Source organism: Micromys minutus (genome assembly GCF_963924665.1).
Source record: "Micromys minutus genome assembly, chromosome: 4".
Classification (NCBI taxonomy): Eukaryota; Metazoa; Chordata; class Mammalia; order Rodentia; family Muridae; genus Micromys; species Micromys minutus.
Genome location: NC_137973.1, coordinates 89,817,489 through 89,889,577, shown reverse-complemented (window position 1 = coordinate 89,889,577; position 72,089 = coordinate 89,817,489). Strand labels below are relative to the sequence as shown.

General features: G+C 37.3%; 1 protein-coding gene and 1 pseudogene across 2 annotated transcripts; one reads left to right on the top strand and one right to left on the bottom strand.

Moving 5' to 3' along the window:
- Nucleotides 1-14,295: 14,295 nt before the first annotated feature.
- RPE65 (retinoid isomerohydrolase RPE65) lies at nt 14,296-44,726 on the bottom strand (the record flags this gene model as incomplete). The annotated part of the gene is made up of 13 exons (XM_080915286.1): nt 44,647-44,726; nt 36,462-36,608; nt 33,789-33,896; nt 33,556-33,697; nt 26,122-26,269; nt 23,760-23,841; nt 23,415-23,547; nt 23,174-23,313; nt 22,226-22,355; nt 16,187-16,301; nt 16,007-16,101; nt 15,792-15,903; nt 14,296-14,447 (listed from the first exon to the last, which is right to left on the bottom strand). The coding sequence occupies exons 3-13, from the start codon at nt 33,863-33,865 to the stop codon at nt 14,296-14,298; spliced, it is 1,326 nt and encodes a 441-aa protein (XP_080771412.1). The 5' UTR covers nt 33,866-33,896; nt 36,462-36,608; nt 44,647-44,726.
- On the top strand, nt 24,403-25,934 carry LOC308419581 (large ribosomal subunit protein uL6-like; annotated as a pseudogene). The gene is made up of 2 exons: nt 24,403-24,490; nt 25,393-25,934. The product of its transcript is annotated as a large ribosomal subunit protein uL6-like (transcript).
- Nucleotides 44,727-72,089: the final 27,363 nt, after the last annotated feature.

The following is a 72,089-nucleotide window of genomic DNA, read 5'->3' as shown; positions in this document are numbered from 1 at the left end:
TGAGAGACCAATGATGACCCTTTTACTTGATGGAAAAAAATTCCAAGAGCTAATAGACACCGGAGCAGACGCTACAGTTCTCTCCCTTAATCATTGTCCCGCATCCTGGCTGTTAGAGCCATCTGTTACTCACTTAAAGGGAATTGGGCAGACCCAAAATACTCTGCAGAGTGCTAAATTGCTAACATGGAAAGATGAGGAAAGCAACTCAGGAATGATTCGCCCATTTGTGATCCCAGGGCTCCCTGTAAACCTTTGGGGAAGGGATATCTTGGCCCAGATGCAAGTAATGATGTGCAGCCCTAACGAAGCCATTGCTCAACAAATGTTAAAAATGGGGTTTCTCCCAGGGAAAGGACTGGGAAAAAACGAGCAAGGACAGACAGAACCCATAAAAGTTGTTCCAAAGATAGACAGAAGGGGTTTAGGAACAGACCTTTTTTTCATAGAGACCACTGCTCCTCCTGCACTCCAGGCTGACAAAATTTCTTGGAAATCAGATACCCCTGTCTGGATCGACCAGTGGTCAATGCCCCGAGAAAAGGTGGAAGCAGCTCTACAGTTGGTGCAGGAACAGCTGTTGCTAGGACATTTAGAGCGTTCCACCTCCCCTTGGAATACTCCTATATTTGTGATCAAAAATAAAAATGGTTCCTGGAGATTGCTACAAGATCTCAGGGCCATCAATAAGACCATGATTCCCATGGAGGCATTACAACCAGGATTGCCCTCCCCCATAGCTATCCCCAAAGATTCTTATAAGATAGTAATTAATATAAAAGTTTGTTTCTTTTCAATCCACTTACATCTTGAAGACTGCCCTAGATTTGCTTTATTTATCCCTGTGGTTAATCATGTGGGCCCCAATACTCGTTTTCAATGGCGAGTGCTACTGCAAGGAATGGCAAATAGTCCAATGCTATGCCAAAAATATGTAACCCAGACAGTTGATCCAATTTGATTACGTTTCCCTTTCGCTTATATTATTCACTATATGGATGATTTGATGATTGCTTCCCCTTCTGCCGCTGATACCATGCATACAGCCCAGGAGATAGTTGAGGCACTTCATGAGAGAGGCTTTACAATACCTCCAGAAAAAGTCCAGACATTATACCCCTTTCTGTTCCTTGAGTTTGAACTAACTCCCTCCTATATTCACACTCAAAAAATAAAAATAGATGTGTCCCGGTGTGAGACGCTAAATGATTGTCAAAAACTTTGGGAGACATCAATTGGCTTCGACCCTATCTCAAGTTGACAACGGGTGATTTAAAGCCTCTTTTCAATACCCTTAAGGGTGACCCTGATCTCGCCTCACCCAGAGCCCTCTCCCCAGAAGCAAAACAAGCATTGACAAAAGTAGAGGAGGCCATAGACCATCAGTTTATTGGATACTTTGATCCCACCCAAATATTAAAATTGATAATTTTTAAGACCTGTTTCTCTCCCACTGGCTTACTCTGGCAGGACTCTCGACCCCTAATGTGGGCCCATCTACCTGCTTCACCCTCTAAGGTTTTGCCAACCCTCCCCTCCTTAGTCTGTCAAATTATTCTATTAGGATTAAGATTGGCTGGAAGACACTTTGGAAGAGACCTGGATGAAGTTATTCTACCCTATTCCTCAGAGCAGGTTCAATGGCTCCAAAACAAAAGTGATGAATGGGCGGTCCTATTGTCCCTCTATCAAGGTTCTTTCTCTAATCATTTTCCCAGCAATAAGCTTATACAGTTTCTACAGACTACGTTTTTCATTCCCCCCCCCAAAAAAACAAAAGTCAACCCATCCCAGGGACTGTTACCATCTTCACAGATGGCTCTAAAAATGGCCTGGCTGCTTATGTAGTTGACGGTCAGACCTTCCGCTTAAAAACAAAGTTCACCTCCGCTCAGCTGGTGGAGTTGCAAGCAGTAGCTACAGTTTTCTCAAATTTTTCCTAGCCCTTCAATCTTTATTCTGATAGCCACTATGTAGTCCGCTCATTACAGGTGCTGGAGAAGGTACCCGCCATCCAGCCTGGACACTGACCATTTATCTTTTCTCCCAACTTCAATTACTTATCAAAAATGCTCTTCCTCCTTTTTCATTGGACATATTCGAGCACATACTGATTTGCTCGGCCCCTTAACGCTGGGAAATCAGTTGGCTGATGAGGCCACCAAATTAACAGCTATGGCCCTCAAAGATCCCATCCAAGAAGCCCAGGCAGCTCACGCCCTCCACCATCTTAATGCACAATCACTCCGCCTGAGATACAAAATTACCAGAGAGCAGGCGAAACAGATTGTCAAAAGCTGCACGAATTGTGTGACCCTCCTCCACGAACCTCATCTTGGTGTTAACCCTAGGGGTCTTGTTCCACTAGAACTCTGGCAGATGAATGTCACATACATTCCTTCTTTCAGGCATTTAAAGTTTGTCCATGTATCCATAGATACCTTTAGTGGATTTATTTTTGCCTCCGAACACCCTGGAGAAGCCACTAAAGATGTTATTGCTCATCTATTTCAAGCTTTTTTCTGTTATGGGGTCCCCGAAGATTATTAAAACAGACAATGGGCCTGCATATGTTAGTCAAAGATTTAAAACCTTTTGTAGCCAGCTTAATATTTGACATGTTAATGGCATTCCCTACAATCCTCAGGGACAGGGAATTGTTGAAAGGGCTCATCATACCCTAAAAAATACTCTCTTCAAGCTTAATGCTCAAGAAACACTTTACTCATTCAAAGGAAATTCCAAATGCTTGCTTTCCCATGCTCTTTTTGTCATTAATTTTCTGACCCTTGATACTGATGGCAAGTCAGCAGTGGACCGCCTCTGGCATCCTCAGACTCACAACTCCTATGCTACAGCCCTTTGCAAGGACCCCTTGACAGGGCATTGGAATGGCCCGGACCCTGTCATCATTTGGGGCAGGGGATCTGCCTGCATTTATAATACTAAAGAAGGAGGAGCTAGATGGCTCCCCGAAAGGCTAATGAAGCTGTTTAATGCCACCAGGGATAAAAAGCCCTGAGGGTTGCCTTATATGTACTTTCTTACAGGAAAACCACCATGGCAACACAAACAGCACATGTGGTGAGCCTGATGATTCTTCTGATAGTCCTTCATCCGAGCGGCACAGGATTTCAAGAGAGACCAATTAGCAAAGAAGAATTCCTTCAAACATTGTACGGTAAACCCTGTGATTGTAAAGGAGGTTATAGTAGAATTAATATAGAACCTGTGGCATCGGTAGACTGTGGAGATTCGGTTGCCTATTTAGAAAAGGTTCATAGCCAGTCAGGAGGCTATATTCAAAAATGGTTCTGTCAACAGAAGCCTAAACCCATATCCCTGCCTGAAGCCCCTAATGGCCAATGTCCATCAGATTGTCATTATGTAGAAGAAATGCACTCTATGTGCTATACAGAGTTCATGATTTGCTCTCATGATGGTACACCTTCTTTTTATGCTGTAGCCTTATTCCAGGTAGAGTGGGGAAACAAATGGATAGGAGGAGACTGGTCAAGAAATACACAGGTGGTTGGACAAAAGGCATATGTTTCTAAATATTATAGAGCCTCATGCAGAGCTACCCCAAAATCTGCGGCCTGCTGGCCCCAGGTTGCACCTGTATTAGCCTCAGATGGAGGGGGACCAACTGACCAAGTGAGGGAAGAGCTTGTAGAACAAGCCATTGAGGCCCAAACTGGAATACTTATTCCGGGGGCCAAATTTCATTATCACCCCCTTTTGTTACCCAAAGCTCAAGGTATAAGCCTGGATCCTCAAACTACTGATGTCCTAGAGGCCACCTTGAGGGCCTTAAATACTTCGAACCCTGATTTAGCCCAAGATTGCTGGCTATGTTTGGCCTTGGGGGCCTCCTGGCCTTTGGCCACCCCTCTTTTGTTTGATAGTCTTGTTATACCCTCTCCTAATAATCGTACATTTACAAAGCCCTTTAAAGCCCTTCCTGTCAATTTTCAAAACTCCACATGCTTACAAAATCCTTCACATAATGACTCTGGTGGAGGTACCAGTTGGGGCGGCTGCATTCACCACCTGCAGCCAAAAGTACTACACCACAGAATTTGACTGCCTGGGAAAGGGTAGAGTCTTCCTTTGTGGAGAAAATTTAATGATGTCTCAATGGTTTATCAATCAGTTCAGGACCTACAAGAACAAGTAGATAGTTTAGCAGAAGTAGTTCTACAGAATCAGTGAGGACTTGATCTCCTCATCACATCTGCCTGACATTACAGGAGAGATGTTGCTTTTATGCTAATAAGTCATGCATAGTGAGGGACAGAATCCACAAACATCAGGAAGAGTTAGAACGTAGATGCAAAGAATTGTTTAGCAATCCCATGTGGAACCTGTGGAAAGGAGCCTTGCCATATCTCCTCCCTTTCTTGGGGCCTGTGGTCAACTTCCTTCTAATAATTTCCTTTGGCCCTTGGATTTTTTAAAGACTAACTCGCTTCCTTAGATCTCAGATTGATGCAGCCCTTTCCAAACCCACGGTTGCAGTCCATTACCACCGCCTCACCACGGCAGATGCAGAAGAATTTCCAGTCAGTGGCCTATTAGAAAATGGTGTTGTCCTGGAGGGCGGGCCCCAAAGGCTCAATGTCAGGTGATTGGTGATTTAATTCAGCCCCCATTTCCCCCCAATTGCCTGGCCACAACCATAGCTGCTGTTATACCCCAAGTCGGGCACCTTCCTCATCTGACCCAGCCAACCTAAGCCATGGGGCTCGGAGGGTGACTGAGTTAGCCAAAGACGAGTAAGAGCTGTGGTCATGGAATGATCCCAAGCCAGGGATAATGGCCCTCCTCTCCAGAGAAATGGTTGTTGGTCAGAAGTTTGGTCTCCCCCGAGAGAAGGGCCCCAACTCCTTAAATAAAAAGGAAAGGGGAGATGTGGGGAGCCATGGCTAAGAAAATAGTCAAAGTACAGCCATCTTGGCACAGCAGCCTGTGAGCAGCTGCACCCTGCCTGTGGGAACCTGACCTTTCACCTGAGCCTTCCAGGAAGCACCACAATGGGCCCTGCCAAGAATAACTGCAGGTGACAAAAGAGGATGTTCCAGAAAAACTACAAGACCATTGGTGCCAGACCGAAGTACCACCCTCTTCCGTGTTCTGAAGATTTTGTAAAATTCCACTGCATTCTGCCTTCCCCCTGCTTAAGCCTATATAAGCTGTAAGCATTCTATCCTCAATGAAGCCTTGACACCATCCAGACTGACTATGTGTCATTCTTTACATGCTTGGCTTCCTTTCTCTCCCCCGCCCCATGACTTTCAAAATGAAGGCCTCTTTGGGACCCTGAATAACCTGACCTGGTGGATGGGTCAGGCATAAAACTATATGAATATATTTTTGTCAGCACTTGATTCTTTTAGAGGTTTGATAGTATGCATTGAAATCTTACTAGGTACCATAAGCATAAATTACATGTAGAACAGAATGTAACATGGAAACAGTCAGAATTTTTTTGGTGTATATAGATTAAACATAATGATTTTTGAATGCCAAAAATGGACACAGCACTATATTCTTAGCTCTTGAATAATTAATGATTTAAGGTCCAGGTGTACCACACTCTGAGAGGGTGCTATACACTTATTATTTTTTTTCTAAGAAGGACTGAGGGTTTCACATTTTGACCTTTGTGTTTTTGAGATTCATATGACCTGTGAGTTGTTTTTGGGGTATTCAGAGATTTTGGGGGCTAGTATCCAACTACCAGTGACTGCGTATTATGTCTGTTCTTTTGTGACTGGGTTACTTCACTCAGAATGATATTCACTAGATGCATTCATTTTCCTAGGAATTTCATAAAGTCATTGTTTCTAAAAGCTGAGTAGTACTCCATTGTGTAAATATACCACAATTTTTGTATCCATTCATCTACTGAAGGGCATCTGGGTTTTCCAGCTTCTGGCTATTATAAATAGGGATGTTAAGAACATTGTGGTGCATGTGTCCTTATTGCATGTTGGAGCATTTCTGAGGTATATGCCCAGAAGTGGAATAACTGGATCCAGATGAATTTTCAAATTGTTCTTTCCAACTCTATGAAGAATTGAGTTGGAATTTTTATCGGGATTGCATTGAATCTGTAGATTGGTTTCAGTAAGATGGCCATTTTTACAATGTTGATCCTTCCAATCCATGAGCATGGTAGATCTTTCAATTTTCTGAGATCAGCTTCAATTTCCTTCTTCAGAGATTTTAAGTTCTTGTCATACAGGTCTTTTACTTGCTTAGATAGATTCACACTAAGGTATTTATTTCATATAGTTTGTGACTATTGTGAAGGGTATCTTTTCACTAATTCCTTTCTCCACATGTTTGTTCTTTGAGTAGAGGAAGGCTACTGATTTGTTTGAGTTAATTTTATATCCTGCCACTTTGCTGAAGTTGTTCATAAGCTGAGAAAGTTCTCTGGTGGTATTTTTTTGGGGTCACTTAAATATACTATGATGTTGTCTGCAGTGATATTTTTACTTCTTCCTTTTTTTACTTCTTCCTTTCCAATTTGTATCCCGTTGATTTCCTTTTGCTGTCTATTTGCTTCAGCCAGGTCTTCAAGTACTATGGTGAATACATAGGCGGAGAGTGGACAGTCTTGTCTAGCCCCTGATTTTAGTGGGATTGCTTTAAGTTTCTCACTGCTAACTTTGATGTTGGCTATTGGTTTGATGTATATCCTTTTTATCATATTTAGATATGGGCCTTGGATTCCTGTTCTTTCCAAGGCTTTAAATATGAAGGTGTATTGAATTTTGTCAAATGCTTTCTCAGCATCTAGTGAGATGACCAGTTTTTCTTTTCTTCTTTCTTTGAGTTGGTTTATATGGTGGATTACATTGATAGATTTCAGTATATTAAACTATCCCTGCATCCCAAGGAGGAAGCCTACTTGATCATGGTGAATGATCGTTTTGATGTGTTCTTGGATTCGGTTTGCAAGGATTTTGTTGAGTATTTTTGCATCAGTGTTCATAAGGGAGATAGGTCTGAAGTTCTCTTTCCATGTATGGTGTTTGTGTGGTTTAGGAATAAGGGTTATTGTGGGTTTGAAGAATGAGTTGGGTAGTGTTCCATTTGACTCTGTTTTGTGGAATAGTTTGGAAAGTATTGGTATTAGGTCTTCAATAAATGTCTGATAGAATTCTTAACTAAACCCATATGGTCCCGGGCATTTTTTGATTGGGATGCTTTTGATGACTGCTTCTATTTCATTAGGTGTTATGGGACTATATATATAGTTTGTCTGTTCCTGGTTTAACATTTCTATCTGGTATATGTCTAGGTATTCATCCATTTCCTCCAGATTTTCCAGTTTCATTGAGTCTAGGCTTGTAGCAGGATCTGATGATTTCTTGAATTTCCTCAGTTTCAGTTGTTATGTCTCCACTTTCCTTTCTGATTTTGTTAATTTGGATACTCTCTCTTTGCCCTCTAGTTAGTCTAGCTAAGGGTTTATCAATATTGTTAATTTTCTAAGAGAACAAGCTCTTGGTTTTGTTGATTCTTTGAATGGTTCTTTTTTTTTTTTCTATTTGGTTAATTTCTGCTCTGAGTTTGTTTCTTGCTGTCTATTCCTCTTGGGTGTATCTGTTTCTTTTTGTTCTAGAGGTTTTAACTGTGCTGTCAAGTTTCTAATGTATGCTTTCTCCAGTTTCTTTTTTAGAGGCACTCAGAGCTATGAGTTTTCCTCTTATAACTGCTTTCATTGCATCCCATAGGTTTGGATATGTTTTGCTTTCATTTTTATTAAATTCTAAAAAATCCTTAATTTCTTTCTTTATTTGTTCTTTGACCATGCTATTGTTCACCTTCCATTTGACCATGAACATTATTCACCTTCCATTTTTATATGGGATTTTTTGTTTTTGTTTTTATTAAAGACATGCCTCAGTCCATGGTGATCTGATAGGATGCATGGGAGTATTTCAATCTTCTTATATCTATTGAGGCTTGTTTTGTGACTGACTATTTGGTAAATTTTGGAGCAGGTGTCATGGGATCTAAGAAAGTGTATTCTTTTGTTTTTGGGTGAAACGTTTTGTAGATGTCTATTAATTCCAATTGGTTCATAACTGTTGGGATTCTGTAAACCCCACCTCTCAGTTACCTAGCAACAGCCAGGTATACCCCACCCCTCAATTACCTGGCAGTAGCCAGGTATGCTCCGCCCCAGTGACCTGACACTATAAAAGGGGCTGCTTACCCCCTCCTCTCTCTCTTGGCCTCTCTTGCTCTCTTGCTCTTGCAGCCTTGCTCTCCCACACCTACCCCTCCACTTCCCCCTCTCTCCCACGTGCTCATGGCCGGCCTCTACTCCTCTACTTCTCTCTCTCTCTGCCTCTACCACCCTCTTAACTCTCCCATGACCTGAATAAACTCTATTCTGTACTATACTGTTGTGTGGCTGGTCCCTCAGGGAAGGGATTCTCAACATGGATCCCCCAGAGGTATCTCCCTTGCCCTCAGGCCTTGCTGCACCTCCATGGGCCATATGCCCACCACTCTCTTCATCCTTCCCCTAACAATAACCTCTACTAGTTTCATTACATCTTTGTTCAGTTTCTGCTTCCATGATCTGTCCATTGATGAGAGTGGGGTGTTGAAGTCTCCTACTATCATTGTGTGTGGTGCAATGTATTTTTTGAGCTTTAGTAAGGTTTCTTTAATGAATATGGATGCTCTTGTATTTTGAGCATATATTTTAAGGTTTGAGAGTTCCTCCTAATAAATTTTCCCTGTAATGAGTAAAAAGTGTCCTTCCTTATCTTTTTTGATAACTTTTGGTTGAAAATCTACTTTATTCGATATTAGAATGGCCAGTCCAGCTTGTTTCTTGGGACTGTTTGCTTGGAAGGTTTTTACCCAGCCTTTACTCTGAGATAGTGTCTGTCTTTTTGCCTGAGATGAGTTTTGTATGCAGCAAAATGCTGGATTCTGATTATGTATCCAGTCTGATAGTTTGTCTCTTTATTGGGGAATGAGTCCATTTGTGTCAACTGATATTAAGAAATAGTTGTTGCTGTTTCCTGCTATTATTGCTTTCAGAGGTAGAATTATGTCTGTGTGTCTTTCTTCTTTTGGTTTTCTTGATTAGTTATTTTCTTGCTTTTTCTGGGATGTAGTTTCCCTCCTTGTATTGGGTTTTCCATTTATTATATTTTTTTTTTAGGGCTGGATTTGTGTTCCAATATTGTGTAAATTTAGTTTTGTTCTGGAATATCTTGGTCTCTCCATCTATGGTGATTAAGAGTTTTGCTGGGTATAGTAGCCTGGGCTGACATTTGTGTTCTCTTAGTGTCTGTTGATGTCTATCCAGGATTTTCTAGCTTTCATAATCTCTATTGTGAAGTTGGGTATAATTCTGATTGGTCTTCCTTTATATGTTAAATCACTTTTTTCCCTTACTGCTTTTAGTATTCTTTCTTTGTTTTGAACACTTGGCATTTCAATTATTATGTGTTGGGAAGAATTTCTTTTCTGGTCCAATCTATTTGGAGTTCTGTAGGCTTCTTTTATGCTCATGGTCATCTCATTCTTAAAGATAGGTAAGTTTTCTTCTACAATTTTATTGAAGATATTTACTGTACCCCTTAGTTGATATTTTTGCCCTCTTTTATTCCTATTATCCTTAGGTTTGGTCTTCTCATTGTGTCCTGGATCTCCTGGACATTTTGGGCTAGGAGCTTTTTGGTTTTTGCATCTTCTTTGAGTGTTTTGTCTATTATTGTGTCTATTTCCATTTTCAATTTCTTCATCTCTTTGTGTTTTCCTGTAGTTGAGTGATATTTGTATTTCCTCTTTAATAGCTTTTATTTTTTTATAGTTGCCTTCCCATACTTGCTTAAGGGAGTTATTCACGCTCTTCTCAAAATCTCCATCATCATCTTGAGGTATGATTTCAAGTCTGAGTCTTCTTTTTCTGGAGTGCTTGGCAATCCACTGCTTGCTGTGGGGGTCAGGTGTGGGTGCTCTTATAAGGTTGTTCTGGTAGCTCAGCCCTGTGCCCATAGGCCTTGAGTACTGCTAGCAGGGACCTGGCTCTTTCTCTAGGCCAAAGCAGACCCTTTTCCAGATAGCACAGTACTTTCTGCTCTCTGAGAACTCCTGGTGTACTCTCCTTGGGCCTCTGTTCCAGGTGTAAGAAGACTTGTAGAGTTGAACTTCAAGCACTGCCTTTGTTGGGCAGGTCGTGTCTCCCACTGGCAAAGGCTTGTGCTTTACTGTGGGCCTGTTTGCTTAGTCTTTGAACCAGGGCTTTCTGGGCAGATCCTGAGTTTCTCTGCCAGAGATCCAGCCCTACTGTGGGCCACAGGGCGTTGTTTTCCATGTGCTCTGCCTAGCCTTCTTTGTGCTTTGGTTACTCACAGTGCAATCTCACCTGTATTGTGTCCTCGGATCTTTGCTGTTCCTGTTGGCAAAGTGTATGAGCATTTTGTTTGTGCACCTAGGCTTTCCAGGGGGATCCCTAGTTCCTCTGCCAGCAGTCAGGCCCTACTGTGGGCCACAGGGGCATGCTTTTTGTGAGCTCTGCCTAGCCCTCTCTGCGTTCTGTTTACTCACAAAGCAATCTCACCAGGCCTGCATCCCAGAACCCCTGCTGTTCCAGTTGGCAAAGGGTCTGAGGTTTTGGTCCACGCCTATTTATTTTTTATATTTGATAAAGAGTTTTTCTCTCTGTCTTCTTGACTTTCCTGGAACTTGCTTTGTAGACCAGGTTGGCCTTAAACTCACATCTACCTGCCTCTGTCTCCCAAGAATTAGGTTTAAACCACCTAAAGGTATTAAAGGATTAAAGGTATGAACCACTACCCTCCACCAGGGAAGCTATTATTAAAGGATGTGTAGGCCCCCTTTTCAGGGACCCCCACTCTAGTCTCGGGACACGGGTTACCCAATGAAATTTGAAACACCTTCTTGCTGCAAAAGCACGAGGTAGTTTAAGAGCGGAGCTCCGGGCTGATATGTATCTCACGCAGGAGACAGAAAAACGACCACAAGACTCGAAAGCTGGGGGTTTTTATATGGAGGGGTGTTGGGAGAGAGGGTCGGGGGCTAGAAAGAATTAGTATAAAGTTCACCCAACACCCATAGCTTACTTGCAGTTAGGGGGTCAGGAGACTGGTGGACTGGATGCTTATCTAAGTCATGATATATGTGGTTAACATCTAATTTCTTTTGAATAGACTTAGGAGGGGCTCATTTGACTGAGGACTCAGTTGTAAAAGATAGCCTGGGCCAGCTTCTGCATTCCTATCTTATCTTTAAGGTCAGTTAACCTAGCCTCAGAAATGTTTTAACAATTGGCTTAGCTGGGTATGCCTGAACTTGTTTTACAATGTGCTCAGTCCTAGGCCTTTAAGTTTACAAACTACCCTTTTTTCCCCCAAGTTATATGAGTTTGTTAGACTTTGAATTTAATTTCCTTTCATATGGTTTACAAAATAATTGTAGGAGTTAGTAAGCAACTAAAAATTTTATATGTACTCAATCTTGGCAACTAAGTTGTATGATAGTGGTATTATTTGAAAATTTATACAAATTGGAATATTTTAGGTGTTATAAGAAGCCAAATTTTGAGGATAAAATGTTTTATTTTAATGTAGATTTTAGACAATGCTTTACTATTCTTTAAGAAAGTAATGAGGTATCACTGTCTTGTCATTATATATAAGTGTGGGAATGAAAGAGCTTAGACATTCATATAATTTGGTCTGACAAGGTTAATGTGCATGCCCAAGTTTTTTGAGATTTTGGTGTGTAAATTTCCTTTTAGCTTGTACAATAATAAAATAATTTAAAAGAAAAGGAAAAGAGCTTAGTTCATAGTGGGTACCCCATAAGTGTTAATTTATTTGTGGCTGCTTTCAAAAATTATTCTAATTAAATTTTAATAGATTTGATGATTTGTCCAGATTCTTTCTTTAAGTCAACATTTTATTACTATGAAGAGACACCATAACCATGAAACTTCTATAAAAGAAAATATTTAATTGGGTTTGCTTACAGTTTCAGAAATTTAGTCCATTATCATCATGTTGGAGAGTATGGCAATATGCAAGCAGAAGTGGTGCTGAAGATGTAGCTAGCTGAATTCTACATCTGGATCTACAAGCAGCAGAGAGAGAGAGAGAGAGAGAGAGAGAGAGAGAGAGAGAGAGAGAGAGAGAGAGAGAGAGAGAGAGAGAGAGAGGGAGGGAGGAAGGAAGGTAGGGACCATCTTGTGCTTCTGAAACCCCAAAGCCCACCCACAGTGACACATTTTCTCCAACAAAGCCACACTTCCTCCAACAAGGTCATGCCTCCTCCACCAAAGCCACACTTTATAATCTCTTTCAAGTAGCACTTCCCTAATAATCAAGCATCCATGTATTGGAGCCTATAAGGACCATTCCTATTCAAACTACCACACTTCCTATCAGATGAATATAATAAAACATGGTGTTTTATTTCTTACATTGTGGAATAATGGAATCATACTGCCATAAAAATTTTAGATAAATTTTCTTTGGTACCTGTATGCATTTTATGCTTTATAATGTACTACAGAGATTTTTCTCTCTCTGTCTCTGTCTCTGTCTCTGTCTCTGTCTCTCTCTCTCTCTCTCTCTCTCTCTCTCTCTCTGTTTCACTTTCTTGTGGCCTCTCTCTCTCTTTCTTGTGGTATTTATGTGATATAGGGTCTTGTTATCTAGACCAGTCACCCTTAAATTCACTATGTATGCCATGTCGGCCATGAGTTTGTGATTTCCTTGTCTCAGCTTCCCAAGTGCTAGAATTACAGGTTTATTATGCTCAACTAACAAGTAACCTTTTCAACATCAGAAATTTTATTGTCTTTCCCTTTTTGACTAAGGTAGACATAAGTCACCCAAAACAAAAATGCAAGAAGATTCTTATTTTAAATATAACTGCTTTCTATCAGGTAAAGTTATACTAATTCAACTGAAAATTTCCTCCTTAAAGGATATTCATTTGTTGCTAGAAGGGTTGTGGCTCTTTCAGTCTCTCAAGTGGGTAGCTTTTCCTTAAAATGCCAGTTTTTTAATTAATCTAATCTGAATTTATATGTTAATTTCCCTTTCTTTATCATATGAATTAGTTTATTCTACGAATTTTGTTCCTTTAGAGAACCCTGACTAGTACACTACCATATTTACTTTTATGAATGACATAGCCTATAATATTTAATTTGATCTTTGAGACATTAGTTGATGTGAGGCCTTAGTCAGCCATACACAGGTTTTCTAACTGGGAAATCAGAAACCATCATTGCTTACATGCAGTGGAATAAAGTATAGTATGGAATAAAAAAGTTAAAGTTCATGAGCTTGAGGATTCTTTAGCAATTGTATATATTGTTATGTAGTCCTAGACAACATTATAAGGTATAAAAAAATGTTTGCTTTGTCAGTAAGTATACATTCCTTTCTTTGAGCAATAGTACATACAAATCAAATATAGAAGACTTTGTTTTTTAAATGTTTAAATTTTTTTATAATTTGAAATAGGTAAGAAGATAGCTTTTTAAAAACAACTTTTATTATAGAAAAGGCATCTTTTCAAAGTCTACATTCCTTTTCTATTTAATTACTAAGTGCTTTAAATAATGTTTCAGTTTATTTTTATCTCACAGAGAAAATATCATAAAAATAATCACTTAATTTTTAAAGGAACTGCTTGTCTAACTCAGAGATTTCTGAAAAACCCTGAAAAACTGTGTACATCTTTGACTTAAAACCATGACAGACAGCAAGCTAAAAATAAACAGAATGGTTTTCTTCTTCTGTTTTTATTTGTTTTAGATTTATTTATTACATATAAATTGTAGTTGTCTTCAGACACACCAGAAGAGGGCATTGGATCCCATTACACATGGATGTGAGCCACCATGTAGTCATTGGGAATTGAACTCAGGATCTCTGGAAGAACAGTCAGTGCTCGTAACTGCTGAACCATCTCTCCAGCACCTAAAATAAGTAGAATTTAATTATAGATTTGGAGCTTCCTGGCATTCTTGGTTTTGCCATTAGAATCATGTCTTCTAGAATATGTTGATGATTTTCTATATTTTTAAATAAAAATTACATTTAGTTATTATATATGGATATGTATGTCCCAGAATGTGTGTGTAGAGGAGAAAGAACAATTTTCAGGAGTAAGTTTTGTTCTTTCATGATGTATATTACAGAGACTAACTCAGGTTTTCAGGCCTGACACAAGTGATTGTACTCACAGAATCATTTTTGCTGACCTGGAATATGTTCATGATTTTTTGAACAGTCCATGGAAGGTCACAGGAATATTAGTCTCCACTTCAGCCCTGGCAATTTCACTCAAGTCTTTGGCATTCAGAATCAGGAGATATGCAGGCTTTTGTCCTGCCCCAGGACTGACCACCACACTCAGAACCACACCTGTTAATTAAGGCAGTTTTCAGATTGTAAAGTCAGGTTTTAAGATGATCTGATATGGAAATTATATAAGTAGTAAGGTGGCACTACATCAAGAAATAGAAATTACATACAAATAAGTCACATAGAAAACCATGTGATTTATTGTGATTCTGGTTCTTTAATATCCTGGCTGTTTGACCACTTGAAGGAATACTCTCAACTCTTTCTTCCTGGACTACCATCATCTCCAGAAAGAAACACCACAGTTTCTTATTACAACAACCAGATCAAAGTAGTAACTCATTGATGTTGACTAAATGAACAGATCTGCATTCTTATTTTTAATATAAGTTACAATTAAGTAAAATATATACTTTAAAAGTTTAAAAGCAGAAGACTGTGTTATAACTATAAATTTAAGACTTATATGTAAGTTTACTTATTTCAAACAAAATGAAAACCTAGCTTTTATACTTTTTAATGAATGGTGTGAATGTAAAACCATTCATCAGAAAATGGCCACCAAAATTATTTATCATTCTTCTATGGTTTCCCATATTTAAAATTTTTAATCCTATAGAATATAATATATTTTTCTGTCCTTTCATTAATGCTTTTAAATTCCTTTATTATTTTTATGTGTATGGTTATTTTGTCTGCGTAAGTTCCTGTGTACCATATATATGTTTGGTACCCACAGAGGCCAGAAGAAAGTTCTGGATCACCTGAAGCTGAAATTGCAGCTGGTTGTGAGCTACAATGTGGGTTCTGGGAATTGAACCCTGTCTTCAACAAGAGCAGGCAATGCTCTTAACCATTGATCTAGCTTTCTAGGCTCCCTAGCATTATTGTTTAATTGAGATTGATGCTATATAATACAGTTGCTTTGTTATATGTTATGGCTTTGGTTCTTGCTTAGCCCCAACTCACTCAACAAACAAGTACTAGAGTCCCAGACATGCACAGTCTTTGATCTGCTAGAATATTTTATTTTCTTTCTTAGAACTCCATCTTCCTAATCAGAAATATAGTTTGGTAAAGAATGGCAAGTAGAATTCTTGATTTATGCCCTTATTCATCCCTTCTATTAAGAGCTTCACTAGGATGCAGAAGGTGTTTTATTGTGGCGTTTGGTCTTTGATTTTGTTGGTTGCATTTTGTTTTTTTGTAGTAGCAATCTACAACACCTGACCAGAGATGAAAGTCACATTCAAAGAAATTTCAATTCTTTGGTGCAATACCATTTAGTTTAAGAACCACTATTTGAAAGTTAGCAAATAATCATCCCAACGTCTTTTATAATAGCAAGCACACTGATTTTCAACATAAAGGAAAGTTCATACACACACACATTGCTTCCATTACCATCATCTTCTTCCAGAGCATCTGGTTGAGAAACAAAAATGGGTTCAGATGGGTAAGAATCCGGTTCTTGCCACATCCAGATTTCTTTAGTTTTGACATTCAGCTTGCACAGCTGCTTATGACCAAGAAAAAGCAATTGGTTAATTAATGAGCTGCTTTACTTGACTAGCACATGACTCAAAGATCTATTAAATGTCAGTAAGATGTTTTATTACCTTGTCTGGAACAAAGTGATTCAATCCAAGTCCATATGCATAAGTGTAAGGTTTTCCCCCACATTTCTGGTAATTGATTTGTGGAAATTCAAAGGCTTCAAAACAACACAGGTACAGGAAAATTCAATATGTTTAAATAGATCATCAATTCCCTTCTCAGCTTTTTTTCTATCATCTTACCTTGACGGGGACCTGAAAAGAGAACCTCAGGTTCCAGCCATATGGTCTCATCACTGCGCAGAATGGCTGTGGCAGTTGTATGGGGGAGTGTGACTAAATTTCTGCCTGTGTCTGCCTAAGAAAGAAGATAACAGAGACCACAATGAGAAGGAAAAAAACTCACGTATCTGTGAATGCAGATTTCTCTAACTTTGTCTCCTCTTTTCAGAGGTCACCATGCAAGAAACAACAACAAGAACAACAACAAGACAGGGAGGCTGGCTACTATATCAGCCTTGGAATTCTCTTAGACACCATATGGTAGGTTATAAGTAACCTCTGAAAATATATTGTTCAGGGTTAAATAGCTGTCTCTAATGTGACAACCATATTGATTAGCTTAAAATTCCTGATAATAGTATTAGACTTCAGAATAGGTGGCATGTGACATTGTCCTGTCCTCAAAGTCTATTTTTTCATGCAGCCACTCGGTCAGGCAAGTCAGTTTTTGTTTTCATTTTTTTCCCTTATTTATTTAATCCACATCTGGAAGGTTCAGACAAATAGTTTCAAAGCATAATTTGTTTCTCTATGTCTGTGTTCTTAGCTGTTCTTTATCAGAAGCCCCTTTGAACAAAAACAGGTGCAAAATTAGGGGAGTTTGCTGAAAATTAAAAGCTAATCAGAGTACAGGGCCTTTAAAATATAAAAACACTGTTAAAAGCTAAAACAATATGAAAAGCATAGTTGTTGACTTGAAAGTAAGATCTTGGTCCACAAACATGAAATAAAGGCACCATTCTCAGATCACAGCCAAAGCAACACAATTGCATAAAGCAGTGTAGCTGAGCTAATGCGTACACAGGGTGAAATGCTGACCTACTTTTTTTTGTTTTTCGTTTTTTTGTTTTTTCTTGAACTTCACACAGTCTGTGACTTGTTTCTGGGGTATTCAGAGCTTTCTGGGGTTAGTATCCCATTATCAGTGACTGCATATTATGTCTGTTTTTTTGTGACTGGGTTATCTCACTCAGGATAATAGTCTCTAGATGCATCCATTTTTTAAAAGAATTTCATAAAGTCATTGTTTCTGATAGATGAGTAGTACTCCATTGTGTAAATGTACCACAATTTTTGTATCCATTCATCTACTGAAGGACATCTGGGTTTTTCCAGCTTCTGGCTATTATATATAGAGCTGCTATGAACATTGTGGTGCATGTGTCTTTGTTGTATACTGGGGTGTCTCTGGGGTATATGCCCAGAAGTGGAATAAATGGATCTTCAGGTAGTACTATTTTCAATTTTTTGAGGAATCGCCAGACTGATTTCCAGAGTGGTTGTATCAGTTTACAACCCAGGCAAGTCAGTTTCTTAGTCACTTATTTGTGTGCTAGGCATTATGCTGCATACTAGGATGGAAAAGAATATTTAAGGACTCTTCAGTAGTCTACAAACTCAGCATTACAAATGCAATTGGCATGACTGAAAACATTTGGGTCATTTGGTTACTTCATAAGCACTTATTGAGCACCTCCTGTAGATTATGGGTTATATTATGTGTTAGGGAGATTGCTATGAAAAGGATAGAAATGACCCATGTGGCATGTGTGTGTCATGGGGGAAGAATTTAAGAAACAATATGAAAGAATTATAATTAAGAAATTTTGTAATATTGTGGTATAAGCAGCAACATTATAATGGTATAATGTAGAGAATATGTCTATGCCAAGTAGGTGGAGAAAAGTTTCTGTCTGTTTTAAGGAGTCAGAAAAAGACAAAGCCTGAGAACAGCTTGAAGTTGAAATTTAACTTCAAATAAAAATGAGAACAGGACTTTAAAACAGAGGAAGAAATAAGCACTGTCAATGGGAGTAATAGTAATAGAACTACTTAGCATGCTTAGCATACTTAGACTTATAAATAGGCAGGCATGGCTGGAGGAGTATCCCTCTGACAGTGAAAAGCAGAAGTTTTGAAGCCCTGGTAAGACTTGAATCTAAACCAGAGAAAGCCAAATTGTAGTTTTCAAGCCACAGCATGGAAGTATGGAGATGACTTCCTGCTTCTAAGCTTTCAGAGTTTCTGAAGGCTCTGAATGCTAGAAAAGGCAACATGACTCCCTGTAGGGGAAGAGAAGGGAATAAGATCAATGGAAAATATGTCAACTCATTTCTTGAATGAGAAATGACTACAACTCTACACATACAACGGTTTACGAAACTCATTCAAAAGGAAAACAGGACTGGGAAATTGAAGGAAAAGCAATATGAAGGTATTGACATCATACACATAGCTATCATAATCATACCTAACACATACCATCAATGAGGACTAAAAAAACAGCCAAATAGTTTTTGTCTGATACCTCCTTTTATACACCACCTAAATACAGAACACTGATACATCAACACGACAAGGTTAATGAACAGTAGCAGCAGTTTTTATTAAAATGCCAGGCACTGTATATCCATTTGGTATAGAGCATATTCATTTGGTTCTCACAGCAGGTAAGTCCTGTCTTTCTCCCATTTTACAAATGAGAAAATTTAGCCTTGGATGGAGCACCAAGCCAAAGTCACAGAGCTAGGGTGTTACTCCACCCCAGTCTTAACAACATGTTTGCTTGTCCACCAGCTAAGTTAGGACCCCATACTCATGGGTAAGTCACAGAGGATCTTAGTGACTCAGTTTCTTCATCAGTGAGACAAAGCTGTTCTCTGAGAAAATTAAGGATTTGAGAAAGGACCCTATGAAAATGTAGATTTAAAAAAAATAGTTTCTGAAGAGCAACAGATGTCAATAGCCTGGGAATAAATGTATTTAGCTAGGATATATAAAAATGACATATAGTTATATTTTCAAGCAAAAACATACAAATTTATATAAATACATTTATCTCCTTTTATATACATGTAATGGTACACACACACACACACACACACACACACACACACACACACAAAACCTTAGATGATTGCATGAAAGTAGTGGGAAATGCTTCCAGATAATATTTTATACTTTCTTATTATTGAGGGGCTAAAAAGCATATGTTTTATTTGGAGATTATCAAATACACTTAAAGCTTAAAGTGTACTGTGAATATAGAAATAAAAATAGAAGAGTAGAGGGATTCAACTTGAAGAATTTGTGGGCTGAAATTTTAATATGGGGTCAGCATAAGTCTCTGTAAAAGTGGCATTTGATACAAAACTCTTAGATGAGGAAACTCAAGCAAGGAAGGAATAAACTCCTAATTTAGGAGAATGGTGCTGAGTATGTTCCAGGAGTACCAAGGATCAGTTTGGTGGTAAATTACAGAACTTCATGGAGAGCTAATGGGCTTAAATTGTATAAGGCACGTGGGCTATGGTAAGGACTTGGGCTTTCACTGTGGATAAGTGAGGGGAAATTATATAAGGATTTTGAGTGGGCAAGACGATAGAACTACTTAGCACTGTGATTTATTCTTAAAGAAATTCCTTTGAATTGTTGAATCTAAACTGGGGTATTTGTTTTGAGACTGGGAGTAAAAATGCAAGATTGGATTCAGTAAAACCACTTTGTTTCATAGTAGTCCAATCCAGAATAAAAGATTCTAGTTGGGCTGGTAATACTACAATCAGTGACACAAGGTAGATGGAGTTGAGAGTTTTCTCGTAAATACTGTCTGAAAATGAGAGAATCAGCAAGCCCAGCACCATTGTTGTCTGATCTGAACAATTAAAGGCTGGTATTGTCCCACAATTGTTAAAACTATTCCAGATGATAGTATTTGATTGGGTGCAGTTTTAGGTTTTGTTACTTACTATTACACTGAAAATTGGAGGTAGTGGATGATAACTTGAACCTTGAGATTCAGAAGCAGGAAGAAATATTATTCAGGCTACTTTAAAATAATCTGTAAAAGCATTGAGGACACAAGAAGATACTATAGGAGTCAATAACTGCCTTATAGAGCCTTTCAGCAAAAGAAAGATATGTAGTGGTAGCTTGTTAAGGCAAAATGAATTGAGAGGACTTGGTTCTTTAAGAATAGCAAGGAAGATCAGGGAGAGAGAAAGGAAGGATCTACAATGAGAGGTGGATCAGGAGACACCAGGGGAACATATCTGAAGCAGGGAGAACCATATCAATACTAAAATGCAAGTACCTCTGGGATTTTGTCTGGGAGGCAGCTAGTTAGTTTAGAGAATTAACATAGATTAATACTGCTCAAAAATTGTGCCAAAAGGCTTGATTAAATAAATCTTATAGTCTCTGTCTCATTTATTTGGAGATATCCAGAATAAAGAAGAAATTATCACTTTTAAAATTGTACTGATAGGCCACATTGCAATATAAAAGGCACTGATAGGAGTAAACAGGATTGACAAAGCACTAAAATTGCAGAAGAGCTTTTATATTCTAACTGAGAATTTATGTTTGTATTCTCTATTACCCAGTCTGTTCTCCATGCCATTTCTAGAGGTACCCATGTCATATGTACATACCATACACACTTAAACTCCCTCAATAATTTCCTACCAATTATATGTTATCCAGAGTTTGGTAAAGAAAGCCCTTTATAGTCTCTCTCCAATCCATATTTTCAGCTCTTTTTACAAACTCCTACCTCTCTTCTGCTTTCATTGAAGCATCCCAAGGACTCTGTTATTCTTCTATGTTAAGACCCATTTGCTTTTTATTTTTAAATAAAACTCTTTGTTTTAAAAGTTTTTTTAAAATCTGGAGTTCAATTTCACTTAACTATTATTCTTTATTAGCTTGCAGATATGCTTACAGGCAAAAGGATCAAGTTCTAAGCTATGTTTGCTTTCAACTGCCTCTAATTTAAGCCTTTAGTTAAATGTATCTACTTTAACACCTTTTGTCCAAGCATATAGACAGAAAATATGTGTTTATGTGTTCACATGAGAAAAATATGTTTTTCTTGGCTTTGACTGGTATTTCTATTTCACTAAACTTCTGGATATTGCTAATGTTATTCTGAAACACCGAAGAGACAAAAGTGTAGAGGCAGATACGGTTGTGTGCGGTTCTGAAAGCCAGACTTCCAAATATTCATGAACCAGGTTTCCTGTTTCTAAATCTGCTGTTATTTTCAGTCAGAAAGTCCTTTTTAAAGGCATATTTTCTTAATGGAAGTGGAAATCCACTGTAGTATAGATTCCTCCTGCACTTTGTATAATGGTAGCATCAGAGTCAGAGTGGCTTTTGGTCTAAGTCACATTGTCTAGTTGGAGAGTCTCACAGTTACCTTCAAGCTGTTGATTTCCAAAGTGATATTACACTTACATCAAAGAGCAAAACATATATGGAGCCCAGAGAACATTTTTTTTTTTTTCAAATACTGTCTACTCTCCAGGTTATTAGTTTCCTTTAACAATCATGCCTCCTCTATAGTGTTCATGTTTACTTTATCAAAATAGTATTTAAGCCTCAAATTTGAAGTTCATGCTTTTTAGGGTTCTTATTAATATATCAATAATTTTGAATGCTATTTCTTTTGCCAGTGTACCAATTGCATTTATTTCAGCTACCAAATATTTAGAGAAATATTATAAACACCTCCACCAACTGTCTAATATTATTAACTCTTTCTGTTGTCTAATGTCATTCTCAGATTTATAAAAAAACAAGTTTCTGTTGTCAATGGATTGAGAGCTTGCTTTCTGATCCTTTATTTCTTCAAAATTTAAATTTATTTAGAATATTTTTTATGGCTGTCAATCACTGGAAATTTTACAGCTGGAAATCACTGTGTCTGTAGTTATTAAGGAAGTAAATAGTAAGAAATAATTAATAAGAAATTTATTATGCTTTTAAAGGCATGTTGTGAATAAAAAGGCTACAGGATTTGAAATAAGAAAATCTACATATCATCTTGGCTCATGGAAGTCATGAAAGTCACCTTTTCTAACTTCAGTTTCCTCATTTGTAAAATAAGAGTTTTAATTATGGTATTTAAAAACTCCTCCCAGATCTGGAATTTTAGGATTATATGTATAAACAATACAGTTTCCAGGTGAGATGAAAAACTCATGTAAAGAAAGTTACCTTGTCAATTGTCAAAGGAAGTACGTATCTCCTGACTTCAGGCTGAGGAGCCTTCATAGCATTTCGTTTTACTTCTTCCCAATTCTCACGTAAATTCGCTAAATATAAGTAATTATAAACAAATTCAAACCTGTGAAAACAAGAAGTCAAACATGAACATAATTACAAATAATAAAAAAGGGTCTAATGTAGCACAGACTATTCTTGAACTTAAGATCTCCCAGCCTCTTTCTCCCAAATGTTCAGATTTAAGGCATGCAACATCAAATGTAAATTTAGAGATGATTCATGACTTGGAAAGCACATATGTCTGGTTGTTCCTTAGGATACAACCCATACTGTTATTGACAGAAATAATGTCAGAGTTATTTTCTCCTCCTACTCAAGTGAGGGAAAATAAAGAGGCTTACCTCATGGACATGTTGCAGTTGTCTCTACTCTGTGTCCTTAGGAGGCAATTTATTTTTAATGACTATCCTGAGAATAGTCTTTCTGTTTCTATTATTCAGAATGAAGGAGGGTTCAAGGCACATTATAGAGCTCAAGAACTTGCCATTTTTAGGCCTGATTAAGATCAAGTTGGTTTTTGGTATTAACTGTAGATTTGATCAGTCTCTCTCTGATTTTCTTTTCTTCCTTTTGGGGGGGTTCAACTTATTGTTTTAGTTCTTTTATCAAACAAGTGTTGATTATATGTGAAAATTATGGACTAGGAAATAGTACAAAATAAAACTAGCACATTTTTAAAAAATTCAAAACTTTTGGTTGAGTAAATTTTTTAAGTTCTAAACTCTCTGGTCATTATTATTACACTTTTTTGCTATTTTATAACACTTCTCTTTTTTAAGATGTGATTCATGTTAAATAACAAGGACTTGCATATTTATTAAGGCACTTTATTTCCAGAAGAAATTAGAGATGGGACATTTATACAACATCTTATTTTACCCTTTCCAGCAACAAAGATCCACAATCAGAAACCCATTGTCTTCATAAGTGTTGATATGATGGAAGAGATTGAAAGGGGAGGTCCTGTATTTGTTATTAAAGTATTTTCTTTTTTTTTTATCAGCAACATGAAGCCAAACCTGGAAAAGTAAGAAAATGTTTGGTAAATTTTAAGAGAAAAAATTATGAAACACCTTTTTTTTTCCCCAGAATCACAATGTAACAAATGAATCAGACATACCCCCATGCTTTCATTGGACTCAAAACAGTCCATGTAGTCAGCTCCCCAAAGACTCCACGAAGAAAGAAACTTGAAAAGATTAATTTTGACTGGAGTCTCCACAAACACGATATAGTTGGGAGTCAGACCAAAACTGTTCAGAAACACAAACAGGCTTGTAAATGAGAGGGCTAAGTCTCAGCTACGGGGGGTGTTCTACACAAATTATATTTAGTTACTCAGATCTACAATGCTTACATGGAATTAGTTGGCTTTAAACTAGTTTTCTACAAAGAATTCTAGATTAGGATTGATATCAAAGGTAGGCAAGGGAGATCTTTAAATTTAAGCTGTCCTTCAAATTACCTGTGTACATAAGATGGCTTGAATGGATCACTGCAGGGAAACTGCACAACAACTTCTGACTTGTTTATTGGATCCTCCATGTCTGAAATAAAGTGGTTTTAAAGGCTTTAGAACAAGACTCTTCTTCTTCTTCTTCTTCTTCTTCTTCTTCTTCTTCTTCTTCTTCTTCTTCTTCTTCTTCTTCTTCTTCTTCTTCCTCCTCCTCCTCCTCCTCCTCCTCCTCCTCCTCCTCCTCCTCCTCCTCCTCCTCCTTATCCTCCTTCTATTTCACTTAAAACATTCAAAACAGTTTAGATAAACAAAAATACATTTTTAGATGTGGATTTTTTTTAGAGCTGGTTTTCATCTTCTTAGTCAGTGGGATATTCTAGTAGGATTTTAGGTTGTTAAGGGAGTCTTGAGTGGGGGATGGTTACCAAGGGTCCCACCAAGTTCCTCCTGTGGTAAGGACAAACAATTGATTGTCTTAGAAAGAAGATTAACTCAGGAAAATGTAGTGACAGTTGGGAAGCAGGGAGCCACTGTTAGCTAGAGAATTGAGATGTAGGACAAGAAAGCAGCAGCTGAGGATCCTGGACAGAAATTAATAGGTACAGATCTATCTGAGGGCACTTGATGAAATGGAAGTAAGTTATGGGCTGATATGGAAAAAAAGACACAACAGATACTGACAGAATTAAAGAACAAACTCCTAAAACTTAATTTTAACTGGCAAACTACTTTTACTAAAGGTATATAGAAGAGACTCCAGAGGTTGGAGTCCAATCTTTGGTTTGGAGTAGAACGTTTTATAGGCTTCTGGGGGCCCTTAGGACCCCTCTTTTTTCTGATTGGTCAAAGCCTGAATATCTTCTCTTCAGTGGGCTTTTTTCCCCTTTAGTCTGTCGTTTACAGTTAAGACAGTTTCAGTCTCTTCCAAGAAGAGGCCTCGCCCACATTCCAGGAGCACCAAATAGTTCTTACATAAAAGGCCAGTATTGTTTTCCAGATCTGCCCGCATTCTGATGACTTCTCTTTATTGTGAAGCTACACTAACATAGAAAAAATCAAAATAGCAGCAAATTTGAAAAAGTGCACAGGGATTCATGTCTTATAGCAAGTGGAGGTCAGGTTTAAGTCTCAGGAAGTAAAGCAGTGCTTAAGTGTGGGCAAAGTAGCCTCTGGTATTGCAGAGGTCCTTAGTACTATAATATGGATAAATAATATAAACAGCTCTGCCCAATAAATACTAGGTACACTAAAGTTCACACATGAGAAAATAATGTGAATGACTTCTTAAATAATGCCAATGGCCTTCCCAATTTTTTCAGTCATTCCATACAAAGACAAACTCAAAATTTTGCTTGGCATGTAAATAAGGGCTCAACAAATGTTTAGTAGATTTAAATTTATCAAATTTGTATTTGATAGAATTACATTAACATTTAAATACATATATTCATTAGATCTTGAAGCATTGTAGAATAGAACTTGGCTTCTTGCTTTCAGGATTTTGAAGCCATCATTGTTTACTGTCCTGCCTCTGGACATTAGTCACCTGGTAGTATATAAATGAGAGCAATTTTTATTTAATTTGAGAGTAATATTTAGCTCTCTTTGCCCCATCTACTGTGAAGATGAAGTCCATTCTCAGAAAATGTCGACATCACTCTGAAGGTGTGCACAGTCATTGTGAAGGGCCCCTGGGGAACTCTGTGGAGGGACTTTAATCACATCAATGTAGAGTTGAGTCTTCTTGGAAAGAAAAGGAAAAGGCTCCATGTTGACAAATGGTGGTGTAACAGAAAGGAACTGGCCACTGTCAGAACCATCTGAAGTCATGTTCAGAACATGATCAAGGGTGTTACACTGGGCTTCAGTTACAAGATGAGGTCTGTGTATACTCACTTCCCTATCAACATTGTTATTCAGGAGAATGGGTCTTTGGTTGAAATCCAAACTTTTTTGAGTGAAAAATACATCCACAGGGTTTAAATGAGAACAAGTGTTACTTGATTGGTCTCCCAGTCACAGAAGAATGAATTAATCCTTGAAGGAAATGATATTGAACTCGTTTCAAATTCAGTGATTCTGATTCAGCAAGCCACAACAGTTAAACATATGGATATCAGAAAGTTGTTGTTAGATGGCATCTATGTGTCTGAGAAGGGAACCATGCAGCAGTCTGATGAGTGAGACCTCAGTTTCCTAGCTCCAGAAACAAGATCCTGATCACAAGTACAATTAAAGGACAATAAAAGATTTGGATATTGAAAAGAAATAGTAATCTTGACACTATGATCTAGATTAGATATTTCCAGCAACCTGTTTTTCTATTATAGGGGTATCTTTACCCCTACTGGAGAAAAGGTTACAACCTCACCTGCTTTCAATGGAGGGATCTTAATAATGTTGTAGGCAACTGTAAAATTTTTCCCAAAGCAATTGCCAATATTGTAAACTGTTCCATCACTTTCAATATGTGGATGAGCAGTGGCACCATTGACAGAAACATAGTTGCAAAGATCAACCTGTGGAATGAAAGATGAATCTTGAGGGTCTTTTCAGTTTTAATTGCACACGTATGAGTAGGACACTAGGTATAGTGGGTTGAGGTTGTCAATATACTAATGGCAGAATATCTAAACTCCTTTATTTGAACTATTTTAAATAAACATGACATTAATTTTCTATGTAGCCTGAATTCCATGTCTGGTCCCCTATTTATCCCTTATTGCTTCCCATTCATAAGTAAACACCTTAAAGTATAACTGCTTGTATAATTTCTTTGAGAAATGACTTTCAGCAGTTTTTAATTAGAAAACCAGTTTTTTTTTTAATTTCTAGCTTAATATTCCAGCTTTCAGTTTCACCCTACTCTTTAAACTGTCTACACTTCTAGATGATTAGTTCTCAGTTTAAAGTGTTATTGTTCTATACTTGAGTTATCTGAGACCTCTTTGAGTTTAATAGTGATCAAGCACATTTCTAGTATTTAGTAGACAAAGTTAGATTCATCAAGCCTTTTAAAGAGTATGAAACAGCCTATATAAAGGAGCCATCTCCTGTCTAAAGCTTCCACAGAGAACTGCTATATGTTTAGCTTAAAAAGATTATTCTCAGTTTCTGCAAAAATGTCTCTTATTTTCCCATCTTTGTGACTTTTGACATCATGCAACACCCCCCACTCAATCTAGAATGTCCTTTAACCAAATTCAGTGAAGTTACATGTATTCAGATGGAATGCAAGAGTTGAAATTCTGATTTCATCTTTCTCCACACTAAAAAACTGCCTTGAGACATACTTTTGCATCTGCTTTACTTAGGTTTACATTTTTTTAAAAATATTTATCATGGGAGATCCAGGGACACAGGCCTGGTGAGAAGGTGTTCCGAGTAGCTGGGGAACAGAGAGATCTCTGCCGAGCACGCAGAAAGTGCCCCCACACTCCCTACTGGTTCAGAAGAACAGGAACCTTGCTTCGGAGTTCTGTGTCTCCAGCCAGCAGACCGTGGTGTATGCAGAACAGGTTGTTACACCATCTGCCACCAGGAACAGCGGAGATCCAGGGACACAGGCCTAATGAGACAGTGCTCCATGTAGCCAAGAGCCAGGGAACAGAGAGGTCTTTGCTGAGCATGAAGAAAGTGCGCCCCCTGCCACCCACTGCTTAGTTCAGGGAAGCAGGAACCCTGCTTTGGGCTGTCTATTATTAGTCAGCAGCCATGCATACAGAATAGACCCTCAGGCCATCTGCCACCAGGAACACTCATAGATCTAGGGACATAGGCCAGGTACAAGGGAGAGGTGAGAACTAATCACTGACAATAAGACCATGCAAAAACACAGACAACAAGATGGCAAGAAGAAAGCAAAAGAACATACCCCAGGGAAACCAAGACAATCTGGCAACACCAGAACCCAGCTCTCCCATCACAGAAAACAGCAGAATGCCAAGCGCTCCAGAAAAAGAAGACTCAGACCCGAAATCAAACCTCAAAATAATGATAGAGATCCTGAAACAAGAACAGGAGGAAAAGCAAAAAGAATTAGAAGCTTTTAAAGAAAAAGAAAAAAAAAACACTCAAAGAACTCAAAGAACTAGAGGAAAATAGAACCAAAAAGATGAAGGAATGGAAGAAGGAATTTAAAACAGAATTGAACACAATAAAGAAAACACCAAAAGAGACAACCCTAGAGGTAGAAAACCTAAAAAAAGAAATCATTTGTCACAGATAAAAGCATTTCCAACAGACTTCAAGAGATGGAAGAGAGAAACTCAGGGGCAGAAGACAACATTGAAAACAAAACAAAACAGTAAGAAACGATGCAAAAACCAAAAAGTCCCTAACCCAAAATATCCAGGAGATCCAGGACACAATGAGAAGACAGAACCTAAGGATTAAAAAAAAAAAAAAAATAGAAGAGAGCAAAGAATAAGAACTAAGAGGCACAGTAAATATCTTCAACACAATTGTAGAAGAAAACTACTCTACCCTTAAGAATGACATGACCATGAGAATAAAACAAGCCTACCAAACTCCAAATAGGTTAGACCAGAAAAGAAATTTCTCCCGACACATAATAGTCAAAACGCCAAGTGCCCAAAGCAAAGAAAGAATACTGAAAGCAGTAAGGGGAAAAGGACATATAACATATAAAGGCAGACCAATCAAAACCACACCCAATTTCTCAACAGAGACTATGAAAGCTAGAAGATCCTGGACAGACATGATGTAGACCTTAAGAGAACACAAGTGTCAGCCCAAGCTGCTATAACAAGCAAAACTCTCAATAACCATAGATGGAGAGACTAAGATATTCCAAAAACAAAACTAAATTTACACAATAACTGACCACAAACCCAGCACTACAATGAATTATAGGTGGAAAAACCAATACATTGAGGGGAACTATATCCTAGTTAAAAAAAAAAAAAAAAATCCTAAGAAATAAAACCAAAACAAGAAAGACACACAGGCACAATTCTACCTCCAAAAGCAAAATAGCAGGAAATAGCAACCACTATTCCTTGATATCTGTTAACATAAATAAACTCAATACCCGAATAAAAAGATATAGGCTATCAGACTGTATACATAAACAAAACCCAACATTTTGCTGCATACAGAAAACTCATCTCAGAGAGAAAGACAGACACTATCTTGGAGTAAAAGGTTGTGAAAAAAACTTCCAAGCAAATAGCCCCAAGAAGCAAGCTGGTGTGGCCATTCTAATATCAAATAAAGTAGATCTTTAGCCAAAAGTTATTAAAAAACATAAGGAATGACTCATCACAGGGGAAATTTGTCAGGAGGAACTCTCAATCTTTTACATATATGCTCCAAATACAAAAGCACCCACATTCATAAAAGAAACCCAACTAAAGCTCAAAAAATATATTGCACCACACACAATAATAGTGGGATAACTCAGAACCCCACTCTCACCAATGGACAGATCATGGAAACAGAAACTGAACAAGGACACAGTGAAACTAGCATAGGTTATGAACCAACTGTAATTAATAGATAACTACAGAACGTATCATCCTAAAACAAAAGAATACACCTTCTTCTCAGCACCTCATGGCACCTTCTTGAAAATTGATCACATATTGGTCACAAAACAAGCCTCAATAGATATAAGAAGATTGAAATACTCCCATGTATTCTTTCAGATCACCATGGTCTAAGGCTGGTCTTTAATAACAACAAAGACAACAAAAAGCCCATATCCACATGGAAACTAAACAATGCTCTATTAAACAATAGCAGGTTCAAAGATGAAATAAAGAAAGAAATTAAGGATTTTCCAGAATTCAATGAAAATGAAAACACACATACCCAAACATCTGGAATGCAACAAAAGCAGTACTGAGAGGAAAACTCATAGCCCTTACCGCTTCCAAAAAGAAACTGGAGAGAGTATACATCAGCAACTTGACAGCACAGGTGAAAGCTCTAGAACAAAAGGAAGCAGATACACCCAAGAGGAATAGACGACAAGAAATAATCAAACTTAGGGCAGAAATAGACCAAATAGAACCATTGAAATAATGAACAAAACCAAGACTGGGTACTCTGAGAAAATTGACAAGATTGATAAACCCTTAGCCAGTCTTACTAGAGGGCAAGGAGACAGTATACAAATTAACAAAATCAGAAAGGAAAGTGGAGAAATAAAAACTGAAACTGAGGAAATTTAAAAAAATCATCAGATCCTACTATAAAAGCCTATACTTAACAAAGCTGGAAAATACGGAGGAAATAGATGAATTCCTAGATAGGTAATAGATACTAAAGTTAAACCAGGATCACCTAAACCATCTAAATAATTCTATAACGCCAAAAGAAGTGGAAGACATCAAAAGCCTCCCAACCAAAAAAAAGCCCAGGTCCAGATGGCTTCAGTGCAGAATTTTATCAGACATTTATTGACAACATAATACCAATACTCTCCAAACTATTCCGCACAATAGAATCAGATGGAACACTATTTAACTCATTTTTTGAGGCTACAATAACCCTCATTCCTATGCCACACAAAGTCCCTACAAGAAAAGAGAAATTCAGACCAATCTCACTTATGAACATTGATGCAAAAATACTCAACAAAATCCTTGCAAACCGAATCCAAGAACACATCAAAATGATAATTCATCATGATCAAGTAGGCTTCATCTCTGGGATGCAGGTATGGTTTAATATACAGAAATCCATCAATGTAATCCACCATATAAACAAACTCAAAGGAAAAAAAAAAAAAAAACATGGTCATCTCACTTGATGCTGAGAAAGCATTTGACAAAATTCAACAACCCTTCATGATAAAATCTTGGAATTAAAAGGAATCCAAGGCTTATACCTAAACATAATAATAGCAATATACAGCAAACAAACAGCCAATGTCAAAGTTAAAGGTGGGAATCTTGAAGCATTCCCTCAGGAACTTGACAAGTCTGCCCACTTTCCCCCTACCTATTCAACATAGTACTGTAAGTCCTGGCCGGAACAATTAGACAGCAAAATAAAATCAAAGGGAGAAAAATTGGAAAGGAAGAAGTAAAAATATCACTATTTGCAGATGACGTGATAGTGTACTTAAGTGACCCCAAAAATTCCACCAGAGAACTCCTACAGCTGATAAACAAGTTCAGCAAAGTGAAAGGATATAAAATTTACTCAAACAAATCAGTAGCTTTTCTTTATTCAAAGAACAAACATGTGGAGAAAAAGATTAGGGAAAAGATCCCCTTCACAACAATCACAAAATATTTGAAATACCTTGGTGTGACTTTAACTAAGCAAGTGAATGACCTGTATGACAAGAACTTCAATCCTCTAAAGAAGGAAATTGAGGAAGATCTCAGAAAATGGAAAGATCTCCCATGCTCATGGATTGGAAGGATCAACATTTAAAAAATGGCTATCCTACCAAAAGCAATCTACAGATTCAATGCAATCCCCATCAAAACTCCATCTCAATTCTTCAGGGAGTTGGAAAGAGCAATTTGCAATTTCATCTGGAATAACAAAAGACCTAGAATAGGGAAATCCATCCTTAACAACAAGAAAACATCTGCGGGAATCACTACTCAAGCTATATTACAAGGCAATTGTGCCAAAAACTGCATGTTATTGGTACAAAGATAGGCACGTGGATCAATGGAATAGAATATAAAATCCAGAAATGAGCCCTCACATATATGGTCACCTGATTTTTGACAAAGGAGCTGTAAATATTCAGTTGGAAATAGGACAGCCTCTTCAACAAATGGTGTTGGTCCATCTGGCACTCAACATGCAGAATAATGAAAATAGTCCCTTTCTTATTTCCTTGTGCAAAGCTCAAGTGCAAGTGGATCATAGATTTCCACATTAAACCAGGTATACTGAAATTATGAGAAGGGAAATTAGGAAAAACCTTAGAACACATAGGCACAGGGGAAAATTTCCTAAACAGAACATCAAAAGCTCGTGCTCTAAGTTCAAAGTTTAACAAATGGGACTTAATGAAATTGCAAAATTTCTGTAAGGCTAAGGACATTGTCAAGAAAACAAAACAGCAGCCAACAGAGTGGGAAAAGATCTTTACCAACTCCACATCACATAGAGGCCTAATATCCAAGGTATACAAAGAACACAAGAAGCTAGACACCAGAGAATCAAACAAGCATATTAATAAATGGGGTATAGTGCTTAACAAAAAGTTCTCAATTGAGGAATATTGAATGGCTGAGAAGCATCTAAGGAAGTGCTCAACATCATTAGCCACCAGGGAAATGCAAATCTAAACAACCCTGAGATTCCACCTCAGACCAGTCAGATTGGCCAAGATCAGAAATTCTGATGACAGCAGATGCTGGTGAGGATGTGGAGAAAGAGGAACACTTCTCCACTCTTGGTGGAGTTGTAAACTGGTACAACCACTCTGGAAATCAGTCTGGTGATTCCTCAGAAAATTAGACTTAGTACTACCTGAAGACCTAGTTATTCCACTTCTGGGCATATACCCCAGAACAGCTCCAACATACAGCTAAGACACATGTACCTCAATGTTCATAGCAGCTCTATTTATAATAGCCAGAAACTGGAAAAACTAAGATGTCTTTCAGTAGATGTATAGTTACATAAATTGTGGTACATTTCCACAATGGAATACTACTCATCTATCAGAAACAATGACTTTATGAAATTCTTAAGAAAATGGATGCACCTAGAGAATATCATCCTGAGTGAGATAACGCAGTCACAATTGAACAGACATAATATGCAGTCACTGATAATTGGATACTAACCCCACAAAGCTCTGAACATCTGAGAAACAACTCACAGACTATATGAAGTTCATGAAAAGAAAAAAAAAGAAAAAAAAGAAAAGAAAATACCATTATGCTTAATCTTTACACAGAAAGAAAACTTTGAGGAATTCCAGGTTACATCCAGTTTTACATGTACTTTATGCTCATTGTAACTAGTAAGATTTTAATGCACACTATCAATCTTTAAAAAAACCAAGCACTGGAAAAAATATATTCATATACTTTTATGCAAAATTGCTTAAAAGTTGTACATTTATCTTTGTTTTTTAAAATAAAGTTGCTCAATAAAAAAATCACAGAAAAATTTATCATTTTCTTAATCCTGCTATAGTGTGTGTCTTTGATTTCCCCATCTAGATAGAAGTTAAGCTTACTAAAGACAAGCACAATACTTTGCAAAGTTATGTTAACACATACTGGTTGAGATTGTCTTTCTATTTTAAGTAATATTCAGGAAAACTGCAATGAGTATCATTTTTCATTATTTTGGTCAACATTATTTTATTTGAAATATAGCTTTATTTCAAATAAATTTCTACTAAAAGGGACAAATTGGTGTAATAAACGTGCTTAGAACAACTAATAGCAGGTTTTCAATATTAATAGCTGTCATTTTTAAGAGTATTATATACTAGATCCAATCTAGCCTATTATATCTTAAAGGTCAGAGAGAGTGGTGTGTTGCTTATTGATATATCCCTTGTATTTTATAGAAATTTTAACACATGGTAACATCTCAGTAAATATTTGTATTACAAATTAACAAAAATTAGTTGTTTTAATAGTTTTCTCCCATCTATGTAAGTATTTCAAATGTCATTGATTAAGACATAAATTCCAACCAATGTTAAGTATCTCATAGCTGGGGACCAGTAAAAAGTTGAAATTTAATCTGCCTCATCTGTTCTTTCTGTCAAATATATACTAATGTTTTAATTCTAAATTTGTGATTTTATGTGCTCAAGTGATGTCCCCCAAGCACAGTCTTGTACCTGCTTTATTGTCTCCAAGGTCTCTGGGTTAATCTTTGTGATAAAGTTGGTCTCTGTGCATGCATAGTAATCTTCTCCCACTGGGTAGATATTTACAAGGGCATTGTCAGTAACCTCTACTCCTCGAAAGTAAGAAAAAAACCTGCAAAAGCAAATTAATTTTCAAGTTCAGTAATCTTAAAACTATATGAACAAAGAAGGGCTGATATAAAATGCAGTTTGATTTTGTTAACCTGGAAAATATATTTTTGCAGGGGTCTGGGAAAGCACAGGTGCCAAATTCTGTTATGACAATCCTCTTCTCTGTCATTGCTCGAACATATGCATCAGTGCGGATGAATCTAGAGAACATAGAGAAATGGGAAAGGTTACAAGTAGGCTATCGCTATCCCTTCAAGATACATGAAGCTAGAAGTCAGTGTGGTTTTTATCAAATTGGACTCATGGATCTTCCTCTTATAAATAGAGAGAATCATCAACTCCCTTTATTGGAGATGACCCAAAAAGGAAAGGTCTTAAACTGAGTCTTCTAATCCTAACAGTGATTGATAGGGAAACTGAGGCACTAAAATTAATTAGTTAATATATGTGATTCTGACATTGGCCAGAGTTAGAAAAAGTAAATGTCTCAAATCATGGTGGGTAGTTTTTTTACTTTGATACGAGCTAGAATTATTTGGGAAAAGTAAACTTTCATTGACATTATGCCTCCATCAGATTTCTTGTAGGCAAGTCCATGGGGCATTTTAATAAATTAATGATTGATGCAGGAGAGTCTATCCACTGTGGATGGTACCACCACTGGGCAGGTAATATAAGAAAACAGTGTGAAAGCTGGAATGCTGGCTCAGCCACTGACTGATCTTCCAGAGACTTGGACTTAATTCCTAGCATCCACAATTTTTGGCTCACAACCAACTTTCTGTAATTCTACTCACAGAAAATGGAGATCTTCCACCATCTTCTGGTTTCTGTAGGTACTGCATAAATGTGGTACACAGATATACATGCAGGCAAACATACATATGAAATAATATTTCCAAAACATATTTTAAAGAAAGGAGAGAGAGGAAGAGGGAGAGAGAGGGAGGGAGAGAAGGAAGGAGAGGAGGTGGAGAAGGAGTAAGAGGAGGAGATAAAGGAAGAGGTGAAATAAGAAGAAAAGAAGAAAAGAAAGGGGGGAAGAAGAAGAGAAAGCATAAGCCATTAGGCAGTATTCAATATTCCTTCATGGTCTGTATTCCATGTCCTGATTCTTTCCTGCCTTGGCTTCCCTTGGTGATGAATTGTAAAGATGAAATGAACACGTTTTTTACTTAAGTTGCTCTTGGCCATGGTTTTTAATCACAGAAATAGAAAACAAACTAAAACACATGGCTATTTCACACATAGCTCATCACATTATTGGACAGTGTGATGGATTATGTTCCTTTCATCTCTTTGACCTTGTGTTTCTCTTTAATTTTAAAATTTAGTTTTTATTTCATTTTATTTCTTCTGTAGGCTGATCTGTGAGCCATTTCCTAGACCACCTGGAAAATGTTTCGTGAGACTTACCATATGGAAGTCAAAGTAAATTTTGATTTTGTACTTTTATTAAAAAAAAGTATACATATGAAAGTATACATTAGAAGTTATATAAAAGCTTTGTTTGAAATCCAAAATTGCTTTTCTAGAAAAACTTATGCTTGGTAGTCCTTGCCTCTCTTTTGTCACAGTTTAAATTGTATTTCCAGTTTCCCCTTACTCTTTCTTTAAAGTCCCTTCAAAATGCTTGAAATTCTTGGTTGATCATGCCACAAACAAGCATGAATCTTTAAATAAGAATCAGGGTATTTACTTTATTGTTATGGGGACTTCTTTGAATGATGACTTTAGCAATAACTCTTTATTGTTGTTGCTATTAGTAAAATCATTATTACTAATATTATTATATGTGTGCGTGTATTCTGATTTCACTTATGTCTGTGTACTATATGTGTGCCTGCTGTCCACAGAGGCCAGAAAATGCAGCAGATTTCTTTTGTGTAGAGTTGCAGACAGTTGTGAGCAACAACTGCAGTGGTGCTCAGAGCTGAATCCCAGATCCTTTTGCTGCTGAGTCATTTCTCCAACCCTTTAGCAAATAATTCATTAAAAAATTTCTCTTTGTCTCTCCCCCCTCTCTCTTTCTCTCTGTGTCTCTCATCTCACTCCTTTTTACCTCTCTATATAGTGTTTCTGTGACATACTTTGTCTTTTCCTCCTTTGTGGAAAACTTTCCCTTTCCTTATACTTTTTAAAACATGCACGCATGTGTGTGTGTGTGTGTGTGAGAGAGAGAGAGAGAGAGAGAGAGAGAGAGAGAGAGAGAGAGAGAGACAGAGAGACAGAGAGAGAGAGAGAGACAGAGACAGAGACAGAGACAGAGACAGAGATAGAGAGAGACAGAGAGAGACAGAGAGAGAGACAGAGAGAGAGACAGAGAGAGAGACAGAGAGAGAGGGGGAGAGAAGGAAGGAGAGGTGGTAGAGAAGGAAGAAGAGGAGAAGATAGAGAAAGAGGGGAAGTACTCTTTTAGTTATGGGAATATTTATAGAGTAGATTCTACCATTTCTTTTATTTTACAGATGACAACATATTATAGGCCAATAATTCCCTATGAGATGTCATCAGTCAAGATAAAATGGTGCCTGGTGGATTCAGGATTTGAATATAGCCATGTTTGGCTCTGAGCTCTTGACCCCCATTATCTCATTTTAGCATTATCAGGTGACAAATATACAGACCTGGCTAGACCACGAAGAAAGAAGAAAGAAATGAGTTTAGGGGTCTTCTCTAGGTTCATGAAGTCAAAAGTTCAAACAGGAGAACTGAAATAGACTCTACTCTGGTGAGGTCAGTCATGGAACACAGTGCTGACTTACCTCCTGTAGTATGTAACATGGCCCTCCTTAAAGTCGAACTTGTGCAAAAGGGCTTGTCCATCAAACAGGTGATAAAAAGGCTCAGATCCAACTTCAAAGAGCCCTGGCCCACATCGAAGGAGACTGCCAGTGAGCCAGAGGGGAATCCTGCCTGCAGCAAAGTGACATATCAGGTGGTATTCCTCACTAGATTTCCTAGGTGCCTGTCTATTTGTCATATCTAGATAGAGCATCAGATTTTCTTATGCAGTTTGGTGGATTATAAAGTGCAGGGATAAACTTTAGATGCATGGGTTAAAATACTAAAACTAGGTATGTTGATTTAAAAAGTTTTCGAGACAGTTTCTTGTTGGTCTATACCCAAACAGATCAAGCTAGCCTCATACTCCTACCTCTGTGTTTTGAATGCTGAAATTAAAGATGTGCACTACTATACCCATCTAGAAGGAACCTTTAAAATGAAGCAACAAAAATGTTGGATGAGTTTTTTTTTTTTTTTTTTTTTTTTTTTTTACGTGAATGAGCACACTTTATAAAATTCAATCTTTGTGGCAGATAAGGTACAGGGGTAAGTGTCAGGATTCAGATTCAAAATATCCTCCTGTTTTCTTCTTTACATTTTTTTAGTGTTCTATTGAATAATCAAGATTAATTTGAAATGTTGTTCTGCTATTAAATCTTTAGAAAATATTTACAACATTGATTTCTCTTCATAAAGTCATAGTATCTGACTAGCTTGTCAGTTTTCCACTCACAATTTTTAAAAATTTTTAAATGGGAGCCTGGCCCAACTGCCAGCAGGAAAGGCGGCTCGTACAGGCTGAGCAACTGGTGAGTGGGAGACCTAGGCTGCTGGGGAGCAGAGGGATCTCTGCGGAGTGCACACGGAAAGGGCACCCCCTGCCCTGACCTGCCCTGTCCTCCCCGATCCAGTGACTGGGAACAGATCTTAGGAACTTCTTTTCCCACCCAGAGACGACTTCAGGACACAGAGCGGAGCCTGGCCCAACCGCCAGCCGGAAAGGCGGCTCGTACAGGCTGAGCAACTGTGACCTGGAACAGATCTTAGGAACTTCTGTTCCCACCCGGAGACGACTTCAGGACGCAGAGCAGAGCCTGGCCCAGCTGCCACCCGGAACCTGGGCTGCCGGGGAGTAGAGAGATCTCTGTGGAGTGCACACGGAAAGTGTACCAGGGACACAGACCAGATACAAGGGAAAGGCAAGAACATATCACTGACAACAAAATGGCAAGAGGAAAGAGAAAGAGTATATCCCAAGGAAACCAAGACAATCTAGCAACACCAGAACCCAGCTCTCCGATACTAGCAAACATCGGAATTCCAAACACTCCAGAGAAAGAAGACACAGACCTGAAATCATGCCTCAAGACGCTGATAGAATTACATAAACAAGAAAGGGAGGAAAAGCAAAAAGATTCAGAAGCTTTTAAAGAAGAAACAAGAAAAACACTCAAAGAACTCAAAGAATGAGAGGAAAACAGAATCAAAGAAATAAAGGAATGGAAGAGGGAAATTAAAACAGAAATTGACACAATAAAGAAAGCACTAAAAGAGATAACCCTAGAGTCAGAACACCAAAAAAAGAAATCAGGAGTCACAGAAGCAAGCATTTCCAACAGATTACAAGAGATCAAGGAGAGAATCTCGGGGGCAGAAGACAACATTGCAAACATAGACAAAACAGCCAGAGAAGATGCAAAAAACAAAAAGCTCCTAACCCAAAATGTCCAGGAAATTCAAGACACAATGAGAAGACCGAACCTAAGGATAATAGGAATAGAAGAGGGAGAAGAGTATCAACTAAGAGGCACAGTAAATATCTTCAACAAAATCATAGAAGAAAACTTCCCTACCCTCAAGAATGAGATGACCACGAGCATAAAAGAAGCCTTCAGAACTCCAAATAGGTTGGACCAGAAAAAAAATACCTCCCGACACATAATAGTAAAAACATCAAGTGCCCAAAGTAAAGAAAGAATACTAAAAGCAGTAAGGGAAAAAGGTCAGGTAACATATAAAGGCAGACCAATCAGACTCACACCCGATTTCTCAACAGAGACTATGAAAGCTAGAAGAGCCTGGACAGACATCATGCACTCCTTAAGAGAGCACAAGTGCCAGCCCAAGCTGCTATACCTAGCAAAACTATCAATCACCATCGATGGAGAGACAAAGATATTTCAAGACAAATCAAAATTCACGCAATATCTGACCACAAACCCAGCACTACAACGAATTATAGGTGGAAAACCCAATACAAGGAGGGAAAATACAGCCTAGTAAAAACAAGAAAACTCCTAAACAAGAAAACTAAAAGAAGAAAAAAACACAGACACAACTAAACCCAAAAAAGCAAAAATGGCAGGAAACAGAAACAATTATTCCTTGATATCTATTAACATAAATGGTTACAACTCCCCAATAAAGAGACATAGACTATCAGACTTGATACATAAACAAAATCCAGCCTTTTGCTGCATACAGGAAACTCATCTCAGAGACAGAGACAGACACTATCTCAGAGTAAAAGCGTGGGAAAAAAACTTCCAAGCAAACAGCTCCAAGAAGCAAGCTGGAGTGGCTATTCTAATATCGAATAAAGTAAATTTCCAACCAAAAGTTATCAAAAAAGATAAAGAAGGACACTTTTTACTCATTACGGGGAAATCTGTCAGGACCAACTCTCAATCCTTAACATATAGGCTCCAAATAAAAAATCACCCACATTCATAAAAGAAACTCTACTAAAGCTCAAAAAATATATTTCACCCCACACAATAATAGAGAGAGACTTTAATACCCCACTCTCACCAATGGACAGATCAGGGAAACAGAAACTGAACAAGGACACTGCAAAACTAGCAGAGACTTTGAACCAACTAGAATTAATAGATATATACAGAACATACTATCTTACAGTAAAAGAATACAACTGCTTCTCACAACCCCATGGCACCTTCTCGAAAATTGACCACATAATTGGACACAGAAGGAGCCTTCATCGATATAAGAAGATTGAAATACTCCCATGCATCCTCTCAGATCACCATGGTCTACGGCTGGTCTTTAACAACAACAAAGACAACAAAATGCCCACATACACATGGAAACTAAACAACGCTCTGTTAAAGGATAGCAGGGTCAAAGAAGAAATAAAGAAAGAAATTAAGGACTTTCTAGAATTTAACGAAAACGATAACACAACATACCCAAACTTATGGGATGCAATAAAAGCAGTATTGAGAGGAAAACTCATAGCCCTAAGTGCTTCTAAAAAGAAACTGGAGAGAGCTCACATCAGCCACCTGACAGCACAGCTAAAAGCCCTAGAACAAAAAAAAGCAGATATACCCAAAAAGAGTAGATGGCAAGAAATAATCAAAATTAGGGCAGAAATAGACCAAATAGAAACAAAAAGAACCATTGAAAAAATCAACAAAACAAAGAGTTGGTTCTTTGAGAAAATCAACAAGATTGATAAACCCCTAGCCAGACTAACTAAAGGGCAAAGAGAGAGTATCCAAATTAACAAAATCAGAAAGGAAAGTGGTGACATAACAACTGAAACTAAGGAAATTCAAGAAATCATCAGATCCTACTACAAAATCTTATACTCCACAAAATTGGAAAATCTAGAGGAAATGGACGAATTCCTAGACAGATACAAGGTCCCAAAGTTTAACCAGGACCAAGTAAACCACCTTAATAACCCTATAACACCTAAAGAAATAGAAGAAGTCATCAAAAGCCTCCCAACCAAAAAAAGCCCAGGTCCAGACGGGTTCAGTGCAGAATTTTATCAGACATTTATTGGGGATATAACACTAATATTCGCCAAACTATTCCAAAAGATAGAGTCAGATGGAATATTACCCAACTCATTTTTTTAGGCTACAATAACCCTCGTACCTAAGCCACACAAAGACCCTACAAGGATAGAGAACTTCAGACCAATCTCACTTATGAACATTGATGCAAAAATACTCAACAAAATCCTTGCAAACCGAATCCAAGAACACATCAAAACCATCATTCATCATGACCAAGTAGGCTTCATCCCTGGGATGCAGGGATGGTTAAACATAAGGAAATCCATCAATGTAATCCACCATATAAACAAACTTAAAGACCAAAATCACATAGTCATCTCACTAGACGCTGAGAAAGCATTCGACAAAATCCAACACCCCTTCATGTTCAAAGTCCTGGAAAGAACAGTAATCCAAGGCCCATAGTTAAACATAATCAAAGCGATATACAGCAAACCAACAATGAACATCAAATTTAATGGCGAGAAACTTGAAGCAATCCCACTAAAATCAGGGACTCGACAAGGCTGCCCACTCTCTCCCTACCTATTCAACATAGTACTGGAAGACCTGGCTGGAGCAATTAGACAGCAAAAGGAGATCAAGGGGTACAAATCGGAAAGGAAGAGATAAAAACATCACTCTTTGCCGATGACATGATAGTGTACTTGAGTGACCCCAAAAATTCCACCAGAGTACTTCTACAGCTGATAAACCAGTTCAGCAAAGTGGCCGGATACAAAATTAACTCAAACAAATCAGTAGCCTTCCTATACTCAAAGGACAAACATGTGGAGAAAGAAATTAGGGAAAAGGTACCCTTCACAATCGTTACAAAAACTATGAAATACCTTGGTGTGACTCTAACTAAGCAACTGAAGGACCTGTATGACAAGAACTTCAAACCTCTAAAGAAAGAAATTGAGGAGGATCTCAGAAAATGGAAAGATCTCCCATGCTCATGGATTGGAAAGATCAACATCTTAAAAATGGCCATCCTACCAAAAGCAATCTACAGATTCAATGCAATCCTCATCAAAATTCCAACCCAGTTCTTCATGGAATTGGAAAGATCAATGTGCAATTTCATATGGAATAACAAAAGACCTAGAATAGTGAAATCCATCCTCAACAACAAAAAAACATTTGCGGGAATCACTATCCCTGACCTCAAGCTATATTACAAGGCAATTGTGCTGAAAACTGCATGGTACTGGTACAGAAATAGGCAAGTGGATCAATGGAATAGAATAGAAGATCCAGAAATGAGCCCTCATGTATATGGTCACCTGATTTTTGACAAAGGAGCAGTAAACATTCAATGGAAAAAGGACAGCCTATTCAACAAATGGTGCTGGTCCAACTGGCACTCAACATGCAAAAGAATGAAAATAGACCCGTTCTTATCTCCTTGTACAAAGCTCAAGTGTAAGTGCATTAAAGATCTCCACATTAAACCAGACACACTGAAACTATTAGATGAGAAAGTAGAGAAAACCTTAGAACACATAGACACAGGAGAAAATTTCCTGAACAAAACACCAATGGCTCAAGCTCTAAGGTCAAAGATTAACAAATGGGACTTAATGAGATTGCAAAGTTTCTGTAAGGCTAAGGACATCGTCAAGAAAACAAAACGGCAACCAACAGAATGGGAAAAGATCTTTACCAACACCACATCAGATAGAGGCCTAATATCCAAGGTGTACAAGGAACTCAAAAAGCTAGACACCAGAGAATCAAATAACCCTATTAAAAAATGGGGTACAGAGCTAAACAAACCATTTTCAGTTGAGGAACACTGAATGGCCGAGAAACATCTGAGGAAGTGCTTGACATCCTTACCCATCAGGGACATGCAAATCAAAACAACCCTGAGATTCCACCTCACACCAGTCAGATTGGCCAAGATCCAAAACTCAGATGACAGCAGATGCTGGCGAGGCTGCGGAGAAAGAGGAACACTTCTCCACTGTTGGTGGGGTTGCAAGTAATACAACGACTCTGGAAATCTGTCTGGCGATACCTCAGAAAATTGGATATAGTACTACCTGAAGACCCAGCTATTCCACTTCTGGGCATATACCCCAGAGACACTTTAATACACAACAAAGATATATGCACCACAATGTTCATAGCGGCTCTATTTATAATAGCCAGAAGCTGGAAGGAACCCAGATGTCCTTCAGAAGACGAATGGATACAAAAATTGTGGTACATTTACACAATGGAATACTACTCAGCCACCAGAAACAATGACTTAACCAAATTCTTAAGAAAATGGCTGCATCTAGAGGAGATCATCCTGAGTGAGATAACCCAGTCACAAAAGAACAGACATAATATGCAGTCACTGATAGTGGGATGCTAACCCCAGAGGCTTGCACTCCCCCAGAAACAACTCACAGACTGTATGAAGTCCAAGAAATAAAGGAAACAAAAAATATACATATATTCACAAAACATGAAGACTTTTACTATTTCCATGTTGCGTTTTGTTTTGCATGTACTTTACGCTTATTGCAACTAGTAGGTTTTCAATGCATACTGTCAAGCCCTTGGAAAAAATCAAGTACTGACTAAAAAACATATTCACATGGTTTTATGTAAAATTTATTTTAATGTTTGAAAAAACAGTACTGACAAAAATGTATAATTTTTTTGTACATTTATCTTTGTTTTGCAAAATAAAGTCGTTTAAAAAATTTTTTAAATGTAATCATTATCGTAAACAACTTTATTTTCCTGTTTTCTCTAAGAGCCTTTTATTTCTCATCAAAAAATAGAAGGACACCAAGTTTGTCATTGGTGTCTTCTATTTTCCCCAATGAAACTTGATCAGTCCTCTTAACCCTAGAAAAATACATGTTTGTTCAATTCTTACCAGATCTTTAAGACAAATAGATTATTGCCTATATATTAAGTTCAACCACCAAGGAGACATTAAGAGAAACTAGAAAACTAGTATTTTTTTTGACTGAAAGCTAATGCTTGATACTAAACCTAGATTGTAACACCACCATCTAGTTAAGGAGTGTTCACTTCTCTCCTTCTCTTTTAGAGAGCAGAAAGCAGAGGAAAGATTTGCCCAGCCACAGACATTTCACATAGCATCCTGTTATACCCAGCAAAGCATGAGTCACATGAGGTCATTGGAAAGAGTTGATAATATTAACAGTGGCTCCTGTGTACTGCTTACTTGGTGTCTGGTATGGAATGAGTCATTCTATCTAAATTATCTTAGTCTTTACAATATCCCCACAAAATAAATGTTAGTCTTTAGAAAGTGAGGGAATTGAGGTCTAAAAGTTTTAAAACCACTCATAGGATTCACAGATAGTGAAATAATAGGACTGTAAAAACATTGTTTTCTGCAAGTGCGTCTGATCTAACACGCATTACACCAGCATTCTTCAGTACAAAACACTCATACAGTTGTCACTAGGCTCTCTTAAGGTTTTTGTGAAACAGACACTTAAAAGACTTTTTCTATGTTGTAGGAATTGAACAAGTCAGTGTCATATTCAAGATGGAAAAGGTGTAATTTTATTCACAAGGAATTTTAGTTAAGTAACATGTATTTACACTGAGGAAATAAGTGTGAAGGTAAATGAGGGGAGATGATTTTTTCGTGTTTTGTTTATTTGTTTGTTTCTCAAAACAGGATTTCTCTGTGTGGCCTGGGCTGTCATGATACTCACTTTATATACCAGGTTGGCCTAAAACTCATAGCTACTTCTCTGCCTATGTCTCGAGAGTACTGGGGTTAAGGGTGTATGCTATTATCTCCTGGCAGGAGATGAGATGTAATATCAAAACCCAAAGCTCAAAAGTAACATCAGAAGCAATTCTCAAAGTCCTGGGTATCTTAAATCTGATTTTTCCCCCATCTTATTCTTTATTGTTCTTCTGGGTTCAGATCCTTACAATTTTTTAAAATCATTCACTCTATGTATATGTATGGACATGTGCCAAAGTAGGCATATGGAAGTCAGAAGACAATTTGTAGTTGGACTGGTCAAAACTCACCAGTCATACCAGACTCTATACAGGTTTATTTTATTTTATTTAGTAAAAACATTTAGAAGAAGGGAATGCAAACAAATGAGCACCATACTCCCTTCCCTGTATTGTAGAAACAGAACCAATACTGAGAGATTTAAATGAATATGAAGCCTGTGAAAAATAATATTGACAGAAGAGAAAGCTTTCAGAAGAGCCAGACTATGGTGACTTGAACCCAGTATTCAGAGGATAAAGCAAGAAAGATGTCATAATTTACATCAACCTAGGCTATATAGCAAGATGCCAGTTTAGAATACTCAATCAGCAAGCAAACTAAGATCGATGAGACAAACCTGTGACATGAGCTGTTAGTGGTGAAGACAGTTCCTCCACAGTTTCAAATAGTTTCTTGTAGCCACCAGCAGGGTGTTCAATTCTGAAATGTGGAGGTTATGAGAAAAAAGCACAGGTTGATTCTCAGAGTACTGTGAGGGGTCAGAGGCAGTGCCTCTGTTTTGGAGAAAGATGTTCTAAGGACTCCTTCCAGTTCACCTGCATCCCAGCCCACTTAGAGTTTTATGAGGTGCTGCTTAGGCTCTCTCTTTTATGTCAAAGAGAATATTGCTACTTTAAATAAAAATTAATCTGCCTGTGTTCACTTATATTTCTGAATTGTGAAACAAGATTCTTTTCAAGAAATACCTACCTATAGACACCCAGGTGAGGCACTGCTGACCTACTTATGGACTCATTCATTCACATAAAATGAAATCAGCATTCAGAGTCAGGTGCCCCATCATTTATTATTCACTATACTATGCAATTAGTTCTTCCCATCATCTCATGTTTCTATGAATCCTCAAGAGCTATAGTACTTTCACAAGGAGGATCAAGAGATTCAGATTCTATATTTGTTTGTGTGTGCCTATTTGTGTCTTGCTTTTGCTTCCATTTTATAACTTCTTAAAGCACAGTCCTAACTACTCAGATCTTCTAATTCTAACTATATTTTTATTAAGCACTTATTATTAGACACTTTATGAGAAAAATTTCATATTGTACTACAACATTGAAATCTTTCAGACACAATAGGTTAAATCATATTTTGATATCATTTTTAGATTTGGAAAACCCTTTAAAAGTTAGGTAATTTAGACTTAAAAGCATATGAAATTTGCCAAAGCCACACAGGCAGGAAACGACTGGGGAAGATATGAAATTAATATTTGTGTTCAACTGCCTTCCAGGACCATTGCAAGTCACACAGATCTCACCATCATTTAAGTGTAAACTCTGCATGTTCTGTTCACTACCAAAAAAAAAAAAAAAAAAAAAAAATCTCCAGCTATGCCTAAGAGCTATCTTAAGCAAGCCACAACCCAATACTATCTTTCTAGATTATCTTGAAAAGCTCTACTTCCCATCACAAAATCATGATAGAATCTCTCTGAGAGATACTTACTGGATAGACATTTTCTTCCAGTGAAGATTAAAGAGAGTTCTGGTACCAGCTGTAGGATGAGGAAGCAAGTTCTTAGCCAGGGCTTTTTTGTATGCACTCTAATCCTTCTTGGAGAAGCTTGTGGCTCTGGGAATCCTCTCCACTCCTCAGCTGATGGAGGGTAACAAAGGTAGCTTTCAACAATTTAGATGCTTGTAAATTATTTGGACTTGGTGTTTCCACAACATTATTTTGGCTGCTTTCCACAGACTTGGATCTTTCCCACGGAGAGGGAAAAGTGAGCTGAATAAAAAGGAGCCTTGTGGGCTTGCCATGGGAGTCCTGAGCTGACCTCAGTTATCACACTTTCTTGGTGTAAACCTTTGTTCACCATTTCATTGCTGTCATCCTTGCTGTGACTCATTTACTCAATTATTAAAAACATATTTATTATACATGTTCTAGAACTGGGTAGAGAAAGCACCATTATCATTATCATTATGTTGTAACTGTCATGGTGACCAGGCACTGTTCAATAACATTTAGCTATTGTTAATATTAAAGGTGTATAAGGTGCTGTCATTGCATGTTTTAACCCTGCCATCCTTCTTTGGTACAGTTCAATATCCAGGTCCTTTCAACAATGATGAGAACATTAGTTGCCAGTTTTTTGTTTGTTTGTTTTGTTTTTTTATTGAACAACTTTATTAAAAAAAACAAATATAAATGTACAAATTATAAGCATTTTGAATAAAAGTATATGAATACATTTTTGTCAGTGCTTGGCTTTGTTTTTAAAGGTTTGGTAGTGTGTATTAAGATCTTACTAGTTACAATGAGCATAAAGTACATGTAAAACAGGATGTCACTTGGAATTAGTCAAAATTTTCTTGGTGTGTAAGGATTAAGCATAACAGTTTTTTCTTTTTATTTTCTTTTCTTGAACTTCATATAGTCTGTGAGTTGTTTCTGAGATGTTCAGAGCTTTCTGGGGTTAGTATCCAATTATCAGTGACTGCATATTATGTCTGTTCTTTGGTGACTAGGTTATCTCACTCAGGATGATATTCTCTAGATGCATCCATTTTCTTAAGAATTTCATAAAGTCATTGTTTCTGATAGTTGAGTAGTACTCCATTGTGTAAATGTACCACAATTTTTTTATCCATACATTTACTGAAGGGTATCTGGGTTTTTCCAGCTTCTGGCTATTATAAATAGAGCTGCTATGAACACTGTGGTGCATGCGTCTTTGTTGTATATTAGAGTGTCTCTGGGGTATATGCCCAAGAGTGGAATAACTGAGTCTTCAGGTAGTACTATGTCCAATTTTCTGAGGAATCACCAGACTGATTTCCAGAGTGGTTGTACCAGTTTATAACCCCACCAAGAGTGGAGAAGTGTTCCTCTTTCTCCACATCGTCACCAGCATCTGCTGTCATCTGAATTTTTGATCTTGGCCAAGCTGACTGGTCTGAAGTGGAATCTCAGGATTGTTTTGATTTGCATTTCCCTGATGGCTAATGATGTTGAGCACTTCCTTAGATGCTTCTCAGCCATTCAATATTTCTCAATTGAGAACTTTTTGTTTAGCTCTGTACCCCATTTTTAGTAGAGCTGTTTGAATCTATGGTGTCTAGCTTCTTGAGTTTTTAGTTGCCAGGTTTTGTTAAAGAGAAAACACTACTTGTTTTTGCTTATCACCAGTGCTTGCCTGCTTCTCATTATTGTCCTTACCATTGCTTTTGCTCTGCACTCAAAGACTAAATAACGTCATTTTATTTACATGTCCACACTCATATTAAGCTATGGTTATTATTAAGGATAAACATATACTGTAAGAAGTCCTAGGTAAATAGACAAGACAGAGAGAGCAATGATAGCATTTTCAGGAAAACTGAGGAATAAATTTAAATTTAATAAATGATTATGACTGTTTTTCATTATACAGCAAAGCCGAGTAGAGCAATAAATCAAAGTACTTAGAAAAATACAAGAAACTTTCCCAACTTGCTTGCAACAGGGGCACAGGCCTAAGTATAGGCAGAAATAGAGGCTGGTGGTAGCACCTAGTGCCTGGTCTCATTGGAGGTTCTGCTCATTCATGATAGATCTGAGACCACTTAAGATACTGTGCAGAGGAACTTAGGTAATAACTGTACAGTTAATTCCTAAAGCTTTCATCTTTTAACTATTCCAAAAATTATGTTAGCTACCTAATATTCCAACTATTTGTGTGCTTCTTTACTTAGTCCAAGTTGGTTTTACCATTTCCAACTAAGGATCCAATTTCTGTAAAATAATTCCTGGTTCTTAGGAGGGATATCTCTATTAACTTAGGAAGACCTAGAAGAAAAATAGAGCAATCTGAACTAGAAAGACTATATTAAAGCCAGCCAAAGAGCAAGAAATACAGAGTGTAGGCTAAGCTTGAGTGTTTATAAAATTTAGGTGTGAATTTTATACAGTGAACAAAAAAATGTAAAACTTGTACAGTTTTTTTAAAAACAATATAAGCAAGGGTTAAATGAAAAGAAGGGACCACATTAGATAGAATACCTCTAATAAACTCATTTGTAGGCAAGTTTGAAGGGTATTTTATTAATTAGTGATTGATGTGGGTGGGAACAGCCCATTGTGAGTAGCCACCCACGAATAGGTAGATAATTCTGGGTGTGATAAGAAAGCAGGGTGAACAAGTCATCAAGAACAAGCTGGTAAGCAGTACCCCTTCATGCCCTCTCTTTTTCCTGACTTCATATTACTGACTTGAGTTGCTGCCCAGATTTACTTCAGTGATGGAGTGTGACCTGAAAGCTGTAAGATTTAACTTTCACCCCATGTTGCTTTTGGTTATGGTGTTTTATCCCAGCAATAGAAATCTAAGACACCTCTCTAGAGATAGGGGCAGTTTTGTAGAACTTTGATGTAAAGAAATCAATAGCTCTTCACAAGAGAGGGTTTTGCTGAAGAATTACATGCTCTACCTTGCTTTTTAAAACATTTTATTAGATATTCTCTGTATTTACATTTCAAATGTAATCCCCTATTCCCCCACTAACATCTCCCATCCCCCTCTACTTGTTTCCATAAAGGCGCTCCCTCTCCCACCCACCCACTCCACCTCAGTGCTTTGGCATTCCCCTACACTTGGAAAACATACCTTAACTGGACAAAAGCCTCTTCCATTGATGCCATACAATGCTATTCTCTTCTACTTATGCAATTGGAGCCACAGGTCTCTCCATTGTGTGCTCCTTGGTTGGTGTTTTAGTCCCTGGGATTTCTGGAGGGTTTGTTTGACTAATAATGTTGTTCTTCCAAGGGTTGATTCTTTCAGCTCCTTCAGTCCTTTCTCTAGCTCCTTCAATGAGGACCATGTTCAGTCCAATGATTAGCTGCAAGCATCCCCAACTGTATCTGTATGACTCTGGCAGAGCCTCTGAGGAGGCATTTGTATCTGGTTCCTTCGAGTAAGCACTACTTGGCATCAGCAATAGTGCTTGGGTTTGGTGGCTGCATATGGGGTGGATATGTATATGGTGAGGCAGTCTCTGAATAATCTTTCTTCAATTCCTGCTCCTCTATTTGTACTTGTATTTTCTCCCATGAGTGCTTTATTCTCCCTTCTAAAAACTGAAGTATCCACATCTGTCCTTCCTTCTTTTTGAGCTTCATAAAGTCTGTGAATTGTTTCTTGGTTACTTAGAGCTTTTTGGGCTAGTATCCACTTATCAGTGATTACATATGATGTGTTTTTTTTTTTTTTTTTTTTTTTTTTTTTTTTTTTTTTTTGTGACTGTTACCTCATTCAGACTGATTGCTTCTAGTTCCACCCATTTTCCTAGAAATTTTGTGAAGTCATTGTTTTTAAAAGCTGTGTAATGTACCACAGTTTTTGTATCTTTTCCTCTATTTAAGGACATCTAGTTTTTTTCCACCTTCTGGCTATTATAAATAAGGCTTCGGTGAACATAGTGGAGCATGCATCCTTGTTATATGTTGGTCTTTTGCATATATGCAGTGGAATAGCTGGGTCTTCAGGTAGTACTATGTCCAATTTTCTGAGGAACCACTTGTCTGATTTTCAGAGTGTTTGTACTAGCTTGCAATTTCACCAACCATGGAGGAGTGTTCCTCTCTCTCCATATCCTTGACTATAGATGCTGTCACCTGAGTTTTTGCTGTTAGCCATTCTGACTGGTGTGAAGTGGAATCTCAGGGATATTTTGATTTGCACTTCCCTGATGACTAGGTATGTCAAGCACTTTTTTAGATGCTTCTCAGCCATTCAGTATTCCTCAGTTGAGAATTCTTTGTATAGGTCTGTATCCCATTGTTTAATAGAATTATTTGATTATCTGGTGTTAACCTCTTGAGTTCTTTGTAAATATTGGATATTAGCCTTCTATCAGATGTAGTATTGGTAAAGATCCTTTCCCAATCTGTTGGCTGCCATTTTGTCTTCTTAACTGTCCTTAGTCTTAAAAAAACTTTGCAATTTCATGAAGTCCCATTTGTCAATTCTTGATCATATAGCATAAGCCATTGGTGTTCTTTTTAGGAAAATTTCCCCTGTGCCTATGTGTTCTAAGTTCTTTTCCACTTTCTCAACTATTAGTTTCAGTGTACCTGGCTTTATGTGGAGGTCTTTGATTCCCTTGGACTTGAGCTTTGTACAAGGAGATAAGAATGGATTGATTTGCATTCTTTTGCATGTTGACTGCCACTTGAATCAGTACCATTTGTTGAAGATGCTGTTTGTTATCCATTGAATGTTTTTTTTTTTTTTTTTTTTTTTTTTTGTCGATACAGTTTCCGACCAGCAGATAAGGAGCGACGACACCGCATTCTTCTCAAAGTGGTTTATTCAGGAACCTTACAGCATGCAAATGAAAAATCTTTCTGTCTCCTCTCTGTCTCTCTTTCTGTTTCTCTTTCTCCCTCTCTATCCCCAAGTGCAGTCCCTTTTATGCTCTCTCAACTCCACCTCCTCAGTCCATGTTGCGTGGCTGCAGTTCATAGGTCTGCATCATCTGGCCTGATCTCATGTCATGGGTGCACCTGCGCAGCTCGCACGGTGGGAGTGGCTAATCTGGGGGGGTGGGCGGGGGCAAGAGGAAGTCAGGTGCTAGTCACAAGACTAGGCCAGAGTCCCAAACACCATCTTTGGACTGCCGCCACACCTGCTCTCTACAGTTTTTAGCTCTTTTGTCAAAAATCAAGTGATTTTAATGTGTGGGTTCATTTCTGGGTCTTCAATTCTGTTCTATTCATCTACATGATTTTTTTAAAATCATGAATGATCAGTAATACAGGTTGAGGTCAGGATGGTGATGCCCCTGGAAGTTCTTTTATTCTTGAGAACTGGTTTAGCTATCCTGGGTTTTTGTTATTCTTAATGAAATTTGAAAATTGCTCTTTCTAACTCTATGAAGAATTGAGTTGGAATTTTGATATGGATTGCACTGAAAGTGTAAATTGCTTTTGGCAAGATGGTCCTTTTTACTGTGTTGGTCCTTCCAATCATTGAGCATTGGAGATATTTTCATCTTTTGAAATCTTCTTCAGTTTTCTTCCTCAGAGACTTGAAGTTCTTATTATGCAGATCTTTCACTTGCTTGGTTAGGTTCACACCAAGGTATTTTATTTCTTTGTGACTACTGTGAAGGGTCTCAGTTTTCTAATTTCTTTCTCAGCCTGTTTATCTTTTGAGTAGAGGAAGGCTACTGATTTGTTTGAGTTAATTTAACATTCAGTCACTTTGCTGAAGTTTTTTTTTTTATTAGATTTAAGAGTTCTGTGGTGGAAATTTGGGGGTCACTTAAGTATATTATCATATCATCTGTAAATAGTGATATTTTAATTTCTTATTTTCAATTTGTATCTCTTTGATCTCCTACTGTTGTCTAATTTCTCTGGCTAGGATTTCCAGTACTATATTGAATAGGTAGGAGAGTGGGCAGCCTTGTCTAGTCCCTGATTTTAGTGGGATTGTTTTAATTTTCTCTCCATTTAGTTTGATATTGGCTACTTGTTTGCTGTATATTGTTTTTACTGTGATTAGATATGGGCCTTGAATCCTGATCATTCCAAGACTTTTATCATGAAGGGGTGTTAAATTTTGTCAAATGCCTTCTCAGAATCTAATGAGATCATCACCTGTTTTTTTTTTTCTTTTGAGTTTGTTTATATAATCGATTTCCATATATTGAACATCCCTATACCCCTGTGATGCAGGTTCCTTAATCATGATGGATGAGCATTTTTATGTGTTTTTGGAATCTGTTTGCAAGAGTTTTATTTATACTTTTGTATTGATGTTTAAGAGGGAAATTGGTCTGAAGTTCTCTTTCTTTGTAAGGTCTTTGTGTGTTTTAGGTATGAGCGTAATTGTAGCTTGGAAGGATAAGTTGGGTAAGGTCTCCTATGTTTCTATTTTGTGGAATAGTTTGGAAAGTATCGTTCATAGGTATTCATAGAAGGTCTGATAGAATTCAGCATTGAACCCATCAGGTCCTAGGCTTCTTTTGGTTTGTAGACATTTTATGACTGCTTCTATTTCTTCAGGGGTTATGGGACTTTTTAGATGGTTTATCTGATCCTGGTTTAACTTTGGTACCTTGTATCTGTATAAAAATTTGTCCACTTCTTCTAGATTTTCCAGTTTTGTTGAGTATAGGCTTTTTGTAGTAAGATCTGATGATTTCTTGAATTGTCTCAGTTTCATTTGTTATCTCTCATCTTTCGTTTCTGATTTTGTTAATTTTTATACTCTCTCTGTGCGCTCTAGTTAGTCTTGCTAAGGGTGTATCGATTTTGTTGATTTTCTTAAAAAACTAACTCCTGGTTTTGTTGATTCTTTGTATAGTTCTTTTTGTTTCTACTTGTTTGATTTCTGCTCTGAGTTTGAGTGTTTTCTGCTGTCTACTCCTCTTGCATTTATCTGCTTCTTTTTTTTTTCTAGAGCTTTTAAGTGCACTGTTAAGCTGCTACTGTATACTCTCTCTAGATTTTTTTTTTTTTTTTTTTTTTTTTTTTGGCACTTAGAGCTATGAATATTTCTCTCAGTACTGCTTTCATTGTGTTCCATAAGTTTGGTATGCTGTGTCTTCATTTTCATTAAATTCTAAAAAGTCCTTAATTTCTTTATTTCTTCCTTGACCAAGTTATCATTGAGTAGAACATTGTTCAGATTCATATGTATGTGGGCTTTTGTTGCTTTTGCTGTTGTTGAAGACAAGACTTAGTCCATGGTAATCTGACAGGATGCATGAAATTATTTTCATCTTCTTATATCCCTTGAGGCCTGTTCTGTGACCAACTATATGGTCAATTCTGGAGAAGGTAACATGAGGTGCTGAGAGGAAGGTATATGCTTTTGTTTTAGAATGAAATGTTCTATGGATGCCTGTTAAATCCATTTGGTTCATAATTTCTGTTAGAGTGATAGTATCTCTGTTCATTTTCTGCTTCCATGATCCATCCATTGACAAGAGCAGGATGTTGACGTCTCCCACTATTATTGTGTGTGGTGCAATATATGCTTTGAACTTTTATTTGTAGTATAGATGTCCAGGATTGAGAGTTCATCTTCATAGATATTTCTTTTGATGAGTAAAACATGTCCTTCCTTATCTTTTTTTGATAACTTTTGGTTGAATATTTATTTTATTCAATATTAGAATGGCTACTCCAGCTTGTTTCTTTGGGACCATTTGCTTAGAGTATTTTCCCCTGCCTTTTACTCTGAGGTAGTTTCTGTCTCTGTCACTGAGATGAGTTTTCTGTATAAAGCAAAAAGCTCAATCCTGTTTATGTATCCAGTCTAATAGTCTATATCTTTTTATTGGGAAATTGAATCCATTTATGCTAAGAAATATTAAAGAACAGTGATTGTTCTTTACTGTTATTTTTGTTTTTACAGGTATAATTATGTTTGTGTGGTTCTTTTATTTTGGGTTTTTTGCCAGAAGTATATTTTCTTGCTTTTCCTATGGTGTAGTTTCCTTCCTATGCTGGAGTTTTCCATATATTATTTTTGTAGTGCTGGATTTGTGGACAGATATTGTGTAAATTTAGTTTTGTCCTGGAATATTTTCTTTTCTCCATCTATGGTAATTGAGAGTTTTGCTGGTTATAGTAACATGAGCTGGCATTTGTCTTCTCTTAGGGTCTGTATGATGATGTCTGTCTATGATCTTCTAGCTTGAATCGTCTCTGTTGAGAAGTCTGGTATAATTCTGATAGGTTATTTTTATATGTTACTTGTCCTTTTTCCCTTACTGTTTTTAGTATTTTTTCTTTGTTTTGAATGTTTGGTGTTTTGACTATTATTTGTCAGGAAAATTTTCTTTTCTGGTCCAATCTATTTGGAGTCCTGTAGGCTTCTTGTATGTTCATAGTCAACTCTTTCTTTAGGTTGGGGAACTTTATCTTCTATTATTTGTTGAAGATATTTAGTGATTCTTTTAGTTGGGAGTGTTCACCCTCTTCTACACCTATTATCCTTTGGTTTGGTCTTCTCATTGTGTCCTAGATTTCCTGGATATTTTGGGACAGGAGCTTTTTGAGTTTTTCATTTTCTCTGACTGTTGTGTCAATATTCTCTATGGAATGTTCTGTCCCTGAGATTCCCTCTTTTATCTCTTGTATTCTGCTGTTGATGTTGCATCTATGACTCCTGATCTCTTTCCCAGGTTTTCTGTCTTTAGGGTTTTCTCTTTTAGTGATTGTTTTATTGTTTCTATTTTTGTTTTCAATTCCTTCACTTGTTTGGTTGTGTTTTCATGTAGCTCTTTAAGTGATTTTTTGTGTTTTCTCTTTAAGGGTTTCTATTTATTTATGTGTGTTCTCCTGGTTCTCCTGTAGTTCTTTTAATGTTATTTATGTGCTTCTCCAAGACCTCCATCAGCATCATGAAGTATGATTTTAAATCTAAATCTTGTGGTTTTTTTGGTGTGTTTGGATATCCATTATTTACGGTGGTGGGAGAACTGGGTTTTGATGTTGCCAGGTTGTCTTGGTTTCTGTTTCTTAGGTTCTTGGGCTTGTCTCTTACCATCTTGTTGTCTATGATGCTAAGTGATCTTGTTGTCTCTGTCTGGATCTTGTCCCTCTTGTGGGTCTGTGGGTCCATGGGCTTAAGAGGTAGATTACTTATATGTTTTCAGCTCTCAGTAGGTAGGCTGTGATTTTCAAAAGCAATGGGCCAGTTCTGGCTTTGGGCTGAAACCATCTGTTCCCAGGCAGCACCAAGCTACTTGCACCCAGAGAGTTCCTGGCAGCCTCTCCATGGGTAGTCAGTGGAGAGGAAGTGTGGGCTCACCTGTGGGCTCAAGAGTGAGAGAGCTCCTGTGGCTCCTCTGGTTGTTCAGCAATCTTTGGGCAGGCCACAAGTCCTGATGGTGGTGGGCCAGCCCTGACTTCCACCTTGAATTTTTAAAGATCATGTATGGTCAATATATAGTAATTGGTATTTATAATAGGCAAATCAAAGAGAGAAACAGATCAAGCAAAGAAAGATCAAAAGATGATGGCATTCATAGAAAAATACACTAGGTATGGGTATATATGGTCATATTAAAGAGCTATTTTAGAGAATCCCTGATAATGATTTCTAATTAGTAACTGTTCTCGGAAAATAAAAGACTAAAGAGATGACCACTAGATTCTGGTATAATTCTTTTGGAAAGCACACAAGTATAGAGAGGAAGAGAGAGAGAGAGATAGAGATAGATAGATAGATAGATAGAGAGAGAGAGAGAGAGAGAGAGAGAGAGAGAGAGAGAGTAAATGAATGAATTTGATTTGGGTTTATTATATGAGAACAGACTACTTAGAAAAGATTACTTAAGGGCCCTACATGGAAGCAAACTGACTTGGTTGTGTATGGGAAAGAATGATATTAAGATAGAGAGAACACTTCTAGGATGAAGGCAGTGTAAGGGAATAAGCAGTTGATAGGTCATGCTCTAGGGCTTTTTATCTCACTTTTATTGGATATCATTTTCTCCTGAGTCTTTCCTTGGGTAGATTTATGGTTCATATCTATATACTGTATGCTTCCTAGAAAGTAAACATTATAGTATTCCTGATGCTCCTTCATGCCTCAAATTACTTTTTTTTCAGGGCTGTCATTGGTATCTTGGGACAGAAGCCATGCATTTAAGAACAGAAACTAGTTATTGTTTTTTGTTTTTTGTTGGTTTTTTTTTTTTTTTTTTTTTTTTTTTGGTGGTGGTAGTAGTGTTTGTGTGTGTGTATGCTGTTTTGAATATTTTTTACCCTTTATATTACTATCTGCACAGACTCTAAAAATTAACACCTTGAGGAATATATTTTCAAAAGTAAAACTCATTGTAAGTCATTTCTGAAAAGTTTATAATTTAAGAATTCATGTGTGTTAAGTTAGCATGCTTAAGTAAAGCCAAGGTGAAAATTAGTTTCTAACTCCAGTGCTGATAGTGTAGGTATAAATTTGACTTGGGTTTATTTTATATATAAATAAAAGAGATCATTAAGAGAAGTGCATATAGTATCATGTACTTGAAAGGCTGAAATAAGAAGATCCTAATTTCAAGTGAGCCATCCTATTGAGACACCTACCCCCAACTCAAAATAAAAAGTAGATGAAACTGGGGACTGGGGATGTAACTTAGTGGTAGATTGTCATGCATGTGGCCCTAATTTTAATCCTTTGTACCTCAAACAAATAACTCCCTTGATACACACACATGAAACCCTGGAAAACAATAACAAAAAAACAAACAAACAAAAAAAAAACAAAACAAAAAAACATTCAGCCATGCCTCCTCAGTCAATCAGGTGTAAGCATGGAAATATGCAAAGCTCACATCCAGTACCAGGGATTGAACTAAGGCTTGTGGATTCAAGACAAGCACCATTAAGCTATAACCTCAGCTCTGCAAAGACACCTTTTATTTAGTATTTTGGCCAAAAGTGCTAATATAAATATCAAGCAATACCTGACAATATCCACTGTCAGGAGGTTTGTTTTACAGATAATCCTGTACACCTGTTTTGTCATTGGTAAAAAATTAAAGACCAGCTGTACTCACTCTTCCACAGTGTCATTTCGCTTCTTTCTTTTTATTTTAAGACATTTTGGTATTCACCAAACTAGTATTTCCTGAATTAAAGTAAAAAAGGCTTTCCAGTACATATGAAGATATGTACTTCCTTAAAGAGGTCATTCATACAAGTAGAATTGAACTTGCTGTTTTATCTTGCCTACAGGGTTAGGGTTAGGGTTAGTGATGGCTTTATTGTGAAAGCAGGGATGATGCTAGGGGGTGCTAAGCAGAAAAAAAATGGCTAAGTCAGTCTCTGATTTGCAAACAAGCCACTCACAAAAATCTATATCTGAAGATAAATGCAAGTGTCAGACTATGATAAGGCAGTTTACATAGAAAACAAGCTGGTTGAATTGAGGTGCTTTACAGGTAAAAACTATAGAAGTTTCACTTTAGATTGCCCTGAGTTTTAGAAAAATGAGTAAAAGATATACCACTTCTCTGTTGTCAATACTTAAATATCAAATACCAGTGCCATTTAACAGTTAAGATCTGCTGACATATCTGAACTTGCCCTTACAGCCAGAATTTGTTATAATCTGTTGGCTGATCTGGTTCTCAGCTGAAATAGGTGGTCTGATTCTACTTTGCTAAATGATTCTCCCCAGTAAGTGGCCAGCCTAGGCAATATTATTGTCTAGTAGAGATAAAATTAATGTAAACACAAGATCTAGGCTTACAGCAGATCCAGTCATGTAGGCAGTGTTATGTTTAGTGAATTACCACATGCATTCAAAACATGTATGTTGAATGTAGCTAGTAGACTCTAAAATACTGCTTTTTATAAACTAAGCAGGAAAAAAGTGTTTATAAATGAATGCTTAATAATTTTGCTTTTTTCCAAGAAGTGCATGCTGACAGGAGCCTGATAGAGCTGTTTCCCGAGAGGCTTTGCCAGAGCTTGACAAATACAGAGGCAGATGCTCACAGCCAACCACTGAACTGAGAATGTGGTTCCCAATGGAGGAGTTAGAGAAAAGACTGGAGGAGCTGAAGGGGTTTGCAACCCCATAAGAAGAACAACAATATCAACCAGCCAGACCCCCCAGAGCTGTCAGAGACTCCATGGCTCCAGCCCCATATGTAGCAGAGGATGGCCATGTCAAACATCTATGGGAGGAGAGGACCTTGGTCCTGTGAAGGCTAAATGCCCCAGTGAAGGAGAATATCAGGGAAGGAAGATGGGAGTGAGTGGGTGAGCACCCTCATAGAAGCAGGAGGAGAAGGGATGGAATAGGGAATTTCTGGAGTGGTAACCAGGAAAGGGGAATTAAAATAAAATAAAAGTGTAAATAAAAAAATACAATAAAAGAAAAAAACTAAAAAAGAAAAGAAAAATAATTTATTTATCTTCTTTCTACTAAAGAATTTGAAATATTTTACTTAAAATCTTGATTATACTTGGATTTTAATTAATCAGCTCTTGAGTCACACTCTTGAAAAGGACAAAAAACAATTCTGAATCTGTCTTGTTGGATTAGTGGTGGTTCAGCCATGAAAGACCTTGTTTAGGGAACTAAGTTCCCAGGCCCTGTAAACTATGTGACAGAACTAGTTCATTAGATGAAAGAACTCCAAATATGGATTAAAACCACTTAACCCCCTTCTGCAGGAATCAAACAAAGACTTATTCTGGTATTGTTAAGAATCTTGGTGATGCTTGTACAATTTATGGGTTTATTTTATTACTTGTTAGGTCTTTTTCACAAATAGAAGGCTAGGTTACAAGCAGAAGACAGAAGTTAATAGAGTTGTCTATATTATGTGTTTATTATTTGTTTTTGTTGTTTGCTTTCTAGAAATTTTTCTGAAGGCAAAAGTTCTGTTATATGTCACTGTAACAAAAACCTTATTACTTAACAACAATTATTAGATATTTTGGAACACAATACATGGCTTTGCTCTTTAATTTGAACTTATGGTTTATGGATACTAGTGTAGTGAAAGAAATTTGACTTTTTAAAAAATTAATGTACATAACAAAGTTTCCCATTTTATTCACATGTACTTATCAGCAGTCTGAACTTTTACAGGGTTGCACAACCAGTATCACTAATCAAGTTCCAGAGCTTTTTCTCAGTCTCAAACTGAAGCCTGTCTCTATCAAACAACAACTCTTCATTCTTCCTTTTCCCAGCCCCTGGAAATTTCTGTGGTACTTTTTGTTTTATAAAATTTTCCTTTTCTAGTTCTCAGCTGTTCTTTTTTCAAAATTGTTGTTAGGTTTTAATTTTTTTTTCACTTAGCATGTTCTTTTCATGATGTATCCATGTTGTTCAATATATCACTTTTTAAAGTTAGAACAAATAACCATTGCATACACGGTTGACCTAGCCATCTGCTGCTGCCCATTTGAGCTGGTTCTATGCTTTCACTATGGTACATGCTTTCAACTACTGTGAGCCTCCAGGAGAGTTCTTGAGTCATATGATATTTCAGTGTTGAGCTTTCTGGAGAAATGTCTATCTTTCTTATGTCATCAATCAGATAAGGCATATCTGTTCTATGTCATTTCCAAATTCATCTATGGCCAGCTGAAAGACCTTCTAGAAATCTCTTCTCTTTCCATTGCCGATGCAACCAGAAGTTTTCAAGATGGCAGTCGCTCCATCAGCCTGGGAAGCTGAGTGATTCTGCATCATGTGTAGGACTCCCTGAGTGGGGACAGTGTAGACAACAAAAGCACAGAGCAGTGGTCTATAATAAATCCCAGCCAAAATTTGACTTTTATGTATTCATTTTGTACCTGTACTCTTTGAAACTCTTTATTATTTTTGTTTACTTTTTATAGATTTCATCAGAGAGCATACACAGATAATGTATATAAGTAAAGAGTGTCTTACTTCTTTTTCATTATAGATGTCTTTAATTCCTTTTATTTTCTTGTCTTATTGCACTGACTGGAAACTCTAGTATAGTGATGAGATAGGACACTTTTTTATTTTGAATTCGTGAACTTAAGATCAAAGCATTGAGTTTTTCATCAGATATGCTCTACAAGGTTAAGGGATTTTTTTTCCAATTGAGAATTTTTAAATAAGTATACATTATTTAATTCTTTGTTGAAATATATAAAATATGGTTATAGTAAATATTTTAGTGCATATGAATGCTAATAAAAAACTGTTTTTGAGACAGGGGTTCCCCTGTGTGAAAGAACACTGGCTGTACTGGACTCAGTTTGTAAAGCAGATTGGCCTCAAAAATCACATAGACCTGCCTGCTTCTGCCTCCAGAGTGCTTGAATTAAAGGTGTGCACTACCAAGAGCCCGGGCCATCTGCCATGTGGACCGCCAGCTCCTAAAGGTTGAAAAACTGGTGAGTAGTAGATCTAGGCAGCCAGGGAGCAGAGAGATCTCTGTGGCGTGTGCACGCAAAGCACACCCTCCGACCTGCCTGATCCAGGGACTAGGAACAGAACTTTGGAACTTCAGTTTCCACCCAGCAGCAACTTTAGGGCGCAGAACAGAGCCCGGCCCATCTGCCACCCGGACAGCCAGCTCCTAAAGGTTGAAAAACTGGTGAGTAGGAGATCTAGATAGCCAGGAAGCAGAGAAATCTCTGTGGAGTGCACATGCAAAGCGCACCCTCCAACCTTCCTGATCCAGGGACCAGGAACAGAACTTGGAACTTCTGTTCCCACCCAGCGACTATGAGGCATAGAACACGGCTTGGCCCATCTGCCACCTGGACCACTGGAGATCCAGGGACACAGACCAGATACAAGGGAAAGGCGAGAATATATCACTGACAACTAAATGGCAAGAAAAAAGCGAAAGAGTATATGCCAAGGAAACCAAGACAACCTGGCAATACCAGAACCCAGCTCTCCCATAGCAGCAAATATCGGAATGCCAAAAACTCCAGAAAAAGAAGACTCAGACCTGAAATCATACCTCAAGATGCTGAAAAAGATACTTAAACAAGAATGGGAGGAAAAGCAAAAAGATTCAGAAGATTTTAAAAAGGAAACAAGAAAAACACTCAAAGAACTCAAAAAACTAGAGGAAAGCAGAACCAAAGAGACAAAGGAATGGAAGAGGGAATTTAAAATGGAAATTGACACACTAAAGAAAACACTAAAAGATAACCCTAGAAGTAGAACACCTAAAAAAGAAATCAGGAGTCACAGAAGCAAACAATTCCAATAGATTACAAGAGATGGAAGAGAGAATCTCTGGGGCAGAAGGCAACATTGTAAAAATAGACAAAACAGCCAGAGAAGATGCAAAAAACAAAAAACTCCTAACCCAAAATGTCCAGGAAATCCAGGACACAATGAGAAGACTGAACCTAAGGATAATAGGAATAGAAGAGAAAGAAGAGTATCAACTAAGAGGAATAGTAAATATCTTCAACAAAATGATAGAAGAAAACTTCCCTACCCTCAAGAATGAGATGACCACAAGCATAAAAAAAGCCTTCAGAACTCCAAATAGGTTGGACCAGAAAAGAAATACCTCCCAACACATAATAGTAAAAACACAAAATGTGCAAAGTAAAGAAAGAAAACTAAAAGAAGTAAGGGAAAAAGTACAGGTAACATATAAAGGCAGGCCAATCAGAATCACACCCGATTTCCCAACAGAGAGTATGAAAACTAGAAGAGCCTGGACAGACATCATGCAAACCCTAAGAGAGCACAAGTGCCAGCCCAAGCTGCTATACCCAGCAAAACTATCAATCACCATAGATGGAGAGATGAAGATATTTCAAGACAAATCAAAATTTACAAAATATCTGACCAAAAACCCAGCACTACAACGAATTATAGGTGGAAAACCCAATACAATGAGGGGAAATACAGCCTAGTAATAACAAGAAAACTCATAAACAAGAAAACTAAAAGAAGAAAAAGACAAAGACACAACTCAACCCACAAAAGCAATAATGGAAGAAAAGAGAAGCAACTATTCCTTGATATCTATTAACATAAATGGACTCAACTCCCCAATAAAAAGACATAGGCGATCAGACTGGATATATAAACAAAATCCAGCTTTTTGCTGCATAAAGGAAACCCATCTCAGAGACAAAGATAAACACTATCTCAGAGTAAAAGGGTGGGAAAAAAACTTCCAAGCAAACAGCCCCAAGAAGCAAGCTGGAGTCGCTATTCTAATATCGAATAAAGTAAATTTCCAACCAAAAGTTATCAAAAAAGTTAAGGAAGGACACGTTTTACTCATTACCAGGGAAATATGTCAGGAGGAACTCTCAATCATTAACATATATGCTCCAAATAAAAAAGCACCCACATTCATAAAAGAAATCCTACTGAAACTCAAAAAATACATTTCACCTCACACAATAATAGAGGGAAACTTCAATACCCCACTCTCTCCAATGGACAGATCATGGAAACAGAAACTGAACAAGGACACTGCTAAACTAGCAGAGACTTTGAACCAACTAGAATTAATAGATATATAGAGAACATATCATCCTAAAGTAAAGGAATACACCTTCTTCTCAGCGCCCCATGTTACTTTCTCAAAAATTGAACACATAATTGGACACAGAACAAGGCTCAATCGATATAAGAAGATTGAAATACTCCCATGCATCCTCTCAGATCACCATGGTCTACGGCTGGTCTTTAACAATAACAATGACAACAAAAAGCCCACATACACATGGAAACTAAACAACGCTCTGTGAAATGATAGCAGGGTCAAAGAAGAAATAAAGAAAGAAATTAAGTTTTTTCTAGAATTCAACGAAACGAAAACACAACATACCCAAACCTATGGGATGCAATGAAAGCAGAACTGAGAGGAAAACTCATAGTCCTAAGTGCTTCCAAAAAGAAACTGGAGAGAGCTTATATCAGCAACCTGACAGCACAGCTAAAAGCCCTAGAAAAAAAGCAAGCAGATATACCCAAGAAGAGTAGACTGCAAGAAATAATCAAAATGAGGACAGAAATAGACCAAATAGAAACAAAAAAAAAAAAAAAAAAAACATTAAAAAAAATCAACAAAACCTAGAGTTGATTCTTTGAGAAAACGAACAAGATTGATAAACCACTAGCCAGACTAACTGGAGGACAAAGAGTGTGTATACAAATTAACAAAATCAGAAAGGAAAGTGGAGACATAACAACTGAAACTGAGGAAATTCAAGAAATCATCAGATCCTACTACAAAAACTTATACTCCACAAACTTGGAAAATCTGGAAAAAATGAACGAATTCTCAGACAGATACAATATCCTAAAGTTAAACCAGGACCAAGTAAACCATCTAAATTACCCTAACACCAATAGAAATAGAAGAAGTCATCAAAAGCCTCCCAACCAAAAAAAAGCCCAGGTCCAGACGGGTTCAGTGCAGAATTTTATCAGACATTTATTGTGGATATAACACCAATACTCTCCAAACTATTCCAAAAGATAGAATCAGATGGAATACTACCTAACTCATTTTTTTTGAGGCTACAATAACCCTCGTACCTAAACCACACAAAGACCCTACAAGGAAAGAGAACTTCAGACCAATCTCACTTATCAACATTGATGCAAAAGTACTCAACAAAATCCTTGCAAACCGAATCCAAGAACACATCAAAACGATCATTCATCATGACCAAGTAGGCTTTATCCCTGGGATTCAGGGATGGTTTAATATGAGGAAATCCATCAATGTAATCCACCATATAAACAAAATCAAAGAACAAAATCACACGGTCATCTCACTAGATGCTGAAAAAGCATTTGAAAAAATTCAACACCCCTTCATGTTAAAAGTTCTGGAAAGAACAGGAATCCAATGTCCATACTTAAACATAATAAAAGCAATATACAGCAAACCAACAGCCAACATCAAACTTAATGGTGGGAAACTTGAAGCAATCCCACTAAAATCAGGGACTCGACAAGGCTACCTACTCTCCCCCTACGTATTCAACATAGTACTGGAAGTCCTGGCTGGAGCATTTAGACAGCAAAAGGAGATCAGGGGATACAAATCAGAAAGATAGATATAAAAACATCACTCTTTGCTGATGACATGATAGTGTACTTAAGTGACCCCACAAATTCCACGAGAGAACTCCTACAGCTGATAAACAAGTTCAGCAAAGTGGCTGGATACAAAATTAACTCAAACAAATCAGTAGACTTCTTCTACTGAAAGGAAAAACATGTGGAGAAATAAATTAGGGAAATGGTACCTTTCACAATTGTCATAAAAACTATGAATTACCTTGGTGTGACTCTAACTAAGCAAGTGAAAGACCTGTAAGACAATAACTTCAAACCTCTAAAGAAAGAAATTGAGGAGGATCTCAGAAAATGGAAAGATCTCCCTTGCTTAAGGATTGGAAAGATCAGCATTTTAAAAATGGCCATCCTACCAAAAGCAATCTACATATTCAACGTAATCCCCATCAAAATTCCAACCCAGTTCTTCATGGCATTGGAAAGATCAATGTGCAATTTCATATGGAACAACAAAAGACCTAGAATAGCGAAATCCATCCTCAACAACAAGAAAACATCTGTGGGAATCACTATCCCTGATCTCAAGCTATATTACAAGAACACTGTGCTGAATACTGCATGGTACTGGTACAGAAATAGGCGTGTGGATCAATGGAATAGAATAGAAGATCCAGAAATGAGCCCTCATATATATGGTCACCTGATTTTTGACAAATTAACCGTAAACATTCAATGGAAAAAGGACAGCCTATTAAACAAATGGTGCTGGTCCAACTGGCACTCAGCATCCAAAAGAATGAAAATAGACCCTTTCTTATCTCCTTGTACAAAGCTCAAGTGTAAGTGGATCAAAGATCTCGACATTAAACCAGATACACTGAAACTATTAGATAAATAAATAAGGAAAACTTTAGAACACATAGACACAGGAGAAAATTTTCTGAACAAAACACCAATGGCTCAAGCTCTAAGGTCAAAGATTAACAAATGGGACTTAATGAGATTGCAAAGTTTCTGTAAGGCTAAGGACATTGTCAAGAAAACAAAACAGCAGCCAACAAAATGGGAAAAGATCTTTACCATCTCCACATCTGATAGAGGCCTAATTTCTAAGGTATACAAAGAACTCAAAAAGCTAGACACCAGAGAATCAAATAACCCTAATAAAAATGGGGTACAGAGCTAAACAAAACGTTCTCAGTTGAGGAATATTGAATGCCTGAGAAATGTCTGAGGAAGTGCTTGACTTCCTTAGCCATCAGGAAAATGCAAATCAAAACAACCCTGAGATTCCACCTCACACCAGTCAGATTGGCCAAGATCCAAAACTCAGATGACAACAGATGCTGTGGAGGTTGTCGAGTAAGAGGAACACTTCTCTACTGTTGGTTGGGTTGAAACTAATACAACCATTCTGGAAATCAGTCTGTCGATACCTCTGAAAATTAAACATAATACTACCTGAAGACCCAGCTATTCCACTTCTGGGAATATACCCCAGAGACACCTTAGTACACAACAAAGATATTTGCACCACAATGTTTATAGCAGCTCTATTTATAATAGCCAGAAGCTGGAAAGAACCCAGATGTCCTTCAGAAGATGAAATGATACAGAAATTGTGGTACATTTACAAAATGGAATACTACTCAGCCACCAGAAACAATGACTTGACCAAATTCTTAAGAAAATGGCTGCATCTAGAGAATATCATTCTGAGTGAGATAACCCAGTCACAAAAGAACAGACATAATATGCAGTCACTGATAGTGGGATGCTAACCCCAGAGGCTCCCACTGCCCCAGAAACAACTCAGACTGTATGAAGTCTAAAGAATAAAGAAAAGAAAACAAAACAAAACAAAAAAATCTTTACAGAAGAAAACTTTGAATATTTTTATGTTATATTTTGTTTTACATGTACTTTATGCTCATTGTAACTATTAAGTTTTCAATGCATACTATCAAACCTTTAAAAAAATCAGTACTGACTAAAAAATATATTAATATAATTTTATGTAAAAATTATTTTAAAATGTTAAAAAAAGTACTTACAAAAATGTATTGTTTAATTTTATGTAAAAAATGCTTAAAATATGTACATTTATCTTTGTTTTGTATAATAAAGTTGTTAAAAATAAAAAATAAAAACAATTTATATGAAAACCTTAAAAAAAAGGTGTGCACCACCATATTGCATGTTAATATTATTGTATCAATTCTAGTTCACCATTTTCAATTTTTCTTTTAAGTATACATTATATTAGTTCTTTGCATGTTTGGTAATTTTGGTTGGATGACAGATATTTCATTTTTTACTTTATGGTTGCTGAGTTTATCTGTATTCCTTGAATTCTGAGTTCCTATTATGGAATTTACCAATTTGAAACAGTTTGACTGAAATAATTAGGTGTGATACAGTGGTAGGAGAAAATCTGTAGTATAGGAGGAAAAAAGAAAACAAAATAAAATTCTACTAAGAATTATTTTTAGAAATTATCACATACACAGTATGTGAAACACACCTACACACACACACACACACACACACACACACACACACACACATACACAGATAAAGGTAGGTAGAGAGGGGGGTGGAAAAGGGAGGGAGGTAGAGGGAGAAAAATTTAATGAGCTATTAGGAGATAAAACTTAGTTGGTGGAAGTAGATTATTGGAGGATTGTTTTTTACTAGTATTTGTTTCTGAACTCCTTATATACTATATGTCTTTCTGCATTCTGGCTGCCATGAGGTGATCTGCTCTTACTGCTTTGTCCTTCTGTCATGATGGTTCTGCCTTATCACAGGTTTAACGGTACCAGAGCCAAGCTATGCTAGGTTTACACCTCCCACAGTGAACCCAAATACATCTTTCATCCTTCAAGTTGACTTAGCATTTTGTCACAGATGTGGAAAGCTGGGTTTTTCCCCAAGTTTTAATACTTAATCTTGTATAATGATGACTTGAAGGTTTTTAAACTTTATGATTTTGTATTTATAGAAGTGAAAGGTAGCATTTCTTAAATTTTCACAGAAAAGCTAATTATGTGTCCACTTGAGCAGTGTATAGTATAGTTATGGCATGGTAAAACAAAATCTAATAGCTGCTATTGTGAGCAACAATGGCAATAACACCCTTGCCTTTTCTTCTATGATCTGAAACTGCCTGGTAGTGAAGGTGAGTTCAGATCTTTTGTGTCCTTCTTAATGCTAATTCACACTCAACAAAACTATCAGAATATAATTCAAAGAAAGACAAACCATTTTATGATACCCACACACATATCATATGAAGGTAATATTATGTTTGATGAAGATAATTATTCTCTCCTAATCTGGACATTTTATAACTAATTGGACTTGGGCCTACATAAGGAATATTGGAACACATTTTTATTTATTTTGTGGACTATTTTTAGCTCAAGAAAATCTATCCAAGTCATGATTCAATACACAATTTAATGCAGATTTTCCATTAAAGAGTTAAACTAGCACCATTTGTTGAAGATGCTATTTCTTTTCCATTGTATAGTTTTGACTTCCTTGTTAAAAATTTTGTTTCTAGGTTTGTGGGTTTATTTATGCATCTTCAGTTTGATCCTTATTGATCAACCTGTCTGCTTCTATACAAAGACCATACAATTTTATTACTATTGCTTTGTAGTACAGCTTGAAGTCAGGGATAGTGATACCTTCAGAAGTTCTTTTATTGTATATGATTATTTTAGCTATTCTAGGTTTTTGTTTTTCCATATAAAGTTGATAACTGTTCTTTCAAGTTCTGTAAATAATTGTGTTGGAAGTTTGATAGGAATTATATTGAACCTGTAGATTGCTTTTGGTTAAATGACCATTTCCATTACATTAATTCTACCAATTTATAAGCATGGGAGATCTTTCCATCTTCTGATGTCTTCCTCAGTTATTTTCTTTAGAGGCTTGAAGTTTTATTGTACAGGTTTTTCACTTGCTTGGGTAGAGTTACACCGAGATATTTTATATTATTTGTGGCTATTATGAAAGGTATTGTCTCCCTAACTTCATTCTTAGCCTGTTTTTTGTTTATATAACTGAGGGCTAATGATTTTGTTAAGTTATCCAGCCACTTTTTAAAAATTAATCATTTCTGTAGTTTACATCTCAAATGATATGCTCCATCCCATCAGCTCTCTCCCCTTTGCCTCTTTAAGGGTGCTCACCCACTGACCTACCCACTCACTTCCATCCCACTACTCCAGCATCCCTCTATACTGGGGCTTCAAACCTCCACAAGAACAAGGACCTTTCCTTCCACTGATGTCAGACAAGATCATCCTCTGCTACGTATGTATCTACAGCCATGGTTCCCTAACTGTACACTTCTTGGTTGGTGGTCTAGTCCCTAGGAGCAGACTGCCCAGCCAAAATTTTTCTTCCTATAGGGTTGTAATTTCTCTATGCTCCTCCACTCATTCTGCCAGATACCCCATCTGAGCTCAGTCTGATAATTGTGTCCTGAGCTCAGTCTGATGATTAGTCCATCTACTTTTTCAAGGTGTTTATCCTCTGTAGCAGTTCTCTGGTAGAAGTTTTGGGTCCATTTATGTATACTATCATATCATAGCAAAAGTTTGGCATTTTCCTTTTCAATTTGTATCCCCTTAATCTCTTTTGGTTGTTTTATTGTCCTAGCTAGAACTTTAAGTATTGAAGAGATTAAAGGAGAATGGACAGTCTTGTATTGTCAAATTTTCATGGAATTATTTTAAGTTCTCTTCATTTATTTGATGTTGGTTGTTGGATTGCTGAATATTACCTTTACTGTGTTCTTGTATGGACCTTTTATCCTAGATTTCTCCAAGATTTTTAACCTGAAATGGTGTTGGATTTTGTCAAAGGCTTTTTCAGAATCTTATGAGAAAATTGTGTATTTTTTCTTTCAGTTTCATTATTGGTGGATTATATTGATGATTTTTTATATATTGAACATATCTGGGATAGAGCCTACTTAGTCATGGTTCATGATGTCCTTGGTGTTTTTTTTTTTTTTTTTTTTTTTTTTTTTTTTTTTTTGGATTATTGAGTATTTTTTAACCTTTTCAAAAATAGATTTATTTTTTGTTAGATATTCTCTGTATTTACATTTCAAATGATATCCCCTTTCCTCCTACTGCAATCTCCCCCTCCCCTTGGTTCCATGAAGCTATTCCCTCTTCCAACCACCTTCTACCAACTCAGTGCCTTGGCATTCCCCTATACTGCAAAAATATACCTTCTCTGTATCAAAGGCCTCTTCTCCCATTGATGCCATACAATGCTATCCTCTGCTACATATGCAACTGGAGCCATGGGTCTTTCCAAGTATACTCCTTGTTTAGTGTTTTAGTCCCTGGGGGCTCTGGAGTATTTGGTTGGTTAATAATGTTGTTCTTCACATGGGATTGCACATCCTTTCAACTCCCTCAGTACTTTCTCTAGCTCCTGAATTGGGGACCCCATGTTCAGTCCAATGTTTAGATGCAACCATCATGTATCAGTATGACTGTGGCAGAACCTCAAAGGAGGCGTCCATATGAGGTTCCCGCCAGTAAGCACTTCTTGACATCAGAAACAGTGCTTGGGTTTGGTGGCTTCATATGGGGTGAATCCCAAGGTGAGGCAGTCTCTGAATGATCTTTTCTTCAGTCCCTGCTTCTCTATTTGTCCCTGTATTTCCTCCCATGAGTGTTTTTTTTCCTTTCTTTTAAGAAGAACGGAGGCACCCACATTCTGGCCTTTCTTCTTTTTGAGCTTCATAATGTCTGTGGATTGTTTCTTAGGTATTCAGAGCTTTTTGGGCTAGTATCCACTTATCAGTGAGTGCATACCATGTGTGTTATTTTGTGAGGTAACCTGTGTGAGTGGGTTACCTCACTCAGGATGATAACTTCTAGTTCTATCCATTTGCCTAGGAATTTCATGATGTCATTGTTTCTAAAAGCCGAATTTTAGTCCATTGTGTAAATGTACCACGATTTCTGTTTCCATTCCCCTGTTGAAGGACATCTGGGTTCTTTCCAGCTTTTAGCTATTATAAATAAGGCTACTATGTATATGTTAGAGCACGTGTCCTTGTTATATGTTGGAGCAACTTTTTTCTATATGCCCAGGAGTGGTTGTCTTTAGTCAGGGTTTGTATTCCTGCACAAACTTCATGACCAAGAAGCAAGTTTGGGAGGAAAGGAGTTGATTCGACTTACACTTCCACATTGCTGTTTATCACCAAAGGAAGTATGGACTGGAACTCAAGCAGATCAGGAAGCAGAAGCTGATGCAGAGGCCATGGAAGAATGTTGCTTACTGTCTTGCTCAGCTTGCTTTTTTATAGAACTCAATATTACCAGCCCAGGAATGGCACCATCCCCAAACAAAGGGCTGGGTTCTCCTTCCTTGATCACTTGTTGAGAAAATGCCTTACATCTGTATCTCATGAAGGTATTTTCTCAACTGAGGCTTCTCTCTCTGTGATAACTCCAGCTTGTGTCAAGTTGACACAAAACAAGCCAGTACATTGGTATAGCTGGCTGCTCGGATATGTTTGATTTTCTGAGGAACCACCAGACTGATTTCCAGAGTGGTTGTACCAGTTTGCAATCCCACCAACAATGAAGGGGTGTTCCTCCATTGTTTTTTATCTTAGCCATTCTGACGGGTGTGAGGTGGAATCTCAGGGTTGTTTTGATTTGCATTTTGCATCAATGTTTAAAAGGGAAATTGTTCTGAAATTTTCTTTGTTGAGTATTGGTGTGGTTTGGCATCAGGGTGACTGTGGCCTCTTAAGATGAGTTTGGCAGTGTGTCTTGTGTTTCTATTTTGTGGAATAGTTTGAGAAGTATTGAGTTTAGCTCTTTTTTGAATTCTTGGTTGAATTCTTTTCTAAACCCATCTGCCATTTTGGGGGGGGTGGTTTGGGAGACTTTTAACCTTTGCTTTTATATCTTTAAAGGTTATAGGACTACTTAGGTAGTTTATCTGATTTTGATATAGTATTGATCATTGGTTTCTATCTAGAATATCATGCATTTCATTTAGATTCTTAATGTTTGTGGAGTACAAGCCTTTGAAGAAAGATTTCAGTCCTGAGCCTGATTTTTTTCCTTGTCTTCTATTTCTTTTAGGTACATATGCTTTTTTCCTCCTAAAGTGTTAAATTATACTTTTAATTTGTTAGTATAAAAACTTTTTATTTTTTAAATGAAGGCACTTAGTGCTATAAACTTTTCTCTTCGAACTTCTTTCATAGTGTCTCATAAGTTTGGGTATGTTATGCCCTCATTTTCATTGAATTCTAGACAATCTTTAATTTCTTTCTTTATTTCATTCGCTTCCCAATGATTATTGAGTAGAGAGATATTTAGTTTCCATGATTGCATAGGCTTTCTGTTACTGTTGAAGTAACATCCTGCCTATCTTCATCTACACATCTGTTAATGCATTCATCTACCTAAATCATCCATCCATCCATCCATCCATCCATCCATCTATCCATCCATCAATATATCCATCCATCGATCCAACTGTTTCATTTGATATCTCCTGTTTACCTGCCTTATAAATATAGGCTAGGAATTGTCATAGGTATTGGAGATAATATAAATGAATAAGACTATTCTTAGTCTTTTAAAAGTTTGTGGATTTCACTATTCTAGGTCTTTTGTTATTCCAGATGAAATTGCACATTCATCTTTCCAACTCAATGAAGAAGTGGGTTGGAATTTCGATGGGGATTGCATTGAATCTGTAGATTGCTTTTGGAAGGATGGCCATTTTTAAAATGTTGATCCTTCTAATCTATGAGCATGGGAGATCTTTCCATTTTCTGAGATCTTCCTCGATTTCCTTCTTTGAGGTTTGAAGTTCTTGTCATACAGGTCCTTCACTTGCTTAGTTAGAGTCACACCAAGGTATTGCATAGTTTTTGTGACTATTGTGAAGGGTATCTTTTCCCTAATTTCTTTCTCTACATGTTTGTCCTTTGAATATAGAAAGGCTACTGTTTTGTTTGAGTTAATTTTATAATCAGCCACTTTCCTAAAATTGTTTATCAGCTATAGAAGTTCTCTGGTGTAATTTGTGGGGTCGCTTAAGTACTCTAACATGTCATCTGCAAATAGTGATGTTTTTACTTCTTCCTTTCAAATTTGTATCCCTATGATTTCCTTTTCCTTTCTAATTGCTCCAGCCAGGACTTCCAATATGGTGAAAAGGTAGGGAGAGTGGTCAGCCTTGTCGAGTCCCTGATTTTAGTGAGATTGCTTCAATTTTCCCAATGTTAAGTTTGATGTTGGCT